General features: G+C 44.5%; 1 protein-coding gene across 2 annotated transcripts; it reads right to left on the bottom strand.

The window, feature by feature from the left end:
* Nucleotides 1-26653: 26653 nt before the first annotated feature.
* Nucleotides 26654-64546, bottom strand: TAGLN2 (transgelin 2). Of its 2 annotated transcripts, XM_069728769.1 has the most exons (6): nt 64448-64469; nt 43330-43497; nt 29354-29560; nt 29009-29174; nt 28686-28788; nt 26654-27347 (listed from the first exon to the last, which is right to left on the bottom strand). In XM_069728769.1, exons 3-6 carry the CDS (start codon nt 29534-29536, stop codon nt 27206-27208), a joined length of 594 nt encoding a protein of 197 aa, XP_069584870.1. In that variant the 5' UTR covers nt 29537-29560; nt 43330-43497; nt 64448-64469; the 3' UTR covers nt 26654-27205. The 2 variants fall into 2 exon arrangements, with proteins under 2 accessions (XP_069584870.1, XP_069584869.1); XM_069728768.1 differs by lacking the exon at nt 43330-43497 and having other exon boundaries at nt 64448-64546.
* Nucleotides 64547-72089: the final 7543 nt, after the last annotated feature.

Raw genomic sequence — 72089 nt, 5'->3', positions numbered from 1 at the left:
AACGGCCATGTCGGATCCCGGGGGAGCGGAGGCGGCGGCCACCACTGCAGACTCAGGGGCACTTCCAGATTCCGTGGCAGACGCAGCCACAAATCTGGTATTACCGCTAGATGCCGCGGGGCTTGCGGCGCCCATCAGCCAGCCGGACACTGCCGCAGCTACGACAGCCATAATGCCCTTGTCTATGCCGTACCTACCAGGAGCCGCCTGGCTCCCGCGATACTCTGGAGAAGCCCATACGTTAACTGACTTTAAAGAGGGGATTTGTAGCCTGCTCGAGTTTTATCCCTTGACAGAGCCTCAGAAAGTTCATATGATAATTGGCCAACTCTTTTGAGCAGCATTGAGGGAAGTGAAGTCCTGGCCCGTTGCGGATAAGAGAACTGCGCAACAGGTATTTGCAAAGCTTAAAACCACCTTTGACACCCGCACCACTACGGAAATTAAACTGACGTTCTATGGGTGCAATCAGAGGCCGCAGGATAACTTACGGGACTATGCCCTTAATCTTCAGGAGACGCTGCGGGCCATCAAGCAAAGTGACCCAAACAGTATGCAAGATGAAGATAAACTCCTGAAGGAGCGGTTCATCGAGGGGCTCCTGTGCAGTAACAAAAGGGCCCAGCTACACTTCCTGGCCATGTAGAATCCAGACCTGACTTATGCGCAATTCAAAGATAAAGCCATCCAGGCACTACCAGAGCGACAGGAAGTGGCGCTGGACACACCCGTTTCCGCCGAGGCCGATGCCCAGGCCCTGGAAGACGACTGCCCTGCAGGACTGCGCCTCCAGATACAGGAGCTGACCAGGAGCGTTGCTGCACTAGCCCGAACCGTCCAATCCCTACAGGAGGCCCCCAAGGAGAAGATCCAGTTGGCTTCCAGACCGGAAGATGTCCCCTGGCAGCGACCAAGGAGAGTCCCGTCGACCAGGGGCAGAGACGACGATCGCTTTCATCGGGATGGACGACCCATCTGCCACCGCTGCCACCAGGTGGGCCATCTTGAAGGTACTGTCATTTAAACAAGCAACCCCTGGGGCAGAGGGCCAACCCCCAGGAGTAGAACGGTCAGGCCCGCAGAATTGGAGAGCCAAATACATTGGAGGGCAACCAGTTCTCCCCATCGTGATCGATGGTATCCCCATGAATACTTTGCTGGACACTGGTTCCCAGGTGACAACTATGCCCTACATTCTATATAGATGTTATTGGGAGGACACCGACATTACCCGCGGCCCTGATGATGATTTTACCATAATAGCTAGTAATGGTCAGCCACTGCCACAAGTGGGGTATAAAGAGGTCACCATTAAGGTGGGGCGGGTAGAATTGAAGGCCCAGGGAATTGTCATTGTTGATATTGACCAACGTGAATGTAACCCCATGATGACCATCGGTACTAATGTCATAGAAAATTGTCTTGCAGAAGTTATTGTCTTGTTGCAGCAGGTAGCAGAGACAGCTGGTTACAGTGAACAACATGCCCTGCAGAAAGAAATCAGAGCCCTAATGGGGAGACAGCAGGTGGAGCTGACTGGTGGTGAAATTGGCCGGGTCACAGTGAGTGATTCGAACCCCATTGCAATACCCCCCAGGAGTGAAATGTTAATATGGTGTCGGGCAGCCATAAGTCTCGGGGGCAAAGACTATCAGGCCCTAGTAGAACCTGTGTATTCAGATAATAGGCCTACCCTCCTGACAGCCAGAGGGGTGGTTGACGTCCACAAGGGGAGGGTGCCAGTACGTGTTCTTAACTGTGGGGAGGAAGAAGTCCACCTAACCAAATATGTCACGCTTGCCAAGCTGTTCACTGTTAATAACAGCGTGATACAGGCACCCGGGCCCTTGGACCCGTCCAATCCGGCGGAGAACAACGGCTCTGCAGGGCAATCGAAAGATTGGTGTCAAGAATTACATGTGGGCACTGATTCTACTCCATCTCACCAGATAGAGGGGGCCTACAGGGTGGTTCACTAGTATGAGCGGGTATTCAGCAAGCACCCCCTTGATTTCGGGCGGGTAAAAGGGATTAAACACCATATTCCCACAGGAGATCACCCACCTATAAAAGAGAGATACCGTCCTGTACCCCCAACTCATTATCAGTGCGCCAAGGACATGTTACGAGAGATGAAGGAGGCTGGGGTAGTGAGAGACAGCTGTAGCCCCTGGGCGGCTCAATTAGTTCTCGTTAGGAAGAAAGATGGCACCATGAGGATGTGTGTGGATTATAGGCAACTAAACCGCATTACACATAAGGATGCATGCCCCCTGCCTAGGATAGAGGAGTCCTTGGCTGCTTTAAAGTCTGCTAACTATTTCTCTACCTTGGATCTCACCAGTGGGTGCTGGCAGGTTCCCGTGGCAGAGGCGGACAAGGAAAAGACGGCCTTCACGACGCCGATGGGTCTCTGCGAGTTCAACTACCTGCCCTTCGGATTGTGTAACGCCCCGGGGACGTTCCAGAGGATGATGGAGTGCTGTCTGGGACACAAGAACTTTGAGACTGTGCTGCTATATCTGGACGATGTCATTGTCTTCTCCAAGACCTATGAAGACCATTTGAAGCACCTGACCGAGGTGTTTGAAGCTCTGTCCAACTTTGGCTTAAAGGTGAAACCGTCCAAATGCCATCTGCTGAAACCCAAGGTGCAGTACCTGGGCCATGTGGTGAGTGCCGAAGGTGTGGCCCCAAACCCCGACAAGGTCACGGTTATAAAGGACTGGCCGCAGCCCGGTAACCTCCACGAAGTCCAACAGTTCCTCGGGTTGGTGGGCTACTACCGGAGGTTTATCAAAGACTTCACCAAGAAGGCCGCACCATTGCAAGACCTGTTGGTGGGCCAACCCAAGAAACCCAAGGGTAAGAATACCCCGTTTGATTGGAACGACGGACTGGAAAAATCATTCACCTGCTTAAAGCCGGCGCTGACGGGAGAAGAGGTACTAGCCTACCCTGAAAATGACCAACCATTTGTATTGTGTACGGATGCCAGCAACGTGGGGCTGGGAGCTGTGCTGTCCCAGGTCCAGAAGGGCAAGGAAAGAGTAATCGCTTTCGCCAGCAGGAAACTTCGCCCAACTGAAAGGAACCCTGACAACTACAGTTCCTTTAAGCTGGAGTTCCTCGCTGTCGTTTGGGCCATGACGGAGAGGTTCAAGCACTACCTGACCTCAGCGAAATTCACTGTCTTCACGGATAATAATCCGCCAACGCACTTGGACTCAGCAAAACTTGGTGCCTTGGAGCAGTGATGGATGGCCCGGTTGTCCAATTACAACTTCACCATCAAGTACCGGGCGGGGCACAAGAATGCGAATGCCGATGCATTGTCACGGATGCCTCACTTGCCTGAAACGGGGGAAGATCCAGAAGCATTTGAAGAGGTAGAGCTGCCCGCTTTCCATCGCCCCAAGACAACCCAGTGTTCCCATCAGGTGGAGAACAGGCGCAGGAATCAACAGGGCGCCCCGTTGGATCCCCTGCCCCATCACGGGTGGACAGAGAACCAGGATGGCGACCCTGCGGTCCGTCGGGTGAAAGAGCTCCTGATGCAGGCAGGTTTGCATCCCGGCCTGGATGATCCACCAGAGGCATTACAGTTGTGGAAGGAGAGGGGCAAACTGTTTATCCACGATGGCAAGCTGTGCCGGAGGAGCATCGACCCACGCACTCATGAATTGGTATGGCAGACCGTGGTCCCAAGACAAGATGTGCCAATGGTCCTGGGAGCGTACCACGATGGGGCAGGACACTTCGGATGGAGGAAGCTGGAGAGGCTACTCCGTGGGAGGTTCTACTGGATTGGCATGAAGAAAGCCGTCAAGAAGTGGTGTCGTGAGTGTGGCCCCTGTAGCCTATGCCAGAAGGATTGTGACAGCCAACGGGCTCCCTTGCAGCCCATCATCACCAAACGGCCGCTCGAGTTGGTCGCGCTGGATCACGTAAAGCTAACACCTAGCTGGTCAGGTTATATCTACGCTCTCACCATCGTGGACCACTACTCCAGATTCCTGGTAGTCGTGCCGGTCAAAGATCTAACGGCTAGGACGGCTGCCAAAACCTTCCAGCAGTACTTCTGTAGACCCCATGGGTACCCGGAGAAGGTGATGACCGATCAAGGACCAGCATTTGAAGCGGAGGTGTTCCAGGAGTTCTGCAATTTGTACGGGTGTAAGAAGATCAGAACCACGCCGTACCATCCACAAACCAATGGGATGTGTGAGAAGATGAACCAAGTGGTGATCGACTTACTGAAGACCTTACCTGTAGAGGAGCGGAACTTGTGGCCCACAAAGTTACCAGACTTGGTAGACATGTACAACCACATTCCGATGAATTCCACCAACTGCACCCCAGCGAACCTGATGCGAGGAAGGTCTAGCAAGCTACCCGTCGATCTGGACATGGGGGTCCTGACCCCCGAAGATATATCGCCAGATGCGGATTGGGATACCGAGAGGCAGCAAAGGCACCACAAAGTACAGGAATGTGTAGAAAGAAGTCTCGCCCAAGCCCGACAAAAACAAGAAAGGGACTACAACCAGCATGCTCCCGCGACTCCCTTGTCACCTGGTGAGCAGGTACTCAAACGGAAGAGGAGACTACACAAGCTTGATGACCAATGGGAAGCGGATCCGTATACCATTCTGCCCTCTGATTTCGACAATACAAAGGTCTGTCTCATCAGCAAAGATGGAAGGGAAACCTCAAAGGCAATTTCCAGAGACCACCTTAAAATATGCCCTGTTAAGCTGAGAGATGGGGAAACAGACCCCGGGACTTCTCCGCCCGTGGAAGAGGAGAAGATGATTCACACTGTTTTTGGCGATTTTCCCCAGTCCTGGACTCAAATAAATCTGGCCATTGTGATACCTGTCTTAACGTTTCGTCAACTGAAAACGCCAGAATTAAATGTGGTGCCAGGTGATCCGGTCCCGCAAGCACAGCTGACCCCACCAGAAGATGCGGTGCCCTCCCTCTGCTATCGGTGAATCTGCCATGCCCACTATTAGTAGTGGCAGCACTGAGGACTCCAGCATGCCAGTGCTGCCCAGACTCACTAGAAATGTAGCTAGAAGACAGTGCACTACACTAGCGATAGCAAGCGTAGCGGGCCCCGTCAGGGCAGTAGCAACCCCTGCGCTGCGGAGGTCTACGCGTAGCACCAAGAATCAGACTCCACTTCGCTATAAAACTTGGAGATATTAACGATAGTTGCTATTTAGTTGAAAATGTTTGTGTAAATATCTTTGTTACAGGTTTAAACATGTACAATGGTGTGATGGACAGTGAATCGCTCCAAAACTTTCACAGGGACCCCTTTGTTTACCCGGGGTCCCTGCTGTTCCATGGTTAGACCTACTGAACTGAGAGTCATGAACTGTGCATGACCAACCTTTTGCAACTTTCAAGCGTCCTCACCTTCCGTAATGGAAAGCACTGTTATACTTACTTGTTCATAGTATTTAAAAATTTTGTGTGTTTTCTATTAACATGTATTGTTATTCTTCTTTTCCCAGTCCGGGAGTACTGGATTTAATCGGAGGAAAGTGCAGCGCCCCAGAGTCCTGGTCGTTGCAGTAATGTCGCTCTGCCACTAAGGGGAGTGATGTTATGTCTGATTGCACTAAAGGAGTTCACCTGACCAGGTATCACAAGCACACATTACACTTCACACTCCGGCCACCAGGGGGAGCAAAAGGCTAATAATAAAATAATAATAATCTTTATTTTTATATAGCGCTAACATATTCCGCAGCGCTTTACAGTTTTTGCACACATTATCATCACTGTCCCCGATTGGGCTCACAATCTAGAATTCCTATCAGTATGTCTTTGGAATGTGGGAGGAAACCGGAGTGCCCGGAGGAAACCCACGCAAACACGGAGAGAACATACAAACTCTTTGCAGATGTTGTCCTGGGTGGGATTAGAACCCAGGACCCCAGCGCTGCAAGGCTGCTGTGCTAACCACTGCGCCACCGTGCTGCCCCCTGGCTCTATGTATTAGGCCACTCCTCACACTCTGGTAAAACTGAGGGTTGGACAGGAAGTTAGAGAAAAAGCAGCCTGGGAGAGCTCCAGGGAGGACCTGTCAGAAGTGGGTTCCTGGCAGGTACCTAGCAGAAAGGACAGATTGTTACAGAGCCACGCCTGCACTAACTTTCGGCGGCATCTTAAGAAAGGACACGAAGCGAAGTATATTGTGGAGAAGTGAGAAATGGGATCAGAGTACTAAGGAGATAGAACCAGAAGGAGTCGTGCCCCTAAGACCGTGGAAACATCCTTCTGAGGCGCGTAGCCGGTGGCCGGAGCACCGAGGAAGTAACAGACTCTACGCATTACTTCAAACAGCGGCAGAACAGTTAATTATAGGTTGGCTGTCTGACCTAAATCACCTGAACGGACATAGGAGGCAATCGTGGGAGAGGGGCGTCTCTAGGGTCCCAGAATAACTCCAGGCCTACCTGTCATACGGGTGCGTCCCAGCCATATTATACTGGGGGACGGAGAGAGAAAGAACGGATATGACAGTTGTGAGGACTATCCCGTGGTGCTCAGCAGGGAAGGACTACAATACACAGGCGCTAGAAGGTAGACACTGATTTCCACCTGCAAAGGGAACTCTGGATGTGCCTTCGGACCGGCCGGTCTCAGCCAGCCCTGTTAGCAGTGCTCTGGATTGCAGACCCCGAAGCCTTCAGTAAAAAGGAAAAAAGACTGCAACCCTGCGTTCTTGTTATTCCTCGTGTTCTGCACCACGCACTATCACCTTTCATTGGATGCCCCTTAGCAGGGTCACGGACCAGGTCTAGCCACCGTGACAACCCCGGACCGAGTACCCTGCGGCCCTGCGTCTGGGGGCGCTCCACATACAGGGGGGAATTATGAGCCATGCAAACAGGAGGGGGTGGTGGTGGAATGTGAGCCATGCATACAGGAGGTGGGGGGGGGGGGAATTATGAGCCATGCATACAGGAGGGGGGATTATGAGCCATGCATACAGGAGGGGGGGTGGAATATGAGCCATGCATACAGGAGGTGGGGGGGAATTATGAGCCATGCATACAGGAGGGGGGGGATATGAGCCATCATACAGGAGGGGGGGAATATGAGCCGTGCATACAGGAGGAGGGGGGGAATATGAGCCATGCATATAGGATGGGAGGGAGATGAGCCATGCATACAAGATGGGAGGGGGGCATTATACAGTATTGAGCATCATGAGGGGTCATTATACAGTATGGAGCATCATGTGGGGCCATTATATAGTATCGAGCATCATGTGTGGCCATTATACAGTATGGAGCATCATGTGTGGCCATTATACAGTATTGAGCATCATGTGTGGCCATTATACAGTATGGAGCATCAAGTGTGGCCATTATACAGTATGGAGCATCAAGTGTGGCCATTATACAGTATGGAGCATCATGTGTGGCCATTATACAGTATGGCAAACTTTGTACCTCTTTCCCTTCTTCAAAAGTTGGGAGATATGGTACCACATTTGCCAGATCACAGCAAGTGCCACAAATCCCATGGGGAATGAATGAGGCCGAACACAGTGTTGCCGTAAGTGATCCGTTACATGGTAGAAGCAGAAAAACTGCCCGATCTGCTGCAAAAGGCAATTTTCACATCAGCGATTCTTGCCAAAGTCTGTGCCGATAGTGTCATACTCACCAATGGGGCAGGCAGCACTAAAAGTGCCTAGTAGGGTTGAGCGAAACGGGTCAGTCATTTTCATAATTCGCCGACTTTTGGCAAAGTCGGGTTTCATGAAACCCGACCCGATCCCTGTGTGGGGTCGGCCATCTTGGTGCCAAAGTCGCATTTCGTATGACGTGTTTAGCGCCATTTTTTCAGCTAATGAAGGAGCGTGGGCAGAGTGATGACATAGGTGTCAGGGGCGTGCACATCTATCGGCATTTTTTTTGCTTGTGCGCTGTAGCGATTTGCTATGTGTAAACCCAGCTTTTCTGAGGAGAGAGAGAGAGGAAGGAGAGAGAGAGGAAGGAGAGAGAGGAAGAAGAGAGAGAGAGGAAGGAGAGAGAGAGGAAGGAGAGAGAGAGGAGAGAGAGAGGAGAGTAAAAAAGTAAAGGTCGCTCAACCCTAGTGCCTAGGGCAGCAGAAACTCTAAATACGGCCCTGCCTACAGTCGATTGCAAAAGTCTGTCCAGATCAGAGAGCTTCCCCCGGCAACAATGGTGACAGCCCCGATAGTTCCGAAACCGACACAAGAGAAGTTTCACCGGCTCAGTCCATCTTCCTACACGGTCATGAGTGACGTCCTGGGAAAATAGGAATCAGTCCTACCGGTAATTCTATTTCCAGTAGTCCATCATGACCGCACCATTACATTCCCTCCCTTGAGTTCCAAATACTTATGTGAAGTTAACATTTGTAAGAATTCAATAAAACAGAGTTGCATCCATCGTGGTGTGGTTATTGGTAAAAACACTGAGGGTGAGGTGGAGAGGGAGATTTTTAACCTCTCGTGTGTTTCATATCCCTGTCGTGCTGTCCTGGAAATACAATTACCGGTAGGACCAATTCCTATTTTTTTCCATTTAACTTTGCATTAATTCCTTTGTACCAACAGAGGGGTTACAAAAATATCCTGACAATAGTTTTAAAGTATTTGAGGGATGCGGTTTTTAAAAGAGTTTTCACTTTTGCACTATTTCTCCCAGTGGGTCATGGCACCCAAACACCATAACAGTTAAGTCTTCCCTTCTTCCCTTCTGAGTTTTGCACAAGGCCTCAAAAGTAGTTCCTAATTACATGTAGGGTATTGGTGTACTCAGAAGAAATTGCACAGCAAACTGAGAGGTCCATTTTTTCCGATTAGCCCTTATAAAAATTTGAGACTGATCCCCTTGTTGAATTCATTGTGAGGGGTAGTATGTAAAATGACATGACTTATGGGGTTCCCGCTGTTCTGACACCTCAGGGCCTCTGCAAATGTGACATGGCATCCTCAAACCAATCCTGCAAAATCTGAACTCCAATATAGCGCTTCTTCCCTTCTGAGTTTTGCACCATGGCTCAAAAGTAGTTTTCGACCATATTGCACAAATTATTTTATGGTCTATTTTGCTCCGTTACCTTTGTGAAAAAGAAAAATTTGTGGCAAAACCAACATTTTTGTGGGGAAACACCGTATTACTTACCGGTAATGCTCTTTTATAGAGCCACGACAGCACCCACTTGAGAGAGGGGATCCTTCCCTTAGGAACAGGAAACCCTATGGAGAGAATAAAAGGGGCAGTCCCCCTCGCTCCCACAGTTGGGTTACAGAGAATGAGAGGAACCGCCCACCAGTATTAGGCAATCCAATATTATCGTTTATCTTTAGTTAACATAAGTATAGCTAACTACAAGAACCATTCACCCTTATCATTGCATCTATGAAAGAATAATTATTAGGGAGGGAAGTGAAGGGGTGCTGTCGTGGCTCTATAAAAGAGTATTACCGGTAAGTAATCCGGTGTTTTCTCCTCGCCACGACAGCACCCACTTGAGAGACTTACAGAGATAGTCATTTGGGAGGGATCACCGTGTTAAGAACTGATCTACCGAAGGACAAGTCAGATGAGGAAGACAAGTCCAGTCTATAGTGAGTATAGAAAGTAGTAGGAGAAGACCAGGTTGCGGCCTTACATATCAGTTCTATTGGAACCTCCGCTCTCTCAGCCCAGGAAGAAGACATCGCCCGGGTAGAATGTGCCTTTACAGTCTCAGGAGGGTTCTCTCCTTTTGCTAGATAGGCTAAGCAAATCGCATCCCGAATCCACCGAGATAACGTGTTCTTCGTTACACCAGAACCTTTCTTGTGGCCCTGGAAGGAAATAAAAAGAGTCCTGCTCTTCCTCCAGAGACTAGTCCTATCTAGGTATGCTATTACAGCCCTTTTTACATCCAAAGTATCGTATCTTTCCTCTTCCTGATTTGTAGGGTTACTATAGAAGGAAGGAAGGAAGATTTCTTGGGATCTGTGGAATTTAGTCCCTACTTTAGGTAAGTAGGAAGGGTCTGTCTTTAAAACAATCCTATCCTGGAATATTGACAGAAAAGGAGGGTCTACCGATAATGCCTGAATATCGCTTACTCTTCTGGCTGATACTAAAGCGACAAGAAAAGCTGTTTTAAGAGATACAAATTTTATGTGGGCCGAGTGTATCGGCTCAAATGGTTCCCCTGTTAGGGCCTCTAGGACTAGATTAAGATCCCATGGTGGTATGTGGGGAATTTGGATCGGTTCTGCCCTTTGGCATGCTGAAATGAACCGTGCTACCCATCTGTCTCCCGCAATGTTATGACTATATAGGACTCCTAGAGCCGAAACCTGTACTTTTAGCGTACTGACTGACAAGCCTAAGTCACGCCCCTTCTGGAGAAATTCCAAAATAGCAGAAATAGGAACCTCTCCTGACAGAGCTGTAGGGTAGAAAGTTAGAAATTTTTTCCATACTCTTACATATATGGTTGTTGTAGACCTCTTCCTACTAAGTAAAAAGGTATCAATCAACCTCTCTGAAAAACCTCTCAGCTTTAATAGTTGCCTTTCAAACACCAGGCTGTCAACCGTAGGCCCTTCACATGAGGGTGGTTGAAAGGACCCTGAGAGAGAAGGTCCTGAGTCTCTGGAAGAATCCACGGATCTGAGACAGACATGGCTCTGAGGCAGGAAAACCATGGTCTCTTGGGCCAGAATGGTGCTATCAGGATTATGTTCGCTTTGTCTTCCCTTATCTTCCGGATTACAGTTGGAAGGAGTATTAATGGAGGAAAGGCGTAAGCTTGCCAGAATGTCCATGGAACTTGGAGAGCATCCAGGATATCGGGGTTGTCGGAGAGGAACAATGAAGCAAACTTTTTGACCTGTCTGTTGTCTCTTGTTGCAAAAAGATCTATGTTGGGAGTGCCCCACCTCTTGGCTATCATCATGAAGATACGCCGACTGAGTACCCACTCCCCCTGATGGAGAGTGTGACGGCTGAGGAAATCTGCCTTTGAATTGTCCACTCCTCTGACGTGTAGTGCGGACAATGAAAGGAGATGTCTTTCGGCTATAGAAAGAATGTCGTTTGATATAGACATGAGAGCTCCTGATCTCGTTCCTCCTTGATGGTTTATATATGCCACAGAAGTCATGTTGTCTGATGGTATTCTTGTGTGAGTTCCGTGTAACTGCAGAAGGAATTTACATATGGCATAATAAACTACTTTTAGTTCCCTTTCGTTAGACGAATCATCTGACTCACTAACAGACCATTGGCCTTGAACTATCTGGTCCTCTAGATGTGCCCCCAAACCAGTAGGACTGGCGTCAGTAAAAAATTATCTTCGAAGGTTTAATTACCCAAGGGACTCCCCCGATCAGATGATCCGGCTCCAACCACCAATAGAGGGACTCTATTACGTTTGATGGGAGGTTTAAACAACTACCTAAATGGCTTTGAAATTTACCTTCCTCCTGTAAAATTAAATATTGTAAATGCCTAGTGTGGAATTGGGCCCATGGAACCGCCGGAATGCACAACGTAAAGGAACGTAAAAGGGACATACCATCCCTAAGGGAGATTACAGGGTTATTAATTACCGACTGTACCTTTTTTATTATTATGGACTGTTTGGATTCCGGAAGGAAACATCTCTGACTTTCAGAGTCTAGGATAAGACCCAAGAACGTTTGACGGGTTGTTGGAGATAATCTGCATTTTTCCCAGTTAATCAACCATCCTATTTCCTGCAGGGATGAGATTGTGTTAGATAGACGCTGTTTACACTGTGAGGGGGAGTTTCCCACTACTAGAAGGTCATCTAGATATGGAATTATGAGAGTATCTTTTAATCTTAAAAACGACATCACCTCCGACATTAATTTAGTAAAGACTCTGGGAGCTATTGACAGTCCGAAGGGCATAGCCGTGCATTGAAAATGATGTATTTGCCCATTAATCATTATTGCCACACGCAGGTATTGCTGGTGTTCAATATAAATTGGCAGATGATATGCATCTTTTAAGTCGAGGACTGCCATAAAGCACCCCAGGAATAGAAGTTTAATCGCGGACCTGATCGATTCCATCTTGAAGGTTTGGTTTTCCAGAAAGATGTTCAGCTTTTTTAGATTTATTATAGTTCTATATGATCCGTCAGGTTTTGAGATCAAAAATAAAGGGGAGTAAAAACCTTTCCTCCTCTGATGATACGGGACTTCAACTAATACTTTTTTTGGAAAGGAGATTAATTATTTCCTGTTCCAAAAACTGTTGTTGAGATTGAGACTTCACAGAAGTCAACAGGAATGAGTCCGGAGGGACTCGGGCAAATCTTAATTTTAAGCCTGAGGTTATGAGGCTAGATGCCCAAGAGTTGGAGGTTACTGCACGCCACTGTGGGGCAAAAAAAGATAGTCTACCACCCACTGGTAGATCCGTATTTACGCGGTTTATCTTCCATTTTATATGGACGTTTCCCGAAAAAGGATCCTCTTTGTTTGTTATCCTTATTTGCCCAGCGGTCTTGGTTTTTGAAATCCCTTCTCTTATTAAAGATAGGCTTCCGGAAGGCTCTCCTATAGGACGGAAAATAGTTATTAGGGAACCCCTTTTTTCTTTTGCCCGCTTTGGTAAGGATCTCATCTAACTTTGTACCAAAAAGGTACTCACCCTGGCAAGGAAGGCCACATAATTTTGTTTTTGTCTGCGCGTCCCCCTTCCAGCCTTTTAGCCACAGGGCTCGACGAGCCGCGTTCGTTAGGCCCGCTGATTTGGCAGCCAATCTAATCGAGTCAGCAGATGAGTCCGCTAAAAATGCCATAGCTCATATGATCAGGGGTAAGGAAGAGATCAATTTTTCTCTGGCTAGTACTCCTTTTAAACCCTCTTCCAGTTCATTAAGCCAGACTAACATGGACCTTGCAGTGCATGTAGCCGATATAGCCAGTCTAAATGCCCAGAACATGATTCCCATGCTCGTTTTAACAAAGTATCGGCCTTACGATCCAGTGGGTCTTGTAAGGAACCCAAATCTTCTACAGGGAGTAAGGATTTTTTGGACGTGGATGCAACCACTGCGTCTACCTTCGGGGCTTTGGCCCAGATAGACATGTCCTCATCCTTAAAGGGATAACGTCTTTTTGACGAAGATGCTAATCCTTTCTGCCCTTGGCTCTCCCATTCTTTTTTAATTAAATCTTTGATTGGAGTTATTACAGGAAAGGTAGGCCTTTTCTTTTCTGACAATCCTGCAAACATTATATCCTGCGGTGTTTTAGGATCTTTACTGCTTTTAATACCCATGGTGCTACATACAGCTTTCACCAGATTATCTATGCTCTCTGTAGGAAAAAACGTATCTTGCTCCCCTTCTGAGGAAATATATTCCAGAGAGGCATCCGTATCTTCTTTGTCAGAAGAATGATCTGACCTTGGCGAACTATACTTTCTGCTCTTAGAATCAGGAATACTTTCTGAACTATGGAAAGCCCGTAACTCGTCCCTAATCATCTGTCTGATGTCTTCAGATCTTACAGAGGCTTCCTCAATACAGACATAACACATTTTCTTTGTGTAATTATCCGGGAGGGGCTGGGTACATATGGCACATTGTTTGTGCTTCGATTTTTCCGATCTTTTTGCCTAGGGTATATAAATAAGAGGGGCCATAATCAGCTTAATAGGGAGGGTACACACTCACCCCAGTGAAGCAGATGATCAAGGTACCGGCCGTAGAGGAGGAGATGCAGGCACAGGCTGAGATGAAGATCGGTCAGATCTCTTCTCCTTAGCGCTCTTTGTGGAGGATTTTCATCCGCTGCTTGTGCTGCTGCGAGGGAAATTAGCCGTGTCCTCTGAAGGCACCGCTGAGTCCTGAGGTGGCGTCGCCATGCTTGGACGCCGAGGAATCAGCGCTGGAGCCTTTTAATGCTGGGCGCCGCCATCTTCTTCCTGTTGAACCCGGAAGTCCTCACCACTTCCGGGTCACGGCCATCTTGGATCTCGTGCGCACTGCCCGGCATCATCTCTCCTCTGCTCTCACTCTGGACGCTTCCACATTGCCTCCAGGGGAGCGAAATGGCAGCTACACACCCGCGCATACCGCCAGCAGCGGTGCCGCGCTCCGGGGCATAATTACCTGCCGCAGGCCCGCTGATGCGTCCTCCTGCCCATGATCCAAGCGACCTCCTGCCCTGGCCTCACGGAGCCTGCCAGCGGAGGGGGGAAACTGACACCAGGACCCCCGACGCTGCTTCCAGCACTGGAGCCCCTGTCGTCCTCACAGGTAAACCGCACAGGCGGCATCCAGGCAAGGTATCCTCTTCCATGGGTTCCCTTAGGAACAGGAAACCAACTGTGGGAGCGAGGGGGACCGCCCCTTTTATTCTCTCCATAGGGTTTCCTGTTCCTAAGGGGCGGATCCCCTCTCTCAAGTGGGTGCTGTCGTGGCGAGGAGAAAAATTATTTTTTTCATTTTCACAGTTCAACATTATAAACATGTGTGACGTACCTGTGGGTTCAAGTTTCTCACCACACGTCTAGATGCATTCCTTGAGGGGTCTAGTGTCCAAACTTGGGTCAATTGTTGGGCGTTTCCACTGTTTAGGCACATCAGGGGCTCTCCAAACGTGACATGGTGTCAACTCTCTTGATTCCAGCTATTTTTGTGCTCCTTCCCTTTCAAGTAGTTTCCCCCCCCCACACATGAGTTACTGTATTGGCATGCTCCAGAGAAATTGCACAACAAACTGTATGGTCCATTTTCTCCTGTTACCTTTGTAAAAATACAACATTTGGGGCTAAAAACATTTTTGTGGGAAAATTTGATTTTTATTTTCACGGCTCAATGTTATAAACTTTTGTGAGGCACCTAGGGGTTCAAGGTGCTCACCACACATCTTATTATTCTTTGATGAGTCTAGTTTCTAAAATGGGGTCAGTTGTGGGTGGGTCCCACTGTTTAGGCACATCAGGGGCTCTTCAAACCTGACATGGCATCCACTCTCGATTCCAGCTATTTTTGCATTCAAAAAGTGCTCCTTCCCTTCTGAGCCGTGCCGTTCCCCAAACACTAGTTTTTTCCCCCAAATGGGGTATTGGCGTACTCAGGAAAAATTGCACAACAAATTTTGGGGTTTATTTTCTCCTGTTACCCTTGTGAAAATAAAAAAATTGGGACTAAAGTAAAAATTTCATGAAAAACAGTAAAATGTTCATTTTTTACTTCCACATTGCTTTTATTACTGTGAAGCACTTAAAGGGTTAATATACTTCTCGAATGTGGTTTTGGGAACTTTGAGGGGTGCAGTTCTAAGAATGGTGTCACTTTTTGGTATTTTGGGTCATATACTCCCCAAAGTCACTTCAAGTGTGATGTGGTGCCTACGAAATGGTTTTGTAAATTTTTTTGTAAAAAATGAGAAATTACTGATCAACTTTGTACACTTCTAAACTTCCTATAAAAAATATATATATATATATGTTTAAAAAATGATGCGGACCTAAATTAGACATGTGGAAAATGTTATTTATTAACGGTTTTGTGTGGTATAACTATCTGATTTAGGAACATAAAAATATAAAGTTTGAAAATTGCAAAAATTTTGACTTTTGACAAATTTTCAACATTTTCATAAATATTCACAAATCATGTTGACCAAAACTTACCGACAACGTGAAGTACAATATGTTATGAAAAAAACAGAATTCCGGGGATACATTGAAGCATTCCAGAGTTGTTACCTCAAAGTGACACTGGTCACATTTTAAAAAAACTTGGCCTGGTCATTAAGGTCAAAATTAGCTTTGCCACTAAGGGGTGAAAGGGAACCTGTCCTGATAGTGTTAGACATCAAACTAATTACACAAATGTACAGGCACAGAAGTTGATTTTAAGAAATCCACTTTGTCGTTTCTCAGATATCCAGTGTTTCATGCAGCTCTCCAATCTTTTCCCACTATTCTGTGCCCACCACCTGTCTCAGAGTTTGACTGACAGGTCACTCTTGTTTCATGGACCTGACGGTGATCTGTCACAAGCGCCGTCAGTGCCAGGGGTGGCGCATGTGCTGTAACATTCTCATGATGTCGATAGACCCAACAAATTGATCTGTGCATGTGCCGATTCAGGCACTAATGACACTTGTGACAGATCTTAGTCAGAGGAGGCAGGTGGAGAGAAAGAAGTGAGACCTGTCAGGTTGACACAGGAGGCAGTGGGTAGGCAGAGAGTAGTGAGGGAGGGCAAAAGAACTGCAAGTGCAATATCCCAACCTGATGCACTTGCATCTCATTTGCCTAAGATTTCAAAACTGCATAGCTGTGAAACGCCAAAATATCGTAGATTTCTAAAAATGAAGGTGTGTATTTAGGGTACGTTCACATTCGCGTCTTTGGACGCAGCGTCGTCGCCGCAAAACAACTCATGCATCCCTATCTTTAACATTGGGGACGCATGGGCATGCGTTGTCATGCATTTTGGTGCGTTTCGCGACGCATGCGTCGTTTCGACGCACCTGCCAGGGCGCGGCAAACGCAACATGTTGCATTTTTTCTGCGTCCAAAATTTTTTTAAAAAAACGCATGCGTGGCACTTGCGTTGTCGATGCGTCAAAAACCCCATTGAAGTGTATTGGCAACGCAGAAGACGCAAGTACTTGCGTTGTTGTGCGTTGTATGATGCATGCGTTCTTGTATAGACGGTGTCTAGACACTGAAAAGACCATATATATATAAAAAAAGGCTGAACGCATGCGTCAAAAAAGCCTGCGTTTTACATGCGTCTTTCGTGTGTCGTGTCCGCGACGCTGCATCCAAAGACGCAAATGTGAACGTAGCCTTAATCAGCCTCAAAGAGCCTGCATAAAATCCTTAGGACAGGTCCCCTTTAAAAAGGACCCTCGTCCTTCAACTCAGTATGCCCATGTTCTGGACGTACACAACAGAGTCCAGGGAATCTTTTTTCTTTTTTTTTTCCCCGACTGTAAGGAGAAGCAGCTAACAAAAGAGCAGCCTGATTACTTGGATAATACTGCTCACCATATATAAAGTACTATTGTAAGAAGGGGTCATCCACTTCTCTACATGGCTGCCCTTGTCCATCGGCAGCTACTGATTGTTTCTTATGGTTTGTGTGTGGCCAGTCTTCCATCTCGCTTATCAATCAGGGCAGCACATGACTGTTATTGCCGATAACGGAGACCAGGGTGTGCAACGGACTCCTCAAATTCAGCAAGCCTCCTGTGTGCCTGGCCATGAGACTCACAAACCTGGACCGTGAATGTCAGACACAGACCTAACGAACACGGCTTTTTTGTGTATCTTCCCATGTTTTTGTAACATTATTTAGGGTGGAAAAAGGTGCATCCAAGATGATAGATGTATCATGGTGGGTTCACTGAATGTAAATTCACTTTTTCCCTCATTGGCAGCAAGTAGCGTTAGTATTAGAAAGCTGCAGAACTTTATGGAAATAATTTTTATTCCCATAAAACAAAGAATGTATTGGTGAGGCATGGTCACCTTAGGCTGCTTTCACACTAGCGTCAGCCCGTCGCATACTGTGCAAGCGCCGTACAACGGGGGCAGCGGATACATTTTTCCAGCGCATCCGCTGCCCCATTGTGAGTTGCGGGGAGGTGGGGGCGGAGTTCCGGCCGCGCATGCGCGGTCAGAAATGGCGGACACAACGCAGCAAAAATCATTACATTTAAAGTTTTTTTGCTGCCGATGGTCCGCCACAACACGACGTAACAGTCGCACGACGGTTGCGACGTGTGGTAAAGCGTCGCATTGCGTCGCTAATGTTAGTCAATGGAGGAAAAAAAAAACATCCTGCAAGCAATTTTGCAGGATGCGTTTTCGCCTAAACGACGCATTGCGACGTGCAGTGCACGACGCTAGTGTGAAATCGGTCATGTAATATCGGTCATCGGTCATGTAATATCACTTGGATATGCCTAAAACAGGATAGGCATCCCATAATCCTGGTTATTGGTTCATTGCTGCCTTAGGATTTAAAGGGATTTGAGGCATACAGGTTATAGACTTCTGAAAAACGTCCTACCAGTATGACATCAGATGCCCAGTTGTGGATAAATCATCTTTTATTACTTTATATAAATGACTTCTTTCAGTATCTGGGAAGGATGGTGCCTGGAAGACAACTCTGCCTCCAGAGCTTATTTTACATAACGGGGGCAGTTACCAGAGTGATGGCCGCTCCCTGCTCTCCTGAACTCACTCTGTATTTGATTATACCGACACATCTGCAGCTTCCATCTCACAGGCAGACAGGGCTACAATATTGTTACAATACAGCAGAGCTGTGAGAAGCAAAAATGTTTTTGCAAAAAGACAAGGATCATTTCTCCTGTTCTGTGTTAGTTTCTTGTCTCAATGGAAACTCCCCTTCATTTATCATAAGCTCTGGAGGCAGAGTCATCTACCAGGCAGAGTCCTCACCAGAGCCTGGAAGAGGTCACTTATATAAAGTGATAAAAGATGATTTATCCACAACAAGGCATCTGACGTACCGACAGACAGGTTTGACTCGCCTCCGCAGTCTATATTAATAGTTTAGGTAGGTCGAATGTGGTGACTGATTCCCTTTAATGCAGAAGTGTCAGTGTTTGTTCAGATCTGTAGACATAGATGGAAGTTACACCAAGAGCCAAATAAGGCGTCTTCCACCCCGTAAGTACTTGCATTGTATCCCATTGGGTCTTTTGACTCTAATTTTAATGTTTCTATGTGTCAGAAGCTTTCAGATAAAACTCCGTCCCTGATGTAGCACTATAGCTCAAGAGGGGGGGCTGGAGGAACGGAGTTAAAGAAAGCCCCCCATGACTGCGTTGCCAAGGGAACGCAGGGGAGCAATTTTTAAATACTAAGGCAGGGAAAAGGGATTGGTTCAGGGGATGGGGAGGAGTAGAGGGGTGGCCTAGTGGGGGTGGGGGCGGGTCGTGGAAAGTGCGGGAAAGGGGCCATTACTGTTAGAGCATCTTACCTGAGAAGACGTGACAGCTGACCGGAGAAGAAGTGCAGGATGGCCTCCGTAGACGTGATCCTGGGACAGCTGCGGGAGATGGCGAGATCGCGGCGGGGAGGCTGGCTGGAGGACCAGCTGGCGTCGTTGCTGGGCAGCCCGGGAGCCCAGGGGACCAGATCCAGGAGGACCCGTCCCCCAGAGAGACTGTCGCCGGAGATCGGAGGGCGCGGCAACCGCCGGCCACGGAGCCCCTCCCGGGACCCTGCGGAGCGTGCGGGCCGGCGATCACCTACCCCCCCCGGCCCGTCCTCCGGCAGGAATCCACCGGCCGGCGTTGCGGGCGCTGGACGGCGGCCGGGAGCAGCGGCGGCGCAGGCCCAGCGAGGAGAGCAGGCCGCACCGGAAGTGCCCGGAGGACTTCCGGTTCGCGGCGCCAATATGGCGGCGCCCAGCAGGAGCGGTACCCGGCGGGCAGCGGCGGTGTTTGCGGCGCCGGCGACATCACCGGCGACGAGGAGCAGGACGCAGGGAGCGGTGGGACAAGCGAGCAGCAGCGGAGTGGTGGCGGGTACCTCGGGGTTTGGATCACCCCGGGTGCCTGGCAGAGGCGGCGCGGCAAGAGGCAGAGCGACGGGCAGGCGCACCTCAACCCCGCAGCCTGGCCCAGCACGGCGTGGAAGAATGTCGGCTGCTGCCGGGGCTCGTGGGAGAGCCCGGCAAGAAGACAGGTCTGGAGTCGGGCTGGCGGCGGCCAGGTCCAGGTCACCCAGCAGGTCCAGGGAAAGTTCCAGCTCACCTGCTCCGGTCCCCCCTGGTGACGTGGAGGCCAGGGGCGCGGGCCTGGAGCAACACAGCGGCGCGGAGGATTCCGGTTCCAGGAGCGACCCGCGGGAGTTCGGTGATCGCACGGCTGGCGGGGACACAGCACCCGCGCAGCTTGGTGAGTATGAGAATGATTCTGTTGCGGGGTGGGATAGTGGTGCTCGGGTTGGGGATAGTTGGTATGGTGGGGTCGATTTGGCAGGGAGTGGTGGGCCCAGCACCGCGAGGGTCCCGGGGGTTAGAGAGCTTTTGGCGGGTATGTCCCAGATTTTGAGGAGGTTGGATGGGGAGGGCCGGGGTAGTGGGCGGTCGTCTCCGTTAGGGGCTTGGTTGCCGGTTTCTGGTACGGGTTCGGGAGGGGGAGTCGGATCCGATAGGGCGAGTGGTGGGGAACAGGCGTCATCGGCGGGGGTGTCGGTGTCGGTACAGACGGATAAGGAAAAAGGGGATAGAATCAAGTTGGATGATAGAGCTAAGGGGGAGGTTTACGTGTGTTTTGAGGGGCCGTTGGGGGCTCATTTAAAGAAAGAGGTTAAGAAAAAAATATGGAAGGACGAATATGTAGAGATTTTTTCCCGGTTGCCCTTGGAGAAGTTTAATTTGGATAAGGGTAAGAAAGAGGATAGCAAAAAGGAGGAGGAGGAGAAGAGGCGTTGGCGATTGATACCGCAGACGTTTGCGAATTGGCAACAGGCGTTTTTTATTTTGGCTGGAGTTATAGGTGAAAAGTTTCCGGAGAACTGTACAGGTTTGTTCTGCTATGTCAATGCGATAGGAGAAGCATACAGGGCGTATGGGGGCCAGGCGTGGTTACGCTACGACGAGCAGTTTCGGCAAAGGAAGGCGATTAGACCCGAGATAAAGTGGGAACAAAAAGATATAGGTTTGTGGTTGAAGGTAATGGCTCCGACGAGGTTTGGGCAGCCCTTTCATGGGGGTGGAGGGAGTAGCGGTCAGCAGTCGGGACAAGGAAGTGGAGGACAGGGGTCACAAGGGGTTAAGGACAAAACAGGGACGTGTTGGCAGTTCAATGACGGCCAATGCAAATATGGTAGCACATGCAAGTTCAAGCATGTCTGTTCCCACTGCGGAGGGGCCTCACATGGAGCGGCCAAGTGTTTTAAGAAAGCGAGGGGTAAACCAGGAGTGGGAGGCGGTCATGGGGGTGACACCGGTGAAGGTTCTAAGGATGGCCCCTTATCTAAGTAGGTATCCGGATAGGGAAAAGGCTAGGTTGCTGTGTGATGGGTTTTCTGAGAGGTTTAGAATTCCTCATCCGGCTCAAGCTATCCCCTTTTCTAAAAAGAACCTGAGATCGGCTAACTTGCAGCCGGATGTGGTTACGGCAAAATTGGCAAAGGAGGTTGAGCTGGGGCGCATGGCGGGGCAGTTTAGTGATTTACCTGTAGAGGGGGTGGTTGTTTCGCCGCTTGGGGTGGTCCCTAAAAAAGAGCCCAACAAGTTTCGCCTTATTCAGCATCTGTCGTATCCGAAGGGCCAGTCAGTTAATGACGGGATAGCGGATGATCTCTGCTCTGTGGTTTATACCTCTTTTGATACGGCCGTGCAATGGGTGCGTAGGTATGGCACAGGCGCGTTAATGGCTAAGACAGATGTTGAATCGGCTTTTCGTCTGCTTCCGGTTCACCCCGATAGTATCCCGCTGTTGGGATGTTTTTGGAATGGGGGGTTCTACTTGGATAGGCGTTTGCCGATGGGTTGTTCAATTTCCTGCTCGCTGTTTGAAGCCTTTAGTACTTTTCTGGAGTGGGTCGTTCGGGATGTTTCTCAGGTTCCGTCGGTTATTCATTACTTAGACGATTTTTTGTTTGTTGGCCCCCCGGACTCTTTGTTGTGTGGCAATTTGTTGGCTACGATGGAGTGGGTAGCAGGTCAGTTTGGGGTGCCCTTAGCGCGTGATAAAACGGAGGGACCTGTCACGGTGTTGAGTTTTTTAGGAATTCTCATAGATTCGGAGAAGATGGAGTGTCGCTTGCCTGAGGAGAAGTTGGTGGCCTTAAGGCAAGAGGTAATGAGATGTGAGAAGCTGCGCAAGGTTACGTTGAAAGAGCTTCAGTCACTGTTGGGGCGGTTAAACTTTGCGTGCCGGATTATGCCGATGGGCAGGATATTTTGTAGGAGATTATCGAGAGCTACGGCCGGAGTGCGGTCTGCGCATCATTTTGTACGCTTGAAAAAAGAAGCACAGAGAGGATTTGGTGGTTTGGATGCGTTTTTTGGACAACTATAATGGCAGGTCCCTGATCCAACAGGAGGATTTGAACGATTTTGATTGCGAAATTTTTACGGATGCGGCTGGTAGTGTTGGATACGGGGCTTATTGTGCTGGAAAGTGGAGCGTTGGGGGATGGCCGGATTGGTGGCGTGAAGCGGGGTTTACAAAAAATTTGGCGTTGTTGGAGCTGTTTCCAATTGTGGTTTCGGTGTTCATTTGGGGCAGTATGTTTCAGGATAGGCGGATACGTTTTCATTGCGACAATTCGAGTGTGGTGTCGGTGATCAATAGTCTGTCTTCTTCATCCCCTCCGGTAATCAAATTAGTTCGGGAGTTAGTTTTGCGGTGCTTGGAGTTGAATGCATGGATTTCAGCTGTACATGTTCCCGGCGTGCAAAACTCTATAGCCGATGCTCTGTCTCGTTTGCAGTGGGAGCGTTTCCGGGAGTTGGCTCCAGAAGCAGAAGATGCAGGAACGACATGCCCTTTTCATTTGTGGCAGATTGTTGCGGACGAGGAGGTCGGCTGATACAGTCGTCAGTGTCGGGAAGGACGTGGTCAGGTTATGAGGCGTCATGGCATTTGTGGGAAGGGTGGTTGGAACAGTTAGGTTCAGTCGAATCGGATGGTGATAGGGAGATGGCATTGTTGCTTTTAATTGGTTCGGCGGAGGAATGGGGTTGGTCCGTATCAAAATTGAATAAATTTATAGCTGGTGTTGCTTTTGGTTTTAAGCTTCAGGGTTCCGTTGATGTTACTAAGAATTTTCTGATTCGGCAGGCATTAAAAGGTTTTAGAAGGGGTTTTTCAACGTGCGATACTCAGCGGCCCATATCTTTCGGGATGTTGGAGCGTTTGGAGGTAGCTTTGGGGGAGGTCTGTAGTTCTGTTTACGAGGCTGTTCTGTTTCGACTGGCTTTTTCACTAGCTTTTATCGGGGCTTTGAGAATAGGGGAGTTGGTTTCCCCTAGCAGGTTCACAGCTGGGGGTTTGTTGGCGGAGGATACTGAATTTTGGTCAGGTGGGGTTGCTTTTTGGATTCGGCGGTCGAAGACTGATCAGTTGGGGAAAGGAAGGCGCGTGGTTTTAGGAAAAGTGATTGGGGGGGGGGGTGATGTGCCCTCATAGGTGTTTGGAAGATTATTGGGGTTTGGATCCGGATAGGTCGGGCCCACTTTTGCGGCACCGTCAGGGCGAATTTTTATCACGGTTTCAGATTGAGGCAGTTCTGAGACAAGCGTTGACAAGTTTGGGCCTGGATCCGTCGTTATTTGGGACACATTCCTTTCGAATTGGGGCAGCATCTGAGGCTGCTGGTTTAGGGCTGGGTCCGGAGGTTATTCGGCGTATTGGTAGGTGGTCGTCGAATCGTTATTTATCTTATGTGCGTAATTAATTTGTTATTTGTTTAGTGGGGGTATTAATCATTATTGTATTTTGCAGGATGGACCCCACTTCTGGCGTGGATTTTCGGACATTCTTTCGTGCATTGGGGGCGATTCGTACCGATGTTAGGCACGATGGTAGGCAATTGGGATTTCAGAGGGAGGCGGTGGTGGTCCGTTGGTTGGGTTTTCGGGGCATGTCGTGGCGCGGGTTTTTGACCGAATTTTCCCGATCGGTTAGTTTGGATCGTTCTCCGGATATTGTTGTTGTACATTTGGGTGGTAATGATTTGGGGTCTAAGCCGGTGAGAGAACTAATTCGAGATATACGGTATGATCTTTTGCGATTGTGGGTATCCTTTCCAGGGATGGTTACGGTGTGGTCCGACATTGTGCCCAGGAAAACATGGAGGGCAGCACGCTCTATGAGGGGTATCAATAGGGCCCGGGTGAAGCTAAACAGGGCTGTGGCGAGTTTTGTTTCTCGTAATGGGGGGATGGCGGTTCGCCATTTTGAGTTGGAAGCTGGTGTGGGAAATTACTGGAGGAGTGATGGCGTTCATTTGAACGATATCGGTTTGGATTTCTGGATGTTGCCAATACAAGAAGGGGTGGAGAGGGCCATGGCGGTGGTGGGGCACTCGCGAGCCTGAGGTGGTCAGTGATGCTCGTGGTTGGCGGGGGGCGGGGTTCTTGGAGTTGGTTTCATGGGGCTGATCTGGCTGGTTTACTGGCTCTGGACGGGGATTTGACCTCGGGAGCTTTGGGGTTGGTTTGCCCGGTAAACGGGTTACATGGTGCCCTCGAGCTGGTGGTTACGGCTGAGGGTAAAGAAGGGGTTTTTTCCATGTTGGTTTTGGGCTTTGCCTATTAGGTGCCAGATTTATTAGCTCCAAGAACCCTCCCCTCAAGTCTTTTATACAAATGTATAAATGGTTGTTATGTTGGTTATTTAATAAAATGGCCGCTGTGGCCAAAATTATCCAAAAGAAATTAATTGTTGTGTTTTATTTAAGGGGGCATTAATTGGTCCTGGCAGGGGGGTATAAGGATCAATGTGGTAAGAGAGGCCTGGTAGCTCGGAGGTCCCATTTTGGAATACGCAGTCATATAACATTATATGTAATGTTTACCGTTCCCAATGGCCGAGGCTCCATATGATGGATATGTTTATATTGGAGCGCTCCAACTATAAAGCAAAAGCTGGGACTGTTTCACAATACCTACTGCTCTCTCAGCTGTATGAAACTATTGAACATGGTCACACTGGTGGGGGTCTTAAAACTGGGAATAACACCACCCCACATAGTTTGTGAAGGTTTACATTTCAGTTGAAAGATTACTATACATGTTTCTCTACCTCTTTAATTAACAGATGTTACATGTAAGATCCCCATCATTCCCTACTTTATCTGATCCATGTGCTCAGAAATTCACATTTAGGGACTGGAATCAAATATACTCGGAAACAAAACATTGATATTGCAAATCCACTTTCAGACACTGAATGAACAGGTAATACAGAGAAAGTGTAGCATTGTGAATGCAGCTCTGGCATATAATTGAAACAGCAGCTTAGGATCAGTACAGGATAAGTAATGTAATGCATGTACATAGCAACTTCGCCAGTAGAATAATGAGTGTAGCTCTGGAGTATAATACAGGATGTAACTCAGGATCAGTACAGGATCAGTAATGTAATGTATGTACACAGTGATTGCATCAGCAGAATAGCGAGTGCAGCTCTGGAGTATAATACAGGATGTAACTCAGGATCAGTACAGGATCAGTAATGTAATGTATGTACACAGTGACTGCACCAGCAGAATAGGGAGTGCAGCTCTGGAGTATAATACAGGATATAACTCAGGATCAGTACAGGATCAGTAATGTAATGTATGTACACAGTGACTGCACCAGCACAATAGTGAGTGCAGCTCTGGGGTATAATGCAGGATGTAACTCAGGATCAGTAATGTAATGTATGTACACAGTGACTGCACCAGCAGAATAGCGAGTACAGCTCTGGGGTATAATGCAGGATGTAACTCAGGATCAGTATAGGATCAGTAATGTAATGTTTGTACACAGTGACTGCACCAGCAGAATAGCGAGTACAGCTCTGGGGTATAATGCAGGATGTAACTCAGGATCAGTACAGGATCAGTAATGTAATGTATGTGCACAGTGACTGTACCAGCAGAATAGTGAGTGCAGCTCTGGGGTATAATACAGGATGTAACTCAGGATCAGTATAGGATCAGTAATGTAATGTATGTGCACAGTGACTGCACCAGCAGAATAGTGAGTGGAGCTCTGGAGTATAATACAGGATGTAACTCAGGATCAGTAATGTAATGTATGTACACAGTGACTGCACCAGCAGAATAGCGAGTACAGCTCTGGGGTATAATGCAGGATGTAACTCAGGATCAGTAATGTAATGTATGTACACAGTGACTGCACCAGCAGAATAGTGAGTGCAGCTCTGGGGTATAATACAGGATGTAACTCAGGATCAGTATAGGATCAGTAATGTAATGTATGTACACAGTGACTGCACCAGCAGAATAGCGAGTACAGCTCTGGGGTATAATACAGGATGTAACTCAGGATCAGTAATGTAATGTATGTACACAGTGACTGCACCAGCAGAATAGTGAGTGCAGCTCTGGGGTATAATACAGGATGTAACTCAGGATCAGTATAGGATCAGTAATGTAATGTATGTACACAGTGACTGCACCAGCAGAATAGCGAGTACAGCTCTGGGGTATAATGCAGGATGTAACTCAGGATCAGTACAGGATCAGTAATGTAATGTATGTACACAGTGATTGCATCAGCAGAATAGCGAGTGCAGCTCTGGAGTATAATACAGGATGTAACTCAGGATCAGAACAGGATCAGTGATGTATGTACACAGTGATTGCACCAGCAGAATAGTGATTACAGCTCTGGAGTATAATACAGGATGTATCTCAGTATCAGTAATGTAATATATGTACACAGTGACTGCATCAGCAGAATAGCGAGTGCAGCTCTGGGGTATAATGCAGGATGTAACTCAGGATCAGTACAGGATAAATAATGCATGAATGCAGTGACTCCACCAGCAGTAAAATGGATAATCAAATTGTGAAGATTACCTTCAAGAAGAAATATATAGTTAGACACCTACATATATGGACCAAGAAGCCGCACGTTTATAAACATAGATTGGTCTTTAATTGGATCAGAAATATATATAACAGTATTGGATGCTGGGAGAAGAGCCGCAAAAAACTCAGGTTCCACCCCAGTCACTGGGAATAGACTACTAAGAACAGCTTAAAAGTTGCATTCCCTTTTGCATTATTGGTTCAATCACAATGAAGCTTGGTGAAGGTTACTGTACTCTACAGAAGATCTCAACAAACCATAAGATTAAAAGAACCAAGATTAGAAATAAACAATCCACTTTAACTTTGGTCACGAATATACAAAGAACATTGTAGCAGACGGTGTGGAATGTTAAGGCATGGCTGTGCACCCTCAAAGAAGACACTAAAAACGTTTTAATTCCTAGACAATCAAAAATTAAATACTTATCAACTTTCCATAAAAATGGGTGGGAGCGATATGGGACCATGTTTGGAGTTTGATGTTAAGGACTAGAGGATAATATCCCCCAAAAAAAAGAGAGAAAGAGAAGACCGAAGAGATGAGTGGATGAGCTGCTTGGTAATCTGTTCAGGTGTTTCCAGGATTTGTTCGGTCAGAGGATTTGCCTTGGCATACCATAGCCAGTCATTCCAGACTGGGAGGCTCCTTTGTTGGTGCCCATCTGTAGACCAATGACGCTCTGCCCTTCTTTTAATTTGTCTTTGGAAAATTCACGTTTGTTTTCCATGGATTTCCTAAAAAAAATTGTAAAGAATTTATTAAACAGGGAAAAAAGTGTTAGTCCTTCTGTATGAGAAAATAATGTCCCCGGATTTACTTAGAAATGCTGAGCATGCTTGTGAATACATTTATTTATTATGGTGTCTATAGACCTTAGATAGCTGTTGGCGAATTGCTCGTTTAGGCTGACAGCGGTCTTTTTACTCCACCATGCACATGAACATTCAGCCTACAGCTGTTTTTCCCAACTAACTTATCGTATGAGCAAGCCACTTAGCCAACAGCTATCTTTACCTACTACCTCATACCCATGATAACGTAGCCAACAGCCATCACTCCTGACATCCCAATACTTGTGGTTCATCTCAGCCAACAACTTTTTTCCTGATTCCCCCCATAAACATGAAAGCTCAACTCAGCCAAGTCTTTGTGTGTTCTCTATGGGGAGTGTGGAGCGAGCAGTTGCTTTATGTCTCTAGCAGTGTCCAGCGTTGGACTGGAGCACCTTGGGCCCACCACAGAAAATCATTCTTGGTGCCCACTATATAGCTACATAGAAATAAATACAATACCACCAATTGTGTGGTAATACATGCTAATATCAGGGTATAATATAAGGTAGTACACATCTTAATTATGTAGCAGGGGTTGGGGTAGCCCCCTCACAGAATATAAGGTAGCCTCCTCAAAATATAACGCAGCCCCCCTCATAGGGTATAATACAGCACCCCCTCATAGGGTATAATGCAGCCCTTTCCACCACCTTCATCATTGCTTTCTCCCTCAATACCCCATCATTGCCCATTCCACCACCTCCATCATTGCCTCCTCCGCCACCACCTATATAATTGTTTTTTCCCCCACCACTCCCATTATTGCCCTCTCCATCTCCTCATCATTGTATACCAGCAGGTGCAAGTGTCTGGGCCCACCGGAGAATCCTACGGTTACCCAGTGGGCCAGTCCGTCCCTGGCAGTGTCCTTTGTAGCTGAAGGAAAGAAGTGTTTGGAGTTCAGAGGAGAGTCTGCAGGATCACATACACATCAGATGGACTTTATTGTGAAGAAGGGGGGCATTAAATTAAGTGTAATATCAAGAGCACCATTGAAATCTTCTGCAAATTATGCCTTGTGTATAGAGCAAAATTGTGGTCCTTTTCTAGTCTTGTTTTCCCAGTAAAGATCATCTTGTCGTAAAATAGATTGGAAACTGCTTTTTCTTGATGAATCAATACAAAGTAATGCATGCCTGTGATTGAACCTGAAGTATGGCCACCACTAAGCCACGTTCCCATCTATGAACTAGTGTGCAAAAATGTAAACTCTGCTTGACTTTGGCTAAAAGTACTCACTTAGGGAACCAGTTGGGGTCTCCACGGAATTGGCCGTCGCTCTTTGTAACCGCCACACCACCCAAATTCATCAGGGTCCGCTGTACGCTGGCCATATCCTTGCCTATGGTAAAAAGAGAAGCAAAGCATTATTTCAAGTTATTTTAAAAATACGCTGATCTTGCCGTTATTTTCTGCCATGTCAGCAAATCGGTTGAGTCTTTTTAGCATAAAGCTTAGGGTGCAAGCAGTTCAAAGATGTACATCAATAGGCTACTCATTAAGTACAAAATTACATAAGATATGATGGTGTAAAGTATTGGGGTGACATTTGGCCTCCATACCTTCCCATAGGTCAACTGTCTGGAACAAGTCAGTAGCTGCAATGCCATATCGCTCACAGGCCTTCAGGAACTGAGACACTTGTTCCATCTGTTTGAAGGCCATTGCGGATGTTTGGATTTTGGCGACTGAACCCGGGGCAAGGGAATTAATCAGGTGGGAAAGTACCTAAAGTAATGAGAAAAAAAAAATATAATATAATATACACACATACACACTACTCCTTATCAGACAGTTCTGGAAGAAAATATTAAAATCTTTACAGGAGTTTAAGCCTGAGTTACATCTATGAAGAATTCATATTAAACAATTGGGGCAATTGCACCAACAAGAACCCTTGTACTCACAGTGCCATCCTTCAGCCACTTCTGAAAACCAGACTTTCCCTCTTCTTCCGGGCGCCCACATTCTGCAGGGCACTGGCTGGTTATCCATTGCACCAAGATGTTCTCCAATTCTGGGTCGTACTTCTGATCAATCTTCATCTGTACTTCCCTGCTCAGTCCGTATGAAGGTCCTTTGTTTGCCATTTTAGTGGTTGGTGGTTTGGGTTTCTGTAAGAAAGAAACAATAAGCTACGTAAGGAACACGGAGATCAACCCCTACACTTATATTTTGGAATATGACTTCATGGACCACAAATGGAACAAGTTGGACTTGAAACCAGAATTAAAATGGAAAAAGGTTTCTGCCTGGCATGAACTTTGTGACTGAGGTTTTATGAGCGAAATAAAAAGCACTTCTGTTGGTGTCATAGAAAAAAGGAACAATAGAGTTGTTGTATTGTTGAGTATTGCCGGTTTACGCACTCCGTAGTTCCATACCAATGTTGGCATCTGGCTGCTAATCAGTGGAGATGTCGGGTGTTAGACTCCTACTGACCTGATATTCATGGCATACACAGGAGAGCTTGGCACGACCCAGTGCTAATGTGTTCTCTGCTAATGAGCTGCTGCCCAACTCCTCTGGCAGTGGCTTATCTCCCTTAGAACCAAAGGGTCATCCATTTAAAACCTTCTCTTCCCCAACATCTGTTGGGAGGCCTCAGTTAACTGAGGACTGATATCTGTCGGTTTGAGCAACCTTAATCTAATGTGTATGGGAAGCCATTATAAGAAAATTAGTTTTGTAGTATATATCGTTTTTGTAATTTTTTTTCAATATCACTCTCCGAATTTAAAAAAAAATAAAAAATATTACAGGTTTCACAGTGGCCCCTGAGGCTTTGTTGGGCTCTAACTAATTGTCGTTTCTAGAAATCCTCATGTGGCACAAAACCTTGATTTAAACAATAAGTAATTTTCTTATGAGACATTCAAGACTTCTGGTTCAGAGTAGCTGATAAGATTGAGAGCACAAGCCACATGTCCCAAACTATAACTACTTTCTGAGAACCTTGCTAAACTTTCATTCCAAGACTTGCAGCTCCTAGAACTTTAGGAGTTTTTACCTAAACTATATTCAACTGAACTCTTCAACTTACAAAGCGCCCGGAAATTCACAGCCCACAGGAAACTCCCTCACCATGTCCTGTTTGTGTTACATGGAAGCCATAAACGGTAAGCCGCTATATATTCAGGGTCTGACGAACATGGTGTTAAACATTAGATTTAATTTTTCCATAAAAAGTCACTTTCCTTAGTTCTTTTTATTGTGAATCAAATTCCTGATCTTTTATGATATAACATGTTTCATGTAGAGGAAGCCCTTCACAGGTTCTCGCCACCAAGTATGGGTGGATCTAAACCCTGCAGTGCCCCTTCTCCAAGGATCTCATTGCAGCTCCATGGGCTGAATCCTCAAACACCTTTACTTACAATCAAAAGAAGTCAGGAGCTCCCTCAAATGCCAGTATTGGCCTCACACTTCTAGAAATTACAGTGGCTGTACATTATCCTATGTAAAAGAGGTCACTAACTCAATATATTCAAGGCCAAATTATTGGATTTTATTAGGATTATTATGGCCGAGAGGTCAGTTTCCATTGGCAGAAGCTCTGTAGCATAACGTAAAGGTCTCTCGATAACCCCCCTGACTCAGTGCTCCTCTATTACTGTAATTACTGATAATGAGCCAGAGCCCTGTATAAATACGCTGGCTGCAGCAATCACATAACTCGGGGATATGTTCCAAGTTTACTGCAGAGAGATTAAAAGGCAGCTATCGCCTGCGCGCCACAGAGTCAAAACAGTTTCTCCCTAGATAAGAAAACAGTACATGTATTCATTACAAGACTGGAAACCTTTGAGGTACACTGTGCCCATGTGTACTAGCTATACCACTGCCAGCAGTCTCATGTCATATGTACTAGCCTTACCACTAGTAAGGGAACACTTAAGCAATAGAATACAACTCTGAATAAATCAAACTTCTGTGAAATCATACTGTCCACTTAGGAACCAACACTGTTTGACAATCAATTTCACATGCTGTTGTGCAAATGGAATAGACAACAGATGGAAATTATTGGCAATTATCAAGACTCACTCAATAAAGGAGTGGTTCTGCAGGTGGGGACCACAGACCACATCTCAGTACCAATGCTTTCTGGCTGATGTTTTGGTCACTTTTGAATGTTTGTTGTGCTTTCACTAATGGTAGCACGAGATGGACTCTCGTGCAGCTCATCCAGGATGGCACATCAATGCAAGCTGTGGCAAGAAGGTTTGCTGTGTATGTCAGTGTAGTGTCCAGAGGCTGGAGGTGCTACCAGGAGACAGGCCAGTACACCAGGAGATGTGGAGGGGGCCGTAGGAGGACAACAACCCAGTTGCTGGACCGCTATCTCAGCCTTTGTGCAAGAACTAGGAGGAGCACTGCCAGAGCCCTGCAAAAAGACCTCCAGCAGGCCACAAATGTGCATGTGTCTGCACAAACGGTTAGACCATCCTTATAGTGTCAGTTTCTGAGTGCCCGATGTCCACAGATGGGGGTTGTGCTCACAGCTCAACACCATGCAGGATGCTTGGCATTTGCCACAGAACACCAGGATTGGCAAATTTGCCACTGGCGCCCTGTGCTCTTCACAGATGAAAGCAGGTTCACACTGAGCACGTGACAGACGTGACAGAGTCTGAAGACACTGTGGAGAGCGATCTGCTGCTTGCAGCATCCTTTAGCATGACTGGTTTGGCAGTGGGTTCGTAATAGTGTGAGGTGGCATTTCTTTGGAGGGCCGCACAGCCCTTCGTGTGCTCGCCAGAGCTAGCTTGACTGCCATTAGGTCCTGAGATGAGATCCTCAGACCATATGCTGGAGCGGTTGACACTGGGTTCCTCCTAATGCAGGACAACGTCAAACCTCGTGTGCCTGGAGTGTGTCAGCAGTTCCTGCAAGATGAAGGCATTGAAGCTATGGACTGGCCCGCCTATTCCACAGACCTGAATCCGATTTAACACATCTTTTACATCATGTCTCGCACCATCCACCAATGTCACGTTGCACCACAGACTGTCCAGAAGTTGGCAGATGCTTTAGTCCAGGTCTGGGAGGAGATCCCTCAGGAGACCATCCGCCGCCTCATCAGGAGCATACCCAGGAATTGAAGGGAGGTCATACAGGCACGTGAAGGCCACACACACTACTGAGCATCATTTCCTTGTCTTGAGGCATTTCCACTGAAGTTGGATCAGCCTATAACTTCATTTTCCACTTTGATTTTGAGCATCATTCCAACTCCAGACCTCTGCGGGATATTAGTTGTGATTTACATTGATAATTTTTAGGTTTTATTGTTCTCAACACATTCCGCTATGTAATGAAGATTTACAACAGGAATATTTCATACAGTGATATCTACAGTGTGGGATTTTAGTGTTCCTTTATTTTTTTTGAGCAGTTTATATGAGGGCTCGGCCTGGCCAAGAGTTTGTGTTCTCTGCGAGAACCTTTGCCAGAGTAGTCATCTACATACCAAACATTAGGAAAATGGAGGAACGGATTTCAGCATCATGATCTTCAGTTAAAAACACAATGTATTAGGTATGTGTATAAAATAAATAAATAAATAAATTAAAAAAAAACACTAAAATTGGTATTTTCAGAAAAAGAGCTGAATAGTGAATCAACTTGTTGCACGCGAATGTGCCCTATAAGGTTTCAGTGTCTGAAGAAATAGTCACATGCAGTTTTTCCCATGCAGAATGCTTCACTCGCTCACATTCCAGCTCCTGTTGCTGCAGCAAAGCAAACATTGTCCTGTATGAACCAAGGTTCCTCCACAGCTCCACAGTACTTTTCCACCACTTGTTTGGAAGCCAGCCAGTATTCTGTCATAGGGAAAAGATAGCCAGGCGGTTGCTAAGAGACAAAACCGCAGCCTGTCCACGCTTGCCCAAAAACTACAGCGATGATGCAATGGCAACAAGATTTATTAAAGCTAATCAAGCTCTTTACAGAAGAACACACCACAGAGCAGTATATGATACATTGCCCTAAAAGTAACGGAGCGATTAAAAGTTAACAGTAAGCAACAATTGGTAATTATTCACTGCCGACTGCCATAAATATGTAGCAGCACTCGTGTGTAAACCAAGCTGATTCAATAAAGTTAATGATTAGCATTTTACACTTTATCTAGAGAAGGAATCCACATACAGAGTGGAGTTATTTTTTACATAGATAATAATTAATTACCGTGTACTCATCCCGAGTTACCTCTTGTATTACACTCCAGAGCTGCACTCACTATTCTGCTGGTGCAGTCACTGTGTACATACATTACTGATCCTGTACTGGTCCCGAGTTACATCCTGTTTTATACTCCAGAGCTGCACTCACTATTCTGCTGGAGCATTCACTGTGTATATACACATACATTACTGATCCTGAGTTACATCCTGTATTATACTCCAGAGCTGCGCTCACTATTCTGTTGGTGCAGTCACTATGTACATACATTACATTACTGATCCTGTACTGATCCGGAGTTACATCCTGCATTATACTCCAGAGCTGCACTCATTCTGCTGGTGTAGTCACTGTGTACATACATTACTGGTCCTGAGTTAATAATAATAATAATAATAATAATAAATATATAGCGCCAACATATTCCACAGCGCTTTACAGTTGAAGGGTATGTGCACACGTTGCAGATTTCCTGCAGATCTGCAGCTTTTTTTTTACGCACAGAAACGCTGCAGATCTGCAAGTGATTTACAGTATAATGTAAATCAATGGCAAAAAAAAAAAGTTGCTGTGCTAATGGTGCAGAAAAATCTGCACCGAAAACTCAGCATATTAAAAAAGGGCCATGTCAATTCTTTTTGCAGATCTGCTGCGTTTCTGCACCCATTCCATAATAGAAATCGGCAGGGGTAAAAAAAGGAAGAAATCCGCACAAAAATCTGCAACATGTGCACAGACCAAAAAAAAAGGCGCAGATTCTGACCTGTGTTTTCTGCCAAGAAATGCAGAATCTGCACAGAAAATTCCACAGTCAAATCTGCAACGTGTGCACATAGACTCGAGCGTGGGAACTTTTCTGAATATTTTCCCAGCCTCGACGTCATATGAGGACAACCAGCAGAGGGCGCATCACCGCGACTGAAGGTAACTATAGGTCATTGACCTACATTACCTTCATTCCCCGGGGTTTTACAGGCATGAGCACAGCTGCATTATAGCAGAGCTCCTGCCTGTAAAATATTTTAACCCCTTCAAATGGATCTACATCGTGGGACGTTACAGATCATCGGAAGGTATGTATATTATTGGTTTATTATTTTTAATTTGCTACAGAACGAGGGTCTTCAGGTGGATTGAGAGAGCAATAAAATATTAAAACAACCTGTGTGTTTATGTCATTAAAATACTTTGTAACAATGTGTGTGTGTTTTTAACCCTTTCATACAATTGGATTAATAATGGATAGGTGTCAGAATTGACGCCTCTCCATTATTGATCTGGCTTAATGTCACCTTACAATAGCAAGGTGACATTAACCCTTCATTACCCCATATCCCACTGCTACACGGGAATGGGAAGAGAGTGGCCAAGTGCCAGAATAGGCGCATCTTCCAGATGTGTCTTTTCTGGGGTGGCTGGGGGCAGATGTTTTTAGCCAGGGGGGGGGACCAATAACCATGGACCCTCTCCAGGATATTAATATCTGCCCTCAGTCACTGGCTTTACTACTCTGGCGGAGAAAATTGCGCAGGAGCCCACGCCAATTTTTTCCGCATTTTAACCCTTAAATGTAATAGCTAGAGTGCCCAAATTTTGCACATACACACTACTAACATTAGTAGTGTGTAATATGAAAAAAAATGGGGATATGACATGGTTTAACGCATGTAAACCATGTCTCATATGTCGGGTTTAGGAAGGAGAAATGAAAAGCCGGCAATTTCCATGACAGACGGAAGTGCCCCTTAGACGAATATATATATATTTTTTTTTTCATTCGTCTAAGGGGCACTTCCGTCTGTCTGTCACGGAAATCCAAAGTCGCTGACGGGCACAGTCCGGCCGTGAAATGGTCGCTCCCTACTCCCCTGCAGTCAGTGCCCCCTCCATACTCCCCCAAAGTCAGCGCCCGCCACCCACATAGCGTTTTAGCAGTCCGTTAAACCGACTGCGTTACACCGCGGCATAACGCGGTGTAACACAGTCTGTTAACGCTGCTATTAACACTGTGTGACAAACTTTTTACTATGGATGCTGCCTATGATGAGTATGCAATAGCTGTTGTAAAGAAACTGATCCCAGAATGGAGAACACTATAGTAAGCACTATGTAAACTCTGAAATCAGGAAATGCTAGGAATGTTTGGTAGTTCAATGTATTTTCAAAGTAATTACATTTTTGTGTAGATAATTCCATAAGTAAGCTATAATATGGTGTTCACTGGTGGATATAGGTTTTAAAAGTTATTTTCAATCCATTTTGAGAGCACCTCGTGGCATCCAACATGGTGATTTGTACAGATCCATACAGGCAATGGAGGACATGGAATTCAGAGATTCTAAAGCCATCATGTATAAAAGTGAAGATTAAAGAGGAATCAAATATTCTTGCAGGTTTTCATCATATCTGGGCAAACAATCACTTTGCCCAAAGATTAGAAGCTACCAAATCAGAGCCTCCACCCTGGTGTCCCCGCACCTACAGCCCCGCTGGGTGTGAATGTGATCCAGTCTGTGAAAGTCAAACAAGGCCATGCCCTGAAGGCACACAGTGAGCCAGACCCACCCGTCCCAGATGTTAGCGGTGACCAGTCAGATGATTGATAACAGGAATTGATATGTGAAGATTTTCATTTGGGTAGTGAAACATTACAGAGCGAGGTGAAGAGTTAACACACAGGAGTGGCAAAACAGATGTCTGTAGTAAGAGGATGTGAGACGTGTAGTGCGGCCAACGTGTTCCATGAAGCGGATCTGAGCTCATTATTATTATCATCATCGAGACAGCGATACACAAAGCTGTGGCTTACGTCAGCCGATACCCCTTCTCCAACCTGGATGCCATCCTCCGCTCATTATTTACCTTTACAGATAGCCTTAAGGAAATCATGTTCTGCCTATGTGCACACTTTGAGGATTTTGCAGCGGGTCCACAGTGGATTGGCCGCTGTGGACCCGCAGCTGTTTTCCCTGAGTTTACAGCACCATGTAATCCTATGGAAAACAAAATCCGCAGTGCACATGCTGCAGAAAAAAAAAAAAAACACGCGGAAACGCAGCGTTGCTTATTCCGCAGCATGTCAATTCTTTGTGCGGATTCCGCAGCAGTTTACACCTGCTCCTCAATAGGAATCCACAGGTGGAATCTGCACAAAATTTGCAAACAAAACAGGGTAAATCCGCGGTAATTCCGCAGTGCGGTTTACCTGGGGATTTACCAAAATCAGTCCAGAAAAATCTGCAGGTAAACCGCACTGCGGAATTACTGCGGATAATCCGCAGGGTGTGCACGTGGCCTTAAGCTATGTTCACATGTTGCGTTTTTGAAGCTTTTTTTGCTGAGGTTTTTTTTTAATGCAAATTTTAGGCTGCGTTTTAAAGTACTTTCAAAGTATATGAGAGTTCAGAAATCTCACGCACACACTGATTTTATTTTCCTGACCGATTTAGAAAACGGCTTAATTTAGCATGTCACTTTCAGCATATTTGCAGCGTTTTTTCACCCACAGAAAGCAATGGGTAAGTGCAAAAACACAGCAAAAAAAAAAAAAAAAACAACAAAACTCTTTGTAAGCTGCTTTTTTACTGCCAAAAGAGCAGGGGAAAAAACGCAGCAAATACACAATGTGTGAACATAGCCTAGTTGCCGCTTTAAGGCCATCAGACTTCTGGTCATGTACGAGCACCGATCAGCTACATACAGGACTATCAATGCTCCTTTAACCCCTTCACGACCTTGCCCTATGCCATTTTTGCGTTCTTGTTTTTCGCTCCCCTCCTTCCCAGAACCATAACTTTTTTTTATTTTTCCATCACTATGGCCATGTGAGGGCTTGTTTTTTGCGGGACGAGTTGTACTTTTGAAAGACATCATTGGTTTTAGCATGTCGTGTACTAGAAAATGGGAAAAAAATTCCAAGTGCGGTGAAATTGCAAAAAAAGTGCAATCCCACACTAGTTTTTTGGCTTTTTTGCTAGGTTCACTAAATGCTAAAACGGACCTGCCATTTTGATTCTCCAGGTCATTACGAGTCCATAGATAAAACGTAACCTAGACGTGTTTGGTGTCTAAGTGGCAAAAAAAAATTCCAACTTTGCCTAAAAAAAATAAAAAAAATTGTTCAATTTTCCAATACCCGTCGTGTCTCCATTTTTCGTGATCTGGGGTCAGGTGAGGGCTTATTTTTTGCGTGCCGAGCTGACGTTTTTTATGATACCATTTTGGTGCAGATACGTTCTTTTGATCATCCGTTATTGCATTTTAATGCATTGTCGCGGCAACCAAAAAAAACGTAATTCTGGCATTTCAATTTTTTGTCTCGCTACGCTGTTAAGCGATCAGGTTAATCCTATTTTTTTATTGATAGATCGGGCGATTCTGAACGCTGCGATACCAAATATGTGCAGGTTTGATTTTTTTGTTATTGTTTTATTTTGAATGGGGCAAAAACTTTTTTTTTTTTTTTTTACTTTTGCCATGCTTCAATAGCCTCCATGGGAGACTAGAAGCTGGCACAACTCGATCAGTTCAGCTACATGGGAGCGATCACAGATCGCTTCCATGTAGCTGAATTCCTGCATGATTATGAGTGCCGACCACAGGGTGGCGCTCATAGCAATCCGGCATCAATAACCATAGAGATCTCAAGGACCTCTATGGTTACTATGCAGATGCATTGCTGACCCCCGATCATGTGACGGGGTCGGCGATGCGCTCATTTCCGGCCCGACGGCCGGAAGCGCCAGTTAAATGCCGCTGTCAGCATTTGACGGCGGCATTTAACTAGTTAACCCCTTTACCCCCAAGGGTGGTTTGCACGTTAATGACCGGGCCAATTTTTACAATTCTGACCACTGTCCCTTTATGAGGTTATAATTCTGGAACGCTTCAATGGATCCTGGTGATTCTGACATTGTTTTCTCGTGACATATTGTACTTCATGACAATGGTAAAAATTCTTTGATAGTACCTGCGTTTAATTTGTGAAAAAAACGGAAATTTGGCGAAAATTATGAAAATTTCGCAATTTTCCAACTTTGAATTTTTATGCAATTAAATCACAGACATATGTCACACAAAGTACTTAATAAGTAACATTTCCCACATGTCTACTTTACATCAGCACAATTTTGGAACCAAAATTTTTTTTTGTTAGGGAGTTATAAGGGTTAAAAGTTGACCAGCAATTTCTCATTTCTACAACACCATTTTATTTTAGGGACCACATCTCATTTGAAGTCATTTTGAGGGGTCAATATGATAGAAAATACCCAAGTGTGACACCATTCTAAAAACTACACCCCTCAAGGTGCTCAAAACCATATTCAAGAAGTTTATTAACCCTTCTGGTGCTTCACAGGAATTTTTTGAATGTTTAAATAAAAATGAACATTTAACTTTTTTTCACAAAAAATTTAATTCAGCTCCAATTTGTTTTATTTTACCAAGGGTAACAGGAGAAAATGGACCCCAAACATTGTTGTACAATTTGTCCTGAGTATGCCAATACCCCACATGTGGGGGTAAACCACTGTTTGGGCGCATGGCAGAGCTCGGAAGCGAAGGAGTGCCATTTGACTTTTCAATGCAAAATTGACTGGAATTGAGATGGGACGCCATGTTTCATTTGGAGAGCCCCTGATGTGGCTAAACATTGAAACCCCCCACAAGTGACACCATTTTGGAAAGTAGACCCCCTAAGGAACTTATCTAGAGGTGTGGTGAGCACTTTGACCCAACAAGTGCTTCACAGAAGTATATAATGTAGAACCGTAAAAATAAAAAATCATATTTTTTCACAAAAATTATCTTTTCGCCCCCAATATTTTATTTTCCCAAGGGTAAGAGAAGAAATTGGACCCCAAAAGTTGTTGTACAATTTGTCCTGAGTACGCTGATAGCCCATATGTGGGGGTAAACCACTGTTTGGGGGGATGGGAGAGCTCGGAAGGGAAGGAGCGCCGTTTGACTTTTCAATGCAAAATTGACAGGAATTGAGATGGGACGCCATGTTGCGTTTGAAGAGCCACTGATGTGCCTAAACATTGAAACCCCCCACAAGTGACACCATTTTGGAAAGTAGACCCCCTAAGGAACTTATCTAGAGGTGTGGTGAGCACTTTGACCCACCAAGTGCTTCACAGACGTTTATAATGCAGAGCCGTAAAAATAAAACAAAATTTGTTTCCCACAAAAATTATTTTTTTAGCCCCCAGTTTTGTATTTTCCTTAGGGTAACAGGAGAAATTGGACCCCAAAATTTGTTGCCCAATTTGTCCTGAGTGCGATGATACACCATATGTGGGGGGAACCACTGTTTGGGCACATGGGAGGGCTCAGAAGGGAAGGAGTGCCATTTGAATGCAGACTTAGATGGAATGGTCTGCAGGTGTCACATTGCGTTTGCAGAGCCCCTAATGTACCTAAACAGTAGAAACCCCCCACAAGTGACACCATTTTGGAAAGTAGACCCCCTTAGGAACTTATCTAGATGTGTGCTGAGCGCTTTGACCCACCAAGGGCTTCACATAAGTTTATAATGGAGAGCCGTAAAAATAAAACAAAATTTGTTTCCCACAAAAATTATTTTTTTAGCCCCCAGTTTTGTATTTTCCTTAGGGTAACAGGAGAAATTGGACCCCAAAATTTGTTGCCCAATTTGTCCTGAGTGCGATGATACACCATATGTGGGGGGAACCACTGTTTGGGCACATGGGAGGGCTCAGAAGGGAAGGAGTGCCATTTGAATGCAGACTTAGATGGAATGGTCTGCAGACGTCACATTGCGTTTGCAGAACCCCTAATGTACCTAAACAGTAGAAACCCCCCACAAGTGACCCCATATTGGAAACTAGACCCCCCAGGGAACTAATCTAGATGTGTTGTGAGAACTTTGAACCCCCAAGTGTTTCACTACAGTTTATAACGCAGAGCCGTGAAAATAAAAAATCTTTTTGTTTTCCCACAAAAAATATGTTTTAGCCCCGAGTTTTGTATTTTCCCAAGGGTAACAGGAGAAATTGGACCCCAAAAGTTGTTGTCCTATTTGTCCTGAGTACGCTGATACCCCATATGTTGGGGTAAACCCCTGTTTGGGCACACGGGAGAGCTCGGAAGGGAAGAAGCACTGTTTTACTTTTTCAACGCAGAATTGGCTGGAATTGAGATCGGACGCCATGTCGCGTTTGGAGAGCCCCTGATGTGCCTAAACAGTGGAAATCCCACAATTATAACTGAAACCCTAATCCAAACACATCCCTAACCCTAACCCCAACAGTAACCCTAACCACACCTCTAACCCAGACACACCCCTAACCCTAATCCCAACCCTATTCCCAACCGTAAATGTAATCTAAACCCTAACTGTAACTTTAGCCCCAACCCAAACTGTAGCCCTAGCTCTAACCCTAGCCCTAACCCTAACCCTAACTCTAGCCCTAACCCTAGCCCTAACCCTAACCCTAGCCCTAATGGGAAAATGGAAATAAATACTTTTTTTAATTTTTCCCTAACTAAGGGGGTGATGAAGGGGGGTTTGATTTACTTTTATAGCGGGTTTTTTAGCGGATTTTTATGATTGGCAGCCGTCACACACTGAAAGACGCTTTTTATTGCAAAAAATATTTTTTGCGTTACCACATTTTGAGAGCTATAATTTTTCTATATTTTGGTCCACAGAGTCATGTGAGGTCTTGTTTTTTGCGGGACGAGTTGACGTTTTTATTGGTAACATTTTTGGGCACGTGACATTTTTTGATCGCTTTTTATTCCGATTTTTGTGAGGCAGAATGACCAAAAACCAGCTATTCATGAATTTCTTTTGGGGGAGGCGTTTATACCGTTCCGCGTTTGGTAAAATTGATAAAGCAGTTTTATTCTTCGGGTCAGTACGATTACAGCGACACCTCATTTATATCATTTTTTATGTTTTGGCGCTTTTATACGATAAAAACTATTTTATAGAAAAAATAATTATTTTGGCATTGTTTTATTCTCAGGACTATAACTTTTTTATTTTTTTGCTGATGATGCTGTATGGCGGCTCGTTTTTTGCGGGACAAGATGACATTTTCAGCGGTACCATGGTTATTTATATCTGTCTTTTTGATCGCGTGTTATTCCACTTTTTGTTCGGCGGTATGATAATAAAGCGTTGTTTTTTGCCTCGTGTTTTTTTTTTTTTTTTCTTACGGTGTTTACTGAAGGGGTTAACTAGTGGGCCAGTTTTATAGGTCGGGCCGTTATGGACGCGGCGATACTAAATATGTGTACTTTTATTGGTTTTTTTTTTTTATTTAGATAAAGAAATGTATTTATGGGAATAATATATATATTTTTTTTTCATTATTTTGGAATATTTTTTTTTATTTTTTTTTTTTTTTACACATTTGAAAATTTTTTTTTTTACTTTTTTACTTTGTCCCAGGGGGGTACATCACAGATCAGTGATCTGACAGTTTGCACAGCACTCTGTCAGATCACTGATCTGACATGCAGCGCTGCAGCCTTCACAGTGCCTGCTCTGAGCAGGCTCTGTGAAGCCACCTCCCTCCCTGCAGGACCCGGATCCGCGGCCATCTTGGATCCGGGGCTCGAGCAGGGAGGGAGGGAGGTAAGACCCTTGCAGCAACGCGATCACATCGCGTTGCTGCGGGGGGCTCAGGGAAGCCCGCAGGGAGCCCCCTCCCTGCGCGGTGCTTCCCTGCACCGCCGGCACATCGCGATCATCTTTGATCGCGGTGTGCCAGGGGTTAATGTGCCGGGGGCGGTCCGTGACCGCTCCTGGCACATAGTGCCGGATGTCAGCTGCGATAGGCAGCTGACACCCACCCGCGATCGGCGGCGCTCCCCCCGTGAGCGCCGCCGATCACGCTGGACGTACTATCCCGTCCATGGTCATAGGGGCCCACCCCACATGGACGGGATAGTACGTCCGATGTCAGAAAGGGGTTAATAGCGGCGGGTGAATCGCGATTTCACCTGCTGCTATTGCGGGCACATGTCAGCTGTTCAAAACAGCTGACATGTTCCGGCTTTGAGGTGGGCTCAGTGCCGGAGCCAATATCAAAGCAGGGGATCTGACCTCCGCAGTAATAGTACGGTGGAGGTCGTGAAGGGGTTAATGGCCAGTACAATCTGATTCTGATGAACACTTGTTCACCGAAATTGGCCTTTAGGAGGTAGACATTAATGCAGATTGGGATTCACTTAGTGCCACTATGACAAGGTCAGAAAAACAATGAGAAGAGTTGTCAGGAGGTCCTAGTGGTAGAGCTGATCATACGGCAAAGGACAGTACTTTACTTCAAATACATTCCTGAGGAACCAACGTAATATGATATTAGACATAGAATATGTGGCGTTAATGGATAGATCTGGACACAATCATCTCGTTTTATCAGGAAATTTCATTTTGGGTGAACTTCAATTTTCACATTTGTTATAGATTTAATATCAGATTAAACTATTTAGCATGAAATTACTAAACAGATGGTGCATTTTTTTACTGTCCAGCCAGGTTTTCCCCTAAAATTAAAAGAAAATTCCAAAATTGCTGGCCCATCTCTTCCATTCTCACAAAAGACCGACTGCAATAAAAATGCTAAAATACTTAAAGGGAACCTGTCAGCAGGATTGTGCACAGTAACCTACACACAATGTCAGGTTGGGGCTGTTATACTGATTACAATGATACCTGGTGATGAAATCCGTCTTGTGGTTGTTGTGTAATCTTTATTTTCAGTTTTGAGGTAATGATATGCTCGTGTTCCGGGGCAGCCTGTGGGGGTCTTCATGCGGTGCTCTGATTAGGTTTTCAGGTGTATGTCTTCTGAAAGGCACCTGCCCCTCACTGACCTGCCCCCTAGTTAACATAATGATTATTATATACATTTAAAAACAAATAAAATAATAAATCACCTGCACTGCAGCCTCATGTGTAAGGTGCAGTTAATTTTTTAATGGTATACATAAATTCATAAAATCTTAAAAAAGAAAAAAAAACAGTCTGAAAATAGCGCCGCCCACGTCTGCATAGTATCAGCTATTGGCGTGCGCAGGTGCCATCTTGGAGGAGGATTTTTTTTTTCTGTAGCAAGATGGCGGCGCCTGCGCAGCAGCAGATATCTGAACGCCTATAGCTGCTACTATGCAGGCACGGCCGATGCAATTTTCAGACTAATTTTTTTAACATTTTGTATGAATTAATGTATACCATCACACATGCCATCAGGCTGCAGTGCAGGCGCCACCGCCTGCCTTCTAAGGGTGATATATATACATTTTTTTCAGTTAAGGGTGCGGAGTGTACATTAATGAGAAAAAAAAATGAACTTTTTTGAATTTACCAAATGGCTGCAATGAAACAAAGTGAAAAACTTAAAGAGTTCTGAATACTTTCCGTACCCACTGTATGTGCCATAGACAGACATTTGATTCCTTAATGAAGTAAGACGCACCGAGAAAGAAGTTTTTGAGAATTCTTTCTCAGTGTCTTGTTTATAGAGCAGATACTTCAGCTCTCTCGGTCTTGGCAGAGCCAAGACTCAGGAAGTCTGGGAATTTTCAAGATAGGGGGGATATGGTTACCAAGTTTTTGAATTATGAACTGTACAAGTGCCAGGACAGCAGGAGAGATGGAGGGCATCAAAGTTATTGAATGCACATGAATAAGATATGAAAGATAGTGACAAAAAAAAAAAAAAAAAATGTCCACCGCATGTCTCAGTTCTGATGCAAACAAAAAAACTGACCGGCACATCCGAACTAGTGTGTACAGGCACAAACTAGGACAACTAAGTCAATAAAACTAAGAAAAAAATAGTTGCACTCTGAAATGCTAAACATTGATTCTAGAAAATTGGAACTGCATTACTGCCATAGAAGGTAGGTGAACACTATAATATGTACATATCAAATATAGAAAAATAGAACTGCAATATTGATACAGGAAAAAATACTTTAAAATTAGTTTCTGTTTGCAGTAAATTCCTGATGACCTGAGCACTCCTACACCCGTCAGCCCAGGAGAGGTGTCCCATCAGGTTAGGTTCCCAACAATACGGTACACCTTGTTGCTAGCTGTTAAGACTATCATGAATTGACCAACCTTAGCCAACAATAAGGCTGTTAAATAGCTGGACCTATTGTATATATTTCTTTTAGACTTAGAATGATGTAAAGTAATAACATACGGTAAGGCCGCCATCACACATGCGAGTTTTACGGACGTAAGAGCGCAGAATCTACGTCCGTAAAACTCGCAAAAAATACGGCACATTTATTCTCTATGCCCCTGCTCCTATTTGCCGTATTTTACTGATCAGTATTATACGGCTTTCTACGGCCGTACAAAATCGCAGCATGCTGCGTTTGTCACCGTACTGCGCAAGAAATACGCCAATGAAAGTCTATGGAAGCCTGAAAAATACGGATTACACACGGACAAGCAGTGTGACTTGCGAGAAATACGCAGCGCTGTTAGAGAGAAAAGCCGGTAATTCAGTGCGGTGTACAGTAAAATCACACTGACAGCTTACAGTAGAATAGGTAGAATAAATGTGTACACATAGAATAGGTATATATATATATATATATGTCAGTGAGACACATATATGTATATATATTAATATTTATTCCAGCGCTAGACAGCTTGAAAGCCGGTAATTCAATTACCGGCTTTTTCCTTCTCCTTCTCCTGGCTTTCTAGGTAATTTCCCACGATCTATGAACAGCCAGCAGAGGGCGCCTCACCGCAAATGAAGCTAAATATAGATCATTGATCTATTTTTAGCCTCATTCCCTGGGGTTTTGCAGCGAGGAGCAGCCTGCATTAGCACAGCTCCTTGCTGCAAAATGTTTTAACCCCTTCAGAAGGATTTACATCGTTGGACGTTACAGATCTGCGGAGGGTAAGTATATTGTTGGTTTATTATGTTTTTTTACTCACAGAACGAGGGTCTTCAGTGACTGGATTGGGCGTTGAATAAAATACTGCAACAACCATTGTTTTTATTTCATTAAAATAATTTTAAAAAATGTGTTTGTGTTTTATTTAACCCTTTACTAGTATTGGATTAATAATGGATAGGTGTCATAATTGACGCCTCTCCATTATTAATTAGGCTTAATGTCACCTTACAATAGCAAGGTGGCATTAACCCTTCATTACCCCATATCCCACCGCTACACGGGAATGGGAAGAGAGTGGCCAAGTGCCAGAATAGGCGCATCTTCCAGATGTGCCTTTTCTGGGGTGGCTGGGGGCAGATATTTTTAGCCAGGGGGGGGCCAATAACCGTGGACCCTCTCCAGGCTATTAATATCTGCCCTCAGTCACTGGCTTTACTACTCTGGCGGAGAAAATTGCGCGGGAGCCCACGCCAATTTTTTCCGCCATTTAACCCTTTATTTTAAGAGCTAGAACGGCCAAATTTTGCAGATACACACTACTGACATTAGTAGTGTGGAATCTGCAAAAAAAATGGAGAGAAGACATGGTTTACTGTATGTAAACCATGTCTCAAATCATGTCGGGTTTTAGGAAGGAGAAGGAAAAAGCCGGTAATTGAATTACCGGCTTTCAAGCTGTCTAGCGCTGGAATAAATATTAATATATATACATATATGTGTCTCACTGACATATATATATATATATATATATATACCTATTCTATGTGTACACATTTATTCTACCTATTCTACTGTAAGCTGTCAGTGTGATTTTACTGTACACCGCACTGAATTACCGGCTTTTCTCTCTAATATATGTGTCTACTGATATAGATATATATATATATATATATATATATATATATATATATATATATATATATATATATATATATATATATATATATATATATATACATACAGTATATATATATATATATATATATATATATTTTCTTTTTGGGACACATGGATCACTTCTATAGCGGTATGTTGGTTTTGCTAGCCTGCGAGAAAACCACGCAGTACGGATGCCATACGGATTACATACGGAGGATGCCATGCGCAAAAAACGCTGACACACCCTGCCTACGGAGGAGCTACGGACCACTTTTTTCGGGACTTTTCAGCGTATTACGGCCGTAATATACGGACCGTATTGTTTTACGCTGTGTGTGACGCCGGCCTAAGTCATACTGAATGTCATGCTGCTGCAATGCAGGTAGGTGCAGGCTTCACTAGTTGGCAGTAGAGAGGAAGCAGGTCTGCACCTAAACAGAGCAGACCTGCAGTGCAACAGTGAGGCTACCACCAGTGGCAGCAGAATAGTCAAACAAGCCAGGTCAAATCCTAGACTTTAGCGCAGTACCAAAGGAAAAAGCAAACTCGTGGTCAGAGACAAGCCAGGGGGTCAGTAACGGTCAGGAGCGGATAAGCCAAAAGACAAAGAACAAAAACTGGTCAGGATACAAGCCAAGTCAAAACCAGGGAGTCTGCACACTAAAGGCAAACACAGACAAGACGGAATAGGGGAAAACAGAGACACGGGTTCAGACAGCAAACGCAGCAGGACTATAACTGACATCACCTGCAGGAAGCAGCAGCGATAAATAGCCACCCTGAACCCAGACAGAGGCTGAGAAAGGTTAACTCTTGACATGACCAGACCAGGAAAAAGAGAAAACAGGACTCAAAACCTGGCCTGGATCATGACACTGATTTTCCCGATTCTCTATCACTCCTGCTTCTTAGGAATTTAGACAATCTATGCATTATGATTCCTACACTACATGGACAGATGTGACCACTCCTGTCAATCACTCGCCACACCAGTGGTAAACACACCACCGCTGCAGCAGTCACATGTCTGACGAAGCGGAACATGACACAAGGAGACTCGTAATGCATTTTGAATGGAGAGGTTGGGGAGTGAAAAACCTCTGAGTAGGAACAGTGAATCCCACTACTCGTCTGGTCATCACCATAACAGCAAACAAACAGCACACAAAACAAATACCACAACACCCACAAGTTAAAAAAATAACATTATAGAAAAGATTGCAGCAGTGGCAAATTCTGCTCTGGAAGTCATCAGACTGCAAAAATAAAACATACATAAGGGCGACTGACCAAACAGCGACAAAACCAGTTTCTATTCATGTGTTCTAACCTTCGAAAGCAGAGATCTTCACATCATCCCTTGAAATACTCTTTAGTTACTCAACCCATCATTCGGTAGTAGGTTATTACCGGTGACAGCGAGACAGTGCACTCAGCCCTGTTGGAGTCTGGTAGCAGCCGGTGCTTTGAGGCCCCTTTTTTCGGTGGATCTGATATGATGGAACGGTATCTGCTCCAGATGTGACGTCTCCGGAAATGATTGGGCTCTATACAAAATTTCCCCAAGGAGACATCCATTCACTATTAATACAGACAGATGCATTAAAGTAGACTGGCTCCGAATGTGTAGTGATACTCACATCATACCCTGACCCAAGAGCAGGGTTGTGGATTCAGAGTTGTTCGAAATATACATACTCCTGCTTCAATATAAAAACGATACATATATAAGTCGGTGATGCCTGGCGTTACCACTTTGCTAAGTACTGTACATTTGGTAGTAAAAATAATTGTTCATGAGCCATTTAGTCTGAGCTCAATCCAGAGTTTTAAGGCCTCCATTAGCGGGTGCGGATTACTTTTATCTACTGTGTATGGTGTCCTTGAGTTAAGCCTCACTCACACTGGCCAATAATGTGCGTTCTTAAGGTCAATGTAATCATTCCACTATAATCTGCTGATTGGTTCTCTTACGTGGTCAGCATTGTGGGCAGCCCAGGACTTGTAAGCAGCCAATCAGAAATCACCGATTGTTAATTTATTATGGAGAAGTCAATCCTGGCCGAAGTAATCTGTCTCATTTCATGCTGGAAATCTACAAAACTCTTGACAACTAAACTAAACACTTATTTGCTTATGTTACTCCATTTTTTTATCAGGTCTTGTACTCCAAAGCTGCATGCAGAATTATTTTTGCTGCATTGTGGAAGCCCAGTTAGAAATGAACTAACTCTGGCACTATTGAGTGGAGAAAATGATTCAAAACCACTACAGCGTTATATGATGGGCGAGTGTTACAGGAGCAACGGTGATCTGGTCTTGTTACATCATGTAAACTGTGTACGACATGGCAGCTTAGCTCTGGAATGTGCCGCTGATCCCACAGATGAAGGCCTGGCACAGAAAGGGCACCCCACAATGATTCCTTTTTTGGGAGAATCCTGCATACAGCGTTTTTTTTTTGCACATAAATGGTATTGTTCTAACAAGCACTATGGGTGATCTGATAGGTGACAGCGAGAATATCGCATAACCAGGGATTTGGAGTTGGAGTCAGAGCCTATTTTGGTGGAGTCGGAGTCATGGAAACTGAGGAGTCGAATTCGGAGCCCATTTTGGTGGAGTCGGTGTCGTGTAAATTGAGGAGTCGGAGTCAGAGGTTTGGCTTACAGACTCCACAAACTTTACAGTGCAGTCTAGTGTGCACGTGTGGTGGGTGGGAGACTTATAGACCACTGTTCACCCGCCATCCCCAGTGTCCTATAAACTGCAGGCCCCTTCGTTACTCATCACTCATCCGCTCACCACAAAATTTGCATGATGGATACCGTTACAGCTCTTAATTTTCTAGCGATTTGCCTGTACATGTCAGTCTTCAGTTCTGGCATTGTAAAACCAGGGAGATCAGTTTTAGGTCTGTACCAGAACACATCACAACTTTATCCCACTCTCACTTTGACCCTAATGTATACATGCTTGACATTGGTATATAGGAATATGTATGTTTAGTCTGTACATTAATACAGACATCCATGTTGTGTCCGTCTGTTGGAAAGCAGCTGGCTGAAGTCTTTATTACTGCTCGCAATTTTTTCAGACTCTGCAGTAATTTATTATTTGTACTCGGCAATGAAGCTTCCATAATATCTCCACATTTCTTCTAATCTCCCTCACTGCCCTGGGAACCCCTGGGATGTGCAGCCCGTTACAGGTCCTAATCCTCCTACATATCTAGTGTCTCACTGGCGTGGGGCCCATCAGCTCCATCAGCAAGATGATCCTCTGATTTGAGAAATTCTTGTGTCCAAATTTGGGAGTATTTCCATTGCATTTGGAGAAATTCCAGACGCCGCTTCCTATGCAGTTTTGTCATATTTTGGGAATTGATGGAGGTGGGGGAGGAGCTTGATGATCACGTCAGGAAGGAATACTCGCCTAGAGCTTTACATGATCGCCATCAGATATGAATGTTCTATATTTAGTAAGGCTATAAACATTGAGGAGACTAGATTCTATTAAAACTGACAACTAATGTAACCCTCATGACAACTCCTACAGAAGATATCAATGAAAGTGCATTGTAAGGGTGTGTGCCCATGATCAGGAACTCCTGCTTGGTGGTTCAGATAGCTGCTGAATGAACAATTATCTCGCCCAACTCCTCCATACACAGAAGGAACAGTCCTGTGTTCTCTAGGAGAAAGGCACTGCCAGACATCCCTGGCGGCGACTTAACTCTAGAGAGAGCAGATTGGTAGTCCAAAAATCAGACATGCTGTATCCATATCTCCCCCAACAGTCATTTGATTGGAAGTCGAACCTGTCAAGATCTGCAGGTTTGGGCAGCGTTAATATGCTGTTATGGAGGGTTTTAAAGGGAATCAGTCAGCTGATTTTTGCCATGTAATCTGAAGACAGCAGCTGAAACACAGAATTCATGGATGTGTCACTTGTCAAAGTGTGTGCTGTAACTAACTATGAAGGGTTTATCACTAAGAGATTAACATTGCCGACTAGTCCAGCAAATAAGCATCTCACCGTCTATGGACTTTGTGCACAGAGAGCCTGGTGTTAGCCTTCTCAGCTCTGCTTCATTCTAAAGCTAAAAACTGTGAGAACACCTGAAGCCAGTAAACTAAGCGATACATCGTTGGATTCAGGGTCTCTTTGCCTGCATCAGGCTGCTCTCGGATGAGGTAGCAAAAACCTGCTGACCGAGTGCCTTTAAGGCTCCAGTATAGAGCTCCTAAGAGTACTGTGCCCAGGCATTAGAAAGGGTCTCTAGTACACTAAAGTCACTGATAAATCCTCCTACCGGAATAACAGGATGCCAGACAGATTCAGTAATGGAAATTACTTCCAGTCTCCTGTCAGCTTATATAATGGTGCCATTTTCTGCTATTTCCTCCCTGCCACCAGTACAAAGATCCAGCATGGAATTTTTATAGGCTCCAAGCTATCTCCATTGTATGCAGATGGATTATAGACTCTCATGCAATGTAAAGCCCCCGTCACACACAGCGAGATCGCTAGCGAGATCGCTGCTAAGTCACAAGTTTTGTGACGCAACAGCGATCTCAGTAGCGATCTCGCTATTTGTGACACGTAGCAGCGATCAGGCCCCTGCTGTGAGATCGCTGGTCGTGTCGGAATGGCCTGGGCCATTTTTTGATCGTTGAGGTCCCGCTGGGTAGCACACATCGCTGTGTTTGACACCTTACCAACGACCTCATGACAGGACGTCCCATTGAATCGTCATGAAATAGGATCGTTGTACAGGTCGCTACAGGTCGCTGCATCGCTGCTGCGTCGTTGGTGAGATCTCACTGTCATCTCACCAGCGACCACATAGCGACGCTTGAGCGATCCCTGACAGGTCGTATTGTTGTCGGAATCGCTCAAGCGTCGCTATGTGTGACGGGGCCTTTACACTAAGAGGAGGTGGAATAAGAGGTAGAGAGTCATCCAGAAAGACCCACACAAAAAAGCCCATCCCAATGGCAAATCAGCATAGAAGCAGTCATAAGAGCTCGCTCCCAATCATTGTGATATCACAATTGACAAATTATCAATTTGTAGATCACCAGATTTTACTCTACTCTTAAGGCCTCCATAAACATTAGATGGCTGTTGGCCAAAACGATCAGTCAAAGCAGAATTTTGCCAACAGCCATCTCAGTCGACTCTCCCATATACAAAAGCACCGATTTGGCTGAGCGTTCCTTCTCAATGAGAAATCCAGCAGCTTATCTCAGGTAGGCAATTTGATTGGCAGTCCAAAAATCGGACATGCCCAATCAACATTTTCCCTGATCATCAGTCTGCCGGTGCCCTCATACACATTAGGCTATTGACTAATGTGTTGGGAGCCTTTGTAGTATATGTAGAATACGACATATATTTAATGGATGTTCTTCAACTTTTTGCCATCCTGAAATACATCATGATGAAGAAGGTCCGGTGTCTGACTTTTGGTGACCATGAACATTAAAGGGACTGTCACCTGAATTGCATGCTGGCTGCAATATTCGATTGAAGTTCATTCTCTGTCCTCCGTAGTACATGCCTGCACAAGGCAAGATTGCACCTTGTGCAGACGTGTATTAGGGAGGACAGAGAATGAACTTCAATCCAATATTGCAGCCAGCATGCAGCCAGCGGGTAAGGAAAGGGTGAATCAAAAACCCAAAAACCCCGCCTCCATGGCTGAAGATTGTTCCCTCCAAATTCAGGTGACAGTGTCCCTTTAAGTGAATGCCCCACTGAAGCCGGTAAAGGAAACCATCGTGCATGTGTGTGAGGAAGTTAGGAAGATTAGCCATTAACTTGAGCCACCATTTGGCTGACAGTTGTTTAAGCCGCTTTTTGGCCAGCGTCATTCATTTCTGAATTGCTTTGCACACATCATCACTGTCCTCTTTAGAGCTCACAATCTAAATTCCCTATCAGTATGTCATTGGAACGATTAAGAACCCAAAGGGAAGCCACACAAAGTCTGATGTTGTACTTGGTGGGATTGGAAATCAGGACCCCAACAATGTAAAGCTACAATGCTAAGCACCGAGCCACCGTGCCTCATCTTGTATACTATTGTGGACCTTTATCTAAAATTGTATGGCAGACAGTTCCCAATGTTCTCCACCTGGAATCCATTGTGTGAACATAATAGAAAAGCGTTCTGACAAGCTCAGCAAACAGTCCGCCCTCGCCCCACGGCAGGCCCGGTACGGAACAATTAAAGACAATAGCTCGAGCCTGTGATATTTGCATTACATGATGAGCAAGGGTGTGAGAGACATATGAGGTCACCCCACCGATCTCAACATGCCTCATCTTATCGGCGTGTAGCACAGCCAACATGAAAGTGATGACAGCTACGATCCCCGCTAATCTCCCAACACTTCACCTTGCTAACGATTTTTATGTGATGACTATGGTCCAGCTGTAATTCAGTAAAAGATGATTATCGCTGTTGGTTTCCATGATCTCAGGAAGTTTTCCATCCATCCAGAGAGGGGGAGGAGTCCCCAAGCACAAACACAGATAGACTAAAGAAAATTTGGCAGCACTACCAAAAAAAACAAAACAAAAAAAAATGGGTGCAATAAAACCTGTTAAGGCGACGTCCAAACCTCCAAAATAAAATCAGAAAAGGCAGCACTCCAAAAATCAAAGTGAAAAACTGACTTTACCGATCCATTAGCCGCAACATTTCAGCAGATGTCTCAATGAATATTATATATATATATAATATATATATATATATATATATATATATATATATATATATATATATATATATATACATACATACATACATATACATCACGTTATGGAAGTCAATTGTGTCCAATGGACTGATTATAATGGGGGTCTTTTGAGCTTCCATCGAGTTTCTGTTCAAAATGTGGCTTGGTGCTACACTGTCTTGTCCAACATTTTTGACAGCATCTCCAACACACATATGGACACATATGTGCTTTGATAAAAGCAGGGTTTGGTAATTCTGTCCTCCTGCCACTGGGAGTGCTGTTCTGCCAGAATTTTTTTAGAAAAGCAGCTAAGACTTTAAATCTTAAATAGCTCCAAAATAAATGCCTTATTTTGCTTATTCATGGTTAAACAAATTATTATTGTAGGCCTGGAACCACGTAGCAAAACCCATGTGGTTTACAGTTTCTCGACAAGTGCCTAGTAAGCACATGGTTTTTCGTACACTGCCTAAGAGTTGGTGGGGGGGGGGGGGTTGGACCTGTATGGAGTGGCTGAAATTTGCCTCAGATTTTATAGTTGCCTTGTAAGAAACGTTACCGGAGCCAATAGTCAACAGCCTCTTTTATTTATTACCCTGTATAAAATAAATTACAGCTTTTATGAGTCCATTAAACTTAAGAAGAGGCTGATAAAAGATTGTAACAGTGGCAGAATTATCACCAGGCGTAGAAGCCATGGCTTGTGTCACTCCAAGTCATGACATTCATTAGCCAGGATCAAGCAATACCCCAGACTGCCATTCCCATTCGCACACACACACACACACACACCCACCTACGTACGTACATCAGTCCTCTTCCGGCGCCATGTGGAATTAATAATGGTTTTCGCCTGTGGGCACCCTAGTGACTATGAAAGTGGTTCAACGATCTAGATGCTTTGGGGCTGTCAGAGGTTTTATCCTCCCATCATGGTGATGAAGGGACAATAATCCTCATCGGGAAAAGCATTTGCCATGTAAGGACTTGATGTCTACAGACGCTGCACACATCATGGCAGGTCCAGACATACACAGTAGGCCGGGCCTAACTATTTACCTGTCACCCGGACGGAAAAATTACTCCGAGTATCTCACATGGTATGTTTAGATACACTGGCCCTAAAGACAGTATCAATCAATTGACAGTATTACACATGGTAGACTTGGATAGAGCCCCCAATAGACAGTGGGATCACATACAGACAGTATCTCTTGATAAGCTTGGATACAGCTGCCTAGCAGATATGTCCCGTTATGCACCAAGCAGACAGTAGAACACTTGATAGGCTTAGATACAGCGTCTCGGTATAATATCTGACATTTTCTCCTTTTAGTTTTTGCTTTTTCTGAGCTGGAGGCTCAGGCGCCTCACTACTGTACAGACAATCCCAGTACAGAGCTGGCAGCTGTAGTGCCAAGTCGATGTTTTTCCATCCGTACCTCAGCCTTGGACTGAGCCGGTGCCCAGAGAATCCAGGGCATGCTGCTTTCCTCAGACAGAGGAGGGAGAGGCCTCCCAGAAAGGCTCGCTCTTTTATTATCATGTATTTGTGGTCACATTTTCTCTTCCAGCAGTGACGTAGACGGTCTGAAAGGGTCTTTATTCTGGCCGTGATGGTAAACAGGCCGCGATCTGGAGGCCTCGGCCCTGAATGCGTCTATTGTTTGTCCTTACACAGGTTATTTATGGAGATTTGTTTTATACAGAACAACAAGACTCCTGATGAATTATTGTTTCATAGAAATGATCTAGAGATAGTCACCCTCACCCACAGATACTCGGCCATATTATTCCCAGCCCAGATCCAACATGGTATCGGGAGATGATGTTTAGCTGCCTCTGCAGGGGGACAACCTACCTAGGTCTCCACATTGACCCCTTAAACCAGTGTTCCCCAACTCCAGTTCTCAAGAGCCACCAACAGGTCATGTTTTCAGGATTTCCATAGTATTTCACAGATGATGAAATTATTGCCTGTGAAGGTGATGCAATTATCACCTGGGCAATACTAAGGAAATCTTGAAAATATGACCTGTTGGTGGCTCTTGAGGACCGGAGTTGGGGGAACACTGACTTAACCCCTTCCCGACATGCCCCGTACTAGTACGGCGCATGTTGGGTCACCTGCTTTGATGTGGGCTCCGGCAGTGAGCCCACATCAAAGTCGCGACATGTCAGCCTGTTTTGTACAGTTGATATGTGCGCGCATTAGCGGCGGGTGAAATTGTGATTCACCCGCCGCTACTAACCTGTTAAATGCCGCTGTCAAACGCTGACAGCGGCATTTAACCGGCGCTTCCGGTCACGTGGCCGGAAATGAGCGCATCGCCGACCCCAGTCACATGATCGGGGTCAGCGATGCATCAGGATGGTAACCATAGAGGTCCTTGAGACCTCTATGGTTACTGATGCCGGCCTGCTGTGAGCTCCCCCCTGTGGTCGGCGCTCATAGCAAGCCTGCATTTCAGCTACATAGCAGCGATCTGATGATCGCTGCTATGTAGCAGAGCCGATCAGGCTATGCCAGCTTCTAAGAGGCTATTGAAGCATGGCAAAAGTAAAAAAAAAAAAAAGTGTAAAAATTATGAAAAAATATATATATATTACAGTTTAAAATCAGCCCCCTTTCGCCCCATCCAAAATAAAATATATATAAAAAAAAAAAACCATCAAACCTACACATTTGGTATCGCAGCGTTCAGAATTGCCCGATCAATAAAAAAAAAAAAAAAAAAAAAAAAGAATTAACCTCATCGCTAAACAGCGTATCAAAAAAAAAAAAATTTGAACCACCAGAATTACGTTTTTTGGTCACCGTGACATTGCATTAAAATGCAATAACAGGCGATCAAAAGAACGTATCTGCACAAAAGTGGTATCATTAAAAAGGTCAGCTCGGTACGCAAAAAATAAGCTCTCACCCGACTCCAGATCACGAAAAATGGAGACGCTACGAGTATCTGAAAATGGCGCTTTTTAAAAAAAAAAATTAGCAAAGTTTTGAATTTTTTTCACCACTTAAATAAAAAATAACCTAGAAATGTTAGGTGTCTATTAACTCGTAATGACCTGGATAACCATAATATCAGGTCAGTTTTAGCATTTAGGGAAGCTAGCAAAAAAGCCAATTAAAAAACCAGTGTGGGATTGCACTTTTTTTGCAATTTCACCGCACTTGGAATTTTTTTCTCGTTTTCTAGAACAAGACTTGGTAAAACCAATGGTGTCGTTCAAAAGTACAACTCGTCCCGCAAAAAATAAGCCCTCACATGACCATATTGATGGAAAAATTAAAAAAAGTTATGGCTCTGGGAAGGAGGGGAGCGAAAAACGAAAACGCAAAAACGAAAAAGGGCTGCGGCAGGAAGGGGTTAAACTATCCTTACATCTGACATTATTATATAGTTGAATCTCCTTTAATGTGGTGTGACATAGCTGCCTAGTACACGGGCAACAGTCACAATGTCAAAACCCACGTTCAAATTAAAAACCCTGATGTATTTCAGACCCAAAAGAACTATAGAAAGAGAAAGAAAAAAATGGGACTTTCCTGTAACTTACACAAGCTGTAATGAAACGTTGCATTGCGCTGTCTTTATATTTCGCTGTAGATTTATAAAAGGGGAAAAATGAGACATCATAGGATTGCTGCCTTTTTAAACTGGAGACACATTTGATTTCCAGACCGTAGTCCAGTCACAATCAGGCATCATTATCTTGCTATAAACATGCGTGAGGCAGTTTCTTGGATCGCGCTCTCTTATGTTTTCCCAGCAGGGTCTTCAAATTATATTTCAGTAAGCAAATTTCACTTAGTTTATTTTTCATAGCTGCTGGAGGGTGAATTATGAGCCTGTCTTTATAACTTTGCTGTATATATTATATATGGGCTGCACACTATGTAGCCACCCAGAAGTCTATCTTTCTAGCGTGACACGTTATTATCATAATGTGCGGCTACACAATGCTGCATAATGAAAACCCTGCCTATAATCATGTTTTATTAAAGCTAAGAAAATGCTATAGCATCTTCTTCTGGACAGTCGCCAAAAGCTATGCTCATCTTTCACATATTTTAACCTATGTTGGTGGTTAGTATTAGGTTATAAAGTGCCATCTTGATTACATTTTAGACGTTCTGATATTCAGTTTGCAGCCTGCTCCAAAGTTCAGATTTTCCCTCCCAGTAATATAGTCTGGATGAGAGGTTTGTGTGTTTCCCAGTAATATATGCAATGAGCTATGTGTTTTCCTACTTAGGCTACGTTCACATTTGCGGCTTTGGACGCAGCGGCGTCGCAAAACAACGCACGCGTCATGCTTCCATATCTTTAACATTGGGGACGCATGTGCGTTCGTTTTCATGCGTTTCGGTGCGTTTTGCGACGCATGCGTCCTTTCGACGCACCTGGCAGTGCGTTGCAAACGCAACATGTTGCATTTTTTCTGCGTACAAAATTTTTAAAAAACGCTTGCGTCGCACTTGCGTTCTATTTGCGTCGTCGAAGCAAATTGAAGTGTATTGGCAACGCAGAAGACGCAAGTACTTGCATTGTTGTGCGTTGTAGGAAGCATGCGTTCTTTACTTTAAAAAAAAAAAAATGAAAATACCCTATATAGTAAAAAAGGGTTGAACGCATGCGTCAAAAATTGCATGCGTTCTACTTGCGTCTTTCGTGCGTTGCGCCCACGACGCTGTGTCCAAAGCCGCAAATGTGAACGTAGCCTAAGTGATGCTGAATGTGAGCTATATTTGTATCCAGGTCTCCGTTGTCTTCAGTAGCTCATGCGAGTACAGCTTCTTTCCTGGACTCATCACCTATCCATGTTTTTCCTCCTTATCTACAGACTGTTTTACCAGCCCTCCCTGAGACTACAAATACTCTCCTATCTCACCACATTGTGGAGATCTGTTTAGAACTCTAACCCCTTACCTGCTGCAGTATCTAACACTAAAAGAAGCAGAATAGAGCTATGAGGAGTGATTTGTAACATTTCTCCATATCATTCAGCTGATAACTGACAATTTAGATCAGGGGTCCCCAACTCCAGGCCTCGAGGGCCGCCAACAGTGCAGGTTTTCAGGATTTCATTAGTATTGCGTCGGTGGTAATGTGATCATCTGCACAGGTGATGATTCCAACCCCTGTGCAATACTAAGGAAATCCTGAAAGCCTGCACTGTTGGCGGCCCTCGAGGCCTGGAGTTGGGGACCACTGATTTAGACAGTTGCTTACCTTCAAGTTTGGAAAGCAAGTCAACTAAAAAAAAAAAAAAAAAAGGTTCTTATGGCCATTAGTGGTCATCAGGCAACAACTTTGCATGCCATTTCTTGTGCTGTCTTTTTCGGCTTACCGTAAAGTCCCCATACATTGGCCTAAACATTAGTGTTGGATGGGCTTAACATTTGATATGAGTGGGGTGCCAACATTGCCTTGACATATTATGCTTGGGAGAAGGATTGGGCATGTGTACTTTCAAAAGCTGATGTTTCCAGGTGTATAAGCCACCTCCAGAGGTGTCTGGAAACAACTAAAGCCCCCTCCCCATACATATTAGGCCAGCATTGGCCAAAACCACCAATATTGACATGTTTGACCAACAGTCTTTAAAAAAAAAAAAAAAAAGGGCTGCACAATGACCTGAATACAGCCTACATCTAACCAAACGTTGAATTAATGTAAGCCGAATCCACTAGTCTGTCCGATTTTCTCCCAGCAGCTGATTTTGAGGAAAGTAGTGTCAGGCATGTTGACTTTCAACATGCTCACTCCTTTTGCTCTCAGGATAGATCTGCTGCCAAATGCATCTGGCAGCGACTTAGTCTACTCTCCCCATTCATTACACATGCACACACATCTTAGTATATAGGATCGGAAGGAATAGCCAAAAATATATGGCTAGCTTCAGAGACCACGCAGAGTATCTATCAGTCAGGCAAAAACAAGCTTGAGAGTGTGAGAGAGTGTGAGAGAGTGTGAGAGAGTGTGAGAGAGTGTGAGAGAGTGTGAGAGAGTGTGAGAGAGTGTGAGAGAGTGTGAGAGAGTGTGAGAGAGTGTGAGAGAGTGTGAGAGAGTGTGAGAGAGTGTGAGAGAGTGTGAGAGAGTGTGAGAGAGTGTGTCACACACACTTAACCCGAATGTACAGATGCTTCTCACAAAATTAGAATATCAAAAAGTTAATTTCAGTTCTTCAATACAAAAAGTGAAACCCATTATATAGTCATTACAAACAGAGTGATCCGAGTTTCACTTTTTATATTGAAGAACGGAAATAAATTCACTTTTTGATGATATTCTAATTTTGTGAGAAGCACCTGTATGATACCCCAGGTCACAAGGCTGCATTAATCTGCAGTAGAATTGACTGGTTCTGGAAGAAGAAGTGAATGTCCTTAGATTCCTATACATAACACACAATCTACATAATTCTGGTTGTTTATGTTTAAAACTGAAAACGATGTTCTCTGTATAATAAAATGAGTGGGACAGATGGGGGTATCGGGGTGTTCAGCGCAACCTTTACTTAAAATTTCTTTACACAAGCTAGTAATTGGCAAAAAACACTCATTCCTGATCATCATACAGTGTAAACTAGCAACAAAGTTCCCATTCTTCAGCTGATCAGATACTTTATGCTGCTATAAATATTGTTGTTAGCAGAACATTATCCCGTATAAACAGCGAAAGTATTAACCATCGTTCTGTTCACATCACTGTGTTGTCCTGTGTCACCTGGCCATCAAATGAGCGACAACTGTCTTCTACGTAGCCCATCGGCAGTTATTAGACAGCACGATCATACAATCGGTTTTCATATTCCCATTTTCAAGGGAATCTGTCATGTTGCATGCAGCGCCCCAGAGTTCTGGTCGTTGCAGTAATGTCGCTCTGCCACTAAGGGGAGTGATGTTATGTCTGATTGCACTAAAGGAGTTCATCTGACCAGGTATCACAAACACACATTACACTTCACACTCCGGCCACCAGGGGGAGTGGTTCTATCTACTAGGCCACTCCTCACACTCTGGTAAAACTGGGGGTTGGACGGGAAGTTAGGCAGAAAGAGCCCGGGAGAATTCCAGGGAGGACCTGTCGGGGGTGGGATCCTGACAGTGGCCTAGAAAGAGGACAGATAGTTACGGAGCCGAGCCTGCACTAGGACCTCCAGGACTACCCCATCATACGGGTGCGTCCTAGCCATATCATCTGGGGGATGGAGAACGAGAAAGAACATCAGAGACAGACACGACAGTTGTGAGGACTATCCCGTGGTGCTCAGCAGGGAAGGACTACAACACACAGGCGCTAGTTGGTAGGCACTGATTTCCACCTGCAAAGGGAACTCTGGATGTGCCTTCGGACCGGCCGGTCTCAGACAGCCCTGTCAGCAGTGCTCTGGATTGCGGATCCCTAAGTCTCCAGTAAAGAGGTAAAGAGACTGCAACCCTGTGTCCTCATTATTCATTGCACCACGCACCCAAACCACCACCTTTAATTGGACGCCCCTTAGCAGGGTCACGGACTGGGTCTAGCCACCGTGACATCCCCAGAACTGAGCCAGCAGAGGACCGGTACTGAGTACCCCGTGGCCCTGTGTCTGGGGGCGCTCCATTGCACAAACCACAGGAACCATGAGCCTGGCTGTGCAATTGCATCGAGATATGCCTTAATTTATTTTGTTTCACATAGTGTGAAGATGTGGTGTGTACATAAGGAGAGAGCTGTCAATCACGTGGAATGGGCAGACTGTGACCACACCGGACTCCTTTGGTCTCTCACTATGGTTCATAGCTGGCTTTTCAAACTCTTGTCTTGTATGTAGCCACATGGTAGGGCACGAAAGAGCCAGACAGTGACCACATCGGACTCCTTTGGTCTCTCGCTATGGTTCATGGCTGGCTTCTCAAACTACCTTGTCTTGTATGTAGCCAATTGGCGGGACATAGAAGAGCCGGACAGGGACCACATGGGATTTGTTTTGTCTCACAATAGTTCATGCAGGGCCGGACTGGCCATCTGGCAATTCTGGCAAATGCCAGAAGGGCTTGTCTGGTCATGGACCGCCTTGTCTGCTAAGTTGTTAACAGAATTGGTGTTCTCAAGACACCCATACTGTTAAGAGTTGTGATGAAGCACAAAGTCACTGACTCCGTCACTTACCCCAGCAGGCTACTGGTATCATTAGAAATGTTGGTCTTGTAGTAAATCTTGCTTTCCTCCATCCAGGGTAATATTAGTAATATATCCCATCTGGTTCATGGGGACGGGGGACAACATGGGCCTGTGTGATTTCAAATGCCAGGGCTGAATTTCAGCCCCAGTCCGTACCAGAGTTCATGGCTGGCTCTTCAAAACCGTTTTCTCTGAAATGCAGCAGCTTTCTATGGTAAGAGATTTATTTTATTTAACGGCCTTTGGCTTAATCTTGAGCCATGGTGACTTGATGGATTAGCGATCTGTAGGAAGTTTGAACTTGTGCAAGCCTAGATAGGTCTTCTCCACCATTATATTGATTGTAATAAGTCTCAGGTTGCTGGTCTTCCTCTTCATCATGTTCCTTCTTTTTTCTGATCAGGATGTCCTTCTCCAGTGATTGCTCTCTTCGCTACCTGGATGCAATTGTCCTTTGTTTGAGCAGCCTAAATTGGAGTGACAGGTTCCCTTTAACAGGCCAGTTATATGAGACTGTTCCACATGTATATAGTCAACCAGTGCTCGCTATCTAAATTGACTCCAAGTCTAGCCCTTTCAGCTTTTGACTTTAAATGTGATATCATTAACCATGCTTATTTAGGCATTTTCGTGTACAGAGGAGCCCATGGAAAAAAAAAAAACACCATGAAAAAGGAGTTACTTTTTCAATTTCCAAAAAAAAGTATGTTAAAAAGCAATGAAAAAAATATGCCTAAAGCCTGCTACTTTTGAAAAGAAAGACGTCAAGCACCAAGTACCACAAACCAGAACTTAAAAAAAAAAAAAAAAGGTCTGGTAAGAATGCTAACCAAAACAGTGAAAAATGAAGCAACACTTATGCTCAAGCTATGTCAAAACCTCCAAACACCAAAAAAAAAAAAAATTCAAATGATCCACCATCTGAGCCTAAACATCATTTTATCGATACAATTTTTATCTTTTTAATTTAGTTGAAACTCAGGAAAAAATAGAATGCTAAAGAAAAATCAACCCTGAGCCTGCCACACCCTATGTACACTGGATTGCATGACTCTCCTATTGTAATTTCCTACTGTGGGTAAATGTCACTGCTATCGAAACACAGGAAATAAATGAGCTTCCAGGGACAAGTCTGGAAAACGTGTAGAGAGGTTTTTCTTGTGTAGCGATATGTCTATTTTATCAGGAAATTAAATATAAGCCAAGGGCCTCAGAAACTACTGTAGAAAATCTGGTATGTAGATCAATAGACCATAGAACAACCTCGACTTTCCATAGAATTGATAGAGGACCAGATAACATGGACATACAGCCCCAGGTGGGGTGTGAGGCTGATAGAATGGTCAGCATGACATTCCAGCCCTGAAAAGCAAAAAGTAAAGTTGTAGAAGGAAAACAGAATGCCTGCGGTGATTGTGCAAGTTGTCTCAGCATGTTTGTCCTTCCTAGCTGACTGATAACCTCATTTATTACAGGGAAGAGCAAAGGTGCTCCTACACCTTATATAACAGTCTCTCTCTCCCCCAACTCCACCATACACATGTACTCAACTTGAAACCGCCCAGTGTAATCCACTGCCAGACTCCTTGTGGTGGCCTGACTCCTTGTGGTGGCCTATCTTCCCAGAGAATAAAAGGATCTGGAGTTGAAATTCAACAAGCCCAATATTTCTCTTCCAAAGCATCATCTGTCATGAGAGATTCTGGAGGCCATCATATAAGATGGTTGGCCAACACCCAAAAAATCCATAGCTTTGGTTTGAAAATAATCTGTATGAGAAATTTAACGCCAGACATTCGTTAATCAGCCAGCTATATTTCTCAACCCTTAATATACATGCGTATACAACAGGAGGCAGGGTCACCTCTAGTGGAAGCTTATCACGTCCGGAACAAAAAGATTGAGATCTCACTGCTTCTCTTCCCCAAGATTTGCCGACAAGGAAGAGTCACGAGGCCCCATAAGCCTTAATACGGCCAGGCAAAAAATGGTCCAGACTGGCATTTATGGTGCTCTTTAAGAACCCAGCCCCATTCCAGTAGAATCTTGGGTTTGATCCACCTATTGTCCATCACAGAGAGTAAACAGTCGACTAATTACAAACAGTTTCTATCACGTTGCAGAACGTCTGTCAGCCATATTGATGGTTCACAATTGTTGGAAGTATGTACGCTAAGAGTTTATGACCATCCTTACAATCCCCCACCTACCAATGATCGAAAGGACTATTGAATTTTGTTTGTACTTCGATGTTACGAATAATCCATTGACTAATGTAGATTTTTTTTTTCATGCCCCCTACACATTGATCTTTATTTTTTCTTAATGGGCCGGTTTACTAAGCATCCGGAGCAGCAGAACAACTGCCCTGGTCTATTATGAAGCCCTATAACTCATCACGAGGATGGCTCTCCTGACAAGACGTAGACATAACACAAGGCATCTGTCATCCAAAAAAAAATCACATTATCTTGTGACTATCTCCATGTAAGTACCCCAAATGGAGGTCACATTACAGCTGATGAAGCTCCTATTAGAGGGCTATGCTCTACCACTTTATTTCAGACTTTGCTACCCCCTTCCTAACCATTCATTGACCTTAATGTATGAAGTGGGACATCCTGTCCAGTTTCAAAGAGGAGGGAGAGCTGGTTAACTGCTCTACACTCACATTCCGAAAATACCTCCCAACCCAAACCTATGTCCACGCTTTAACAAACCAAACGGATAGTCTAGAGTATATTTCATTCTCCTGAAGAGAAATCTCATTTAACTAGACAGGTATATGTCCCCGATAGAGAAATATATAATATATGTTGATCACAAGCTCTTGTGGAGTAGCACTAGTATACAATGCACAAGCCAAGATTCACTAAACTACAGAGACATTTACAACAGTGTAAAAACTATAAACATAGAGAATAGATAGGACTTTGATCTGTTTTAACACATATGATATAGGTATATTCAAGCATGAGGGTTAAAAAAGTGCATGTATTACAGGCATGCTGGAACTTATAGTCCTACAGCTTAAAAAAATAAAAAATAAAAAAAAAGCTATGCAGACAGTATGGAAGGAGAGGCAACAGCTTACCTTATTGTAGTGCAGACAGCAGGAAACAAAACTGGAATGAGCTTCTGTCTCTAGATCTCTACTTTCTCAGCCCTGCCCCGAAAAAAAAAAAAACAGCAAGTATGATGTCAGCCCTAATCAAGAAAAAAGGGTGTGTAGAGGGCGTAATCACATCAAGGCAAAAATTCCTACTTTTCAATGTAGCAACGGCTCAGCTTCATTCATAGATGAGAAGATTTAGGATTTATTCCTTTTCAGAAGAATTATTCATTAGAACAGATTGAAATGGATAAACAAAAGAAGCCGGAGGATCTTACTTGGGAGCAATTCAAATATCTTTTATTTAAAAAAAAAAAAAATGTAAGTAAAGGAAGAGAAATAACAAATTGGAAGGAGAATTTAGTGACTTGATAGTAACATAAGTCACCGCGCAAAGATTACCGGGTCATATGGCATTGATGTGTTATAAAAATAATTATCGTAATGTCCCGTTCACAATGTCTCAACGTGGAGCACAGATTTCATATTATCTTAACGTATAAAGGAGCTTTCTCTTAAGCCACCTTTGGATAAAAATATAACCGTTATAAAACGGCCCCCATGTGCAATAATACAATTACTTTAATACTGCCTCCATTGTGCGAGAATATAACTCCTATAATACTACTGCTATGTACAAGAATATAACTACTATAATTCTGCCTCCTATGTACAAGAATATAACTACTATAATACTGCTCCCTATGTACAAGAGTATAACTACTATAATACTGCCCCTATGTACAAGAATATAACTACTATAATACTGCCTCCTATGTACAAGAATATACAGTGGGGCAAAAAAGTATTTAGTCAGTCAGCAATAGTGCAAGTTCCACCACTTAAAAAGATGAGAGGCGTCTGTAATTTACATCATAGGTAGACCTCAACTATGGGAGACAAACTGAGAAAAAAAAATCCAGAAAATCACATTGTCTGTTTTTTTAACATTTTATTTGCATATTATGGTGGAAAATAAGTATTTGGTCAGAAACAAAATTTCATCTCAATACTTTGTAATATATCCTTTGTTGGCAATGACAGAGGTCAAACGTTTTCTGTAAGTCTTCACAAGGTTGCCACACACTGTTGTTGGTATGTTGGCCCATTCCTCCATGCAGATCTCCTCTAGAGCAGTGATGTTTTTGGCTTTTCGCTTGGCAACACGGACTTTCAACTCCCTCCAAAGGTTTTCTATAGGGTTGAGATCTGGAGACTGGCTAGGCCACTCCAGGACCTTGAAATGCTTCTTACGAAGCCACTCCTTCGTTGCCCTGGTGGTGTGCTTTGGATCATTGTCATGTTGAAAGACCCAGGCACGTTCCATCTTCAATGCCCTTGCTGATGGAAGGAGGTTTGCACTCAAAATCTCACGATACATGGCCCCATTCATTCTTTCATGTACCCGGATCAGTCGTCCTGGCCCCTTTACAGAGAAACAGCCCCAAAGCATGATGTTTCCACCACCATGCTTTACAGTAGGTATGGTGTTTGATGGATGCAACTCAGTATTCTTTTTTCTTCAAACACGACAAGTTGTGTTTCTACCAAACAGTTCCAGTTTGGTTTCATCAGACCATAGGACATTCTCCCAAAACTCCTCTGGATCATCCAAATGCTCTCTAGCAAACTTCAGACGGGCCCGGACATGTACTGGCTTAAGCAGTGGGACACGTCTGGCACTGCAGGATCTGAGTCCATGGTGGCGTAGTGTGTTACTTATGGTAGGCCTTGTTACATTGGTCCCAGCTCTCTGCAGTTCATTCACTAGGTCCCCCCGCGTGGCTCTGGGATTTTTGCTCACCGTTCTTGTGATCATTCTGACCCCACGGGGTGGGATTTTGCGTGGAGCCCCAGATCGAGGGAGATTATCAGTGGTCTTGTATGTCTTCCATTTTCTAATTATTGCTCCCACTGTTGATTTCTTCACTCCAAGCTGGTTGGCTATTGCAGATTCAGTCTTCCCAGCCTGGTGCAGGGCTACAATTTTGTTTCTGGTGTCCTTTGACAGCTCTTTGGTCTTCACCATAGTGGAGTTTGGAGTCAGACTGTTTGAGGGTGTGCACAGGTGTCTTTTTATACTGATAACAAGTTTAAACAGGTGCCATTACTACAGGTAATGAGTGGAGGAAAGAGGAGACTCTTAAAGAAGAAGTTACAGGTCTGTGAGAGCCAGAAATCTTGATTGTTGGTTCTGACCAAATACTTATTTTCCACCATAATATGCAAATAAATTGTTAAAAAAAACAGACAATGTGATTTTCTGGATTTTTTTTTCTCAGTTTGTCTCCCATAGTTGAGGTCTACCTATGATGTAAATTACAGAAGCCTCTCATCTTTTTAAGTGGTGGAACTTGCACTATTGCTGACTGACTAAATACTTTTTTGCCCCACTGTAACTACTATAATTCTGCCTCCTATGTACAAGAATACAACTACTATAATACTGCTCCTATGTACAAGAATATAACTACTATAATACTGCCCCTATGTACAAGAATATAACTGCTATAATACTGCCCCTATGTACAAGAATATAACTACTATAATACTGCCTCCATTGTACAAGAATATAACTCCTATAATACTACTGCTATGTACAAGAATATAACTACTATAATTCTGCCTCCTATGTACAAGAATATAACACTATAATACTGCCCCCTATGTACAAGAATATAACTACTATAATACTGTCGACTATGTACAAGAATATAACTACTATAATACTGCTCCTATGTACAAGAATATAACTACTATAATACTGCCCCTATGTACAAGAATATAACTACTATAACATTGCCCCCTATGTTCAATATAACTACTATAATACTGTCCCCTATGTACAAGAATATACCTACTATAATACCGTCCCCTATGTGCAAGAAAATAACTACTATAACACTGCTTGCTTCTATGAACAAGAATATAACTGCTATAATATTGCACTTAAGCACAAGAATATAACTACTATAATATTGCTCCCTATGTTCAACAATATAAATACTATAATACTGTCCCCTATGTGCAACAAAATAACTACTATAACACTGCTTGCTTTTATGAAAAAGAATATAACTGCTATAATATTGTCCCCTATGTACAAGAATATACCTACTATAATACCGTCCCCTATGTGCAACAAAATAACTACTATAACACTGTCCCCTATGTACAAGAATATAACTACTATAATACTGCCCCCTATGTTCAACAATATAACTACTGTAATACTGTCCCCTATGTACAAGAATATACCTACTATAATACTGTCCCCTATGTGCAACAAAATAACTACTATAATACTGTCCCCTATGTACAAGAATATAACTACTATAATACTGCACTTATGTACAAGAATATAACTACTATAATATTGCTCCCTAGGTTCAACAATATAACTACTATAATACTGTCCCCTATGTACAAGAATATAACTGCTATAATACAGCACTTATGTACAAGAATATAACTACTATAATATTGCTCCCTAGGTTCAACAATATAACTACTATAATACTGTCCCCTATGTACAAGAATATAACTACTATAATACTGCCCCCTATGTACAAGAATATAACTACTATAATACTGCCCCCTATGTACAAGAATATAACTACTATAATACTGCCCCCTATGTACAAGAATATAACTACTATAATACTGCCCCCTATGTACAAGAGTATAACTACTATAATACTGCCCCTATGTACAAGAACATAACTACTATAATATTGCCCCCTATGTTCAACAGTATAATACTGTCCACTATGTACAAGAATATACCTACTATAATACCGTCCCCTATGTGCAAGAAAATAACTACTATAACACTGCTTGCTTCTATGAACAAGAATATAACTGCTATAATACTGCACTTATGTACAAGAATATAACTACTATAATATTGCTCCCTAGGTTCAACAATATAAATACTATAATACTGTCCCCTATGTACAAGAATATAACTACTATAATACTGCCCCCTATGCTCAACAATATAACTACTATAATACTGTCCCCTATGTACAAGAATATACCTACTATAATACCATCCCCTATGTGCAAGAAAATAACTACTATAACACTGATTGCGTCTATGAACAAGAATATAACTGCTATAATACTGCACCTTTGTACAAGAATATAACTATTATAATACTGCCTCTATGTACAACAATATAACTACTATAATACTGCTGCTATGTACAAGAATATACCTACTATAATACTGCTCCTATGTACAAGAATATAATACTATAATACTGCTCCTATGTACAAGAATATAATACTACTATAATACTGCCACTATGTACAAGAATATAACTACTATAATACTTGCCCCTATGTACAAGAATATAGCTATCATAATACTGCCCCTTTGCACACGAATATAACTATATACTGCCCCTATGTACAAGAATATTACTACTATAATACTGCTCCTAAGTAAAAAAATATATCTACTATATAATTGTCTAAGGGTCACTTCCGTCTTTCTGTCTGTCCTTCTGTCTGTCCTTCTTTCTGTCACGGATAATCATTGGTCGCGGCTTCTGCCTGTCATGGAATCCAAGTCGCTGATTGGTCTCTTCAGCTGCCTGTCATGGCTGCCGCGACCAATCAGCGACGGCCACAGTCCGATTAGTCCCTCCCTACTCCCCTGCAGTCAGTGCCCGGCGCCCGCTCCATACTCCCCGCAGTCACCGCTCACACAGGGTTAATGCCAGCGGTAACGGACCGCGTTATGCTGCGGGTAACGCACTCCGTTACCGCCGCTATTAACCCTGTGCGACCAAGTTTTTACTACAGTAAAAGGATCTAATGTTAAAAATAATTAAAAAAAATAAAAAATCATTATATACTCACCTTCCGCCGCCTTTCCCGCTCCTCGCGACGCTTCGGTAACCACTCCATGCAAGCGGATCCGCAGCAAAATCCGCAACGTGTGCACATACCCTCAGTTTTTATTTTATGAAACAGTTGAATTTATCAGTCTATTTGTAGGTTTATTTTTACTTCTGGTTATTTATAGACAGAAATATCCGCTGCACAGGAAATAGTGTGGTCTCATTTCCTACTGATTATATAATCTTGTAATTTAATGTAAAATATTATGTAATTACTGCCTTATTTGTAACATGGAAGGACTAGAGCTTGAAAAATCTCCCTTGTCCAGGCTCTTTTTGCACCCTAGTCTCCCACTCGGACCTTGTGGATATTCTCCAACTAAAGCATGAATTGAACTTATTCTGAAAAATCTTTAACAAGGCACACGGCCAAGCCGTTAGTCAGAGTTGTCATGGAGTCCTAGGTCAGAAGCCAGGAGGATATGTCATAGACAGAAGGAAGAGACAAAAGCGTAGTCAGGTAACGTTCCGAGGTCAGAAGCCAGGAGGGTACATCATAAACAGAAGGAAGAGACAAAAGCGTAGTCAGGTAACGTTCCGAGGTCAGAATACCGGGAGGATAACGGATTAGAGCAGAAGGGGTTAAACAGGTGGATGGTCAGACCGAAGTCCAAGGTCATGCAACAGATCAAGTATATAGAACTCAAGGCACAGGAAAGCACAAACCTCACACGCTCAATCTACGTCTGGCAATGGTCTGGGAGAAGCTGCTCAGTTAATTAGGCATAGCAATCACCCAGGATAGTGAATACCTGAAGACGGCCAATGCATCCCAGTCACAGATTGGATAGTCGAGTTGTCAATGAACACACTGACAGCTCAGCACGCCCCTGTATCAGATTGGATGGCCATGCTGTCCATCAACGTACTGACAGCTTCAGCACGCCCCTGTACTCTTTTGAACCGTGACAGTACCCCCTCTTCTAGGGGGGCCACTGGACCCCCAGGCTTCCCAGGAAATTTTAGATGGAAGGCCCTGACTAACCGATCGGCCTTCACATCTCAAGCAGGGACCGAGGATCTCTCCTTTGGCCTGTATCCTCTCCAGTGGATGAGGTACTGGAGGAAATTACAGACCCTCCGAGAATCCACAACCCTCTAAACCTCATGCTCCAGACAACCGTCCACTGAAAGCGGAGGCGGCAGGGATGAGGGAGGCAATGCAGAAGGAAATGTGATGCTAGTCACTTCTCACAGCTAAGCCGTGAGTCAGAGTGGTCAAGGAGTCCAAGGTCAGAAGCCAGGAGGGTAGGTCATGAACCGAAGGAAGAGACAAAAGCGTAGTAGTCAGGTAACATTCCAAGGTAAGAGTACCGGGAGGATAACGGATCAGAGCTGAAGGGGTTAAATAGGCAGTTGGTCAGAACAAAGTCTAAGGTCAGGTAACAGCTCAAGCACCTCACAAGATGAATGTACGTCTGGCAGTGGTCTGGGAGAAGCTGCTCAGTTAAGTAGGCATGGCCATTAGCCGGGATAGTGAACACCTGAGACAGCCGACGCCTAGTTGAGATGTCAATCAACACACCAACAGCTCAGCATGCCCCTGAGCCAGACTGGATGGTCATGCTGTCAATGAAAGTATTGACAACTTCAGCATGCCCCTGTACAAGACTGGACGGCCGTGCTGTCAGTAACTGCATCCCAGACACCCTGAGGGGTAGAACCATGACAGTACCCACTCTTCTAGGAGGGGCCACCAGTCCCTCAGGCTTCCCAGGAAATTTTAGATGGAAGGCCCTGACTAACCGATTGGCCTTCACATCTCGAGCAGGGACACAGGATCTCTCCTCTGGTCTATATCCCCCTCCAGTGGATGAGGTACCAGAGGGAATTATGAACCCTCTGAGAATTTACAACCCTCACAACCTCATACTCCAGGCCACCGTCAACTGAAATCAGAGGAGGCGGGGCGGGGATGAGGAAGACAATGCAAAAGGGACATACTCCTGTAATAGGGATTTATGGAATACATTAGGGATGTGAAGGGATGTAGAAAGCTTTAACCTAAATGCCACAGGATTGACCACCTCTAGGATCTCATATGGACCAATAAACTTTGGATCCAACTTCGCCAACGGCACTTTAGGTTTAATGTTCCTAGACAACAACCAAACCTTATCCCCAATCTTAATAACAGGACCCACCAAACGTCTTCTATCGGCCTTATGTTTTTGGCAAATCTGGGCAGTCCCAATATTCTTTTGAACCTTCCTCCAGACATCCCGAAGTCTCTGCAGGGTGACCTCTACCCTAGGGCATTCAGAACTAATCCTAGACAATTCACCAAAATGGGGATGAAAACCATAATTACAGAAGAATGGTGAGGTAGATTGATTTACTCGACTGTTGAAAGCAAACTCAGTGAGGTAAAAATGAAAACCAGTCCACCTGTTGTGCTGCCACAAAGCACCTTAAAATTTGTTCCAAAGACTGATTTGTCCTCTCAGTCTGACCATTGGTTTCAGTGTGATAAGCAGATGAAGATGACAAGTCAATCCCTAGTTTATTGCAAAAAGCTCTCCAAAATTTAGAGACAAATTGTACTCCCCTATCAGACACAATATTCAGAGGGATCCCATGTAACCTTACATTATGATAAATAAACAACCTGGAGAGTGTCTCTGTATTAGGTAATCCTGACAAAGGAAAAAATGAGCTTGTTTGCTGAATCGATCAACTACCACCCAGATAGCAGTCTTCCCATCAGACAGAGG

This window comes from Ranitomeya imitator, chromosome 1 (genome assembly GCF_032444005.1).
Source record: "Ranitomeya imitator isolate aRanImi1 chromosome 1, aRanImi1.pri, whole genome shotgun sequence".
NCBI lineage: Eukaryota > Metazoa > Chordata > Amphibia > Anura > Dendrobatidae > Ranitomeya > Ranitomeya imitator.
This window is presented reverse-complemented; position numbering and strand designations above follow the sequence as displayed.

Bases quoted from the DNA above. Each gene is read 5' to 3' on its own strand.
- TAGLN2 (XM_069728768.1), bottom strand. From the start codon at position 29,536: ATGGCAAACAAAGGACCTTCATACGGACTGAGCAGGGAAGTACAGATG. The intron at 28,789-29,008 runs GTATGGAGGCCA...TTTTTACCATAG, and splicing joins GACAGTTGACCTATGGGAAG to GCAAGGATATGGCCAGCGTA. The intron at 27,348-28,685 runs GTGAGTACTTTT...AATTTTTTTTAG, and splicing joins GACCCCAACTGGTTCCCTAA to GAAATCCATGGAAAACAAAC.